The sequence below is a fragment of the Mus caroli genome, chromosome 5 (assembly GCF_900094665.2).
Source record: "Mus caroli chromosome 5, CAROLI_EIJ_v1.1, whole genome shotgun sequence".
NCBI classification, from domain to species: Eukaryota; Metazoa; Chordata; class Mammalia; order Rodentia; family Muridae; genus Mus; species Mus caroli.
Genome location: NC_034574.1, coordinates 65,436,006 through 65,497,006, shown reverse-complemented (window position 1 = coordinate 65,497,006; position 61,001 = coordinate 65,436,006). Strand labels below are relative to the sequence as shown.

At 40.5% G+C, this 61,001-nt stretch overlaps 2 protein-coding genes across 5 annotated transcripts in view; both read left to right on the top strand.

The window, feature by feature from the left end:
- Positions 1-2,492: 2,492 nt before the first annotated feature.
- Nfxl1 (nuclear transcription factor, X-box binding like 1) lies at positions 2,493-43,084 on the top strand. Of its 2 annotated transcripts, none has more exons than XM_029477360.1 (23): positions 2,493-2,560; positions 2,945-3,199; positions 5,907-6,080; positions 10,908-11,017; positions 13,241-13,371; positions 16,546-16,724; positions 16,922-17,083; positions 17,181-17,281; positions 17,854-17,968; positions 19,279-19,403; positions 20,044-20,166; positions 24,246-24,336; positions 27,788-27,908; positions 28,122-28,281; positions 29,047-29,138; positions 32,677-32,698; positions 33,091-33,231; positions 33,645-33,811; positions 35,116-35,185; positions 39,050-39,154; positions 40,196-40,282; positions 41,037-41,090; positions 42,043-43,084. In XM_029477360.1, exons 2-23 carry the CDS (start codon positions 2,947-2,949, stop codon positions 42,214-42,216), a joined length of 2,757 nt encoding a protein of 918 aa, XP_029333220.1. In that variant the 5' UTR covers positions 2,493-2,560; positions 2,945-2,946; the 3' UTR covers positions 42,217-43,084. The 2 variants fall into 2 exon arrangements, with proteins under 2 accessions (XP_029333220.1, XP_021017808.1); XM_021162149.2 differs by having other exon boundaries at positions 2,558-2,624.
- Positions 43,085-51,604: 8,520 nt separating this feature from the next.
- Corin (corin, serine peptidase) overlaps positions 51,605-61,001 on the top strand; it is a 201,519-nt gene continuing 192,122 nt past the window's right edge. The window contains exons 1-2 of one of the 3 annotated variants that reach the window (XM_021163653.2): positions 51,605-51,800; positions 51,907-52,288. In XM_021163653.2, the coding sequence (XP_021019312.1) occupies positions 52,022-52,288 (267 nt within the window). In that variant the 5' untranslated portion in view covers positions 51,605-51,800; positions 51,907-52,021. Of the gene's footprint in view, positions 51,801-51,836; positions 52,289-61,001 lie in introns of those variants that run through there. The other 2 variants (XM_029477597.1, XM_029477598.1) reach the window with 2 other exon arrangements.

Below are 61,001 nucleotides of genomic sequence, written 5' to 3'. Positions count from 1 at the left end.
GTGTCAGAGAGCAGAAAGCTTGCTTGCTTTTTTTAAACAATTTTTTTATTCAATATTTTCTTCATTTACAATTCAAATGCTGTCCTGAAAGTCCCCTAGACCCCCCCCGCCCCCGCCCTGTTCCCCAACCCACCTACTCCGGCTTCAAAATGGAACTTTTTAATCATAATACTTTGGTAGTACATCAAATCCAATTTTGAGTTTGAAGCAGTTTCCACTCCTACCAGAAAATCTGAGCACTCCCAATGCTTGGGATTGTCACCTTATTCATCTTTTTTTTTTTTTTCTTCACCTTATTAAGTTTTAAAACTTTTTGTGGGAAAAGTTTTTTTTAAAGTCAAATACAAGCTCAAAATTATATTTCTCACTCTGTAAACCCATAGCCCTTTGAAAAACATCAAAGAACCTTTATTTATGTTGCTATCTGAAATTTCAAATTAAACATAGCAGCATGAAAAATTTGAGAATGTACTCTCCACTTACACACACTCCTGTGTTGTTCTGCATGGTCAAGGCTTATGATGTAATAGTATTTGTTCATGCAGTGAGCTCATAACATTCTGTTTGATGTCAAAGTGATTATCATAAATTCTCATTACATTCATGGAGAAATTTGAATAGGTGAAATTTTTGCCTTTTAAAGTACTCCAATATAATTCGAATAGCCATATGTGTTTTCCAGCTTTCTATGAACCATATCACATTCCTGAGATAAATTCCCTTAAAAAAAAAAAAGGTAGAGTGTGCTTTGGTCTATGGGTTCCCGAGGTTTCAATCTTAAAAGACTGGCTTCATTGATTTATATTTGTGGTTAGATGATATATCATTCTAGGCATGTGTGGTGGGAAATCTCATACCTCTAAGAGAGAGAGAGAGGGAGAGAGAGAGGAAGAGAGGAAGGGAGAAAGGGAGGGAGAGAGGGAGGGAGAGAGGGAGGGAGAGAGGGAGGGAGAGAGAGACAGAGAGAGAATCCTTCAAGGACATACCCCTTGACTTAAACCTCCAGCCACTTACAAGTTTCATTACAAAGGCTGAGGAGTAACTAGTTTCCACATGGCTTATCAGGACATTGCAGATGCAGAACATTAAAGAGAGTTACACAATCATCCTATGTCTAAGAGAGGAGGCCAGGAGTCACTTTACCTAGTTGCAACCCAGGCTCTGCTGGAATGTTGAAAAAGTTTTTTTTGGTGTCATTTATTTATTAAAAATTGGTTTCAATGATGAGACTCCACATGTTATTAAACAGGTATGTAAAAGAAAAGGAAGGAATGCTTGTATGAAGCTCTCGATAAATATCAGAATAGTTTATAACTAATGTTTGGAGGGCTGGAGGGAATGTGTTCTCAGGAAGGTTTAGTATGGAGATTTGGACAATGTGCTAACGCAGATCCGTGCTACACACCAAGGTTCTATGAGGGTCTCCTTATCGTCAGCCACCTCAATATTCCCTCAACATTTACTAGTTTTGGATGAATTATAGGCCATGATGTAATACCTATGTGCAAGAAATTAAAAACACGATAGAATTAAAGCTTAGTTTCAGTACAATTACCTCTCTATGCTTTAGTTTTCCCAGTGGTAAAATTGGAATGATAAATAAGGTTATTTTGATTACAAAAAATATTGACACAATGGACATGATGATGAAGGCCTGGAGGCCCAACAACTTCAAAGGCTGTGGTGAGAGAATCATGAGTCTTGAATAGCCTAGATAATATTAAAAACCGCATCTCAATAAATTATAAGTGTAAAACTTTATATATGTGCAAACACACACACACACATATGTAAATATTTTGTACACTCTTGGACACATTGAATGGCATCTAAATATATTTGTGGTAAATGTTGGGAAATTAACTAAGCTGAAGGGTAATTTAAGGATTGTATAACTTCTAATATCAACAAAAATTCAGCTCATTTTCCAAGAGACCACTAAATGAATTTCTGCAATCTTTACGTAAAGATTAGCTGCTGGTTTTCAGTTATTTTCCTCAATGAATCTACTGGAGGGAGCAGCCTTGAAAGGAAAACAAGCAGTCTCCAAGGGAAAGCTTGTTTTTAAGTATAAAAGGTGGTAATACCAGGGGCTGGATTTCATTGGGAGTTCTGAGCGCTTTCTCCAGTCAAACCATTTTTTCCTACAATGCTCCCGTGGCTCTTCTGATCCTGCTCCCCATGGCGTCTTCTGTTTTCTAAGTACTTCCTGGATGAGGACTTGCCTGCTACCTGCAAGCAGCAAGACTATGGCGAGAATAACTGTATGTGAATTTTGCCCTCTCTGAATCTTGAAACCTCGCGTATTTCCTGGGAGCAGCCGCCAGTAGCAGCATGCTCCCGGCACGCCCACCAACGGAGGCGTCTACTTTTAACGAGTCTCGGAACACTCTGGGAAATGTAGTTCCCCAAAGGCCGCGAACGACCGCGCATGCGCGCTGAGCATTCCTTCGTCTCTTCCGGAAAAAAAAAAAAAAAAAAGCGGCCTCGCTGCCACGCGTTCTGCGGTCCGCCGGCGGAGGCTTCTGGGAGTTGTAGTCCCTGGCGGTGGGCGCCGTCGGTAAGGAGACGTAGCTTTTCAGTGCGGTCCACTTCAGCAGTTGGTTCCCGGCCGCGGCCGCACGGTCAGTCCGCGTTTCTGTGCCTACCGCACTTCTCCTGAGGCTGAGGAGAATTTCCCGTGGCTGGGCTTTTCCTGTCCCGGGTGGGCTCCTCGTGGCTCCGTGCTTCATTTCTGCCCTCCGTCTTTTCCCTCCTCGCCCGTCGCTCGAGCCTGGGCTTGGCGGGACTCGCCCTCGGGAGCCACAGGGCCGCGACCTCCTCAGACCCGGGTCTCCGTGTCGCGGGCTCCGTCCGCACCCAGCCTGACCCTGCGGTCCCTCGGCAGCCGCCCCCATCCTCGGACGTCCGCTCACGCTCCTTCTCCTTTATCTCTCCGCTGCAGGGATGGACGCTCCCTGGCGCCAGGTGGCCGCTGGCCGAGGCCGAGCCCGAGGACGGGCCACCGCAGTGCCCCTCTCAGGAAATGGAGTCCCTCTTGGTGGCGCTGGAGGAGGGCGAGCCAAAGGGTCTGGGGGCGCGGTGTCTTCGGGCCCCGGCCTCAGGGGAGCAGCAGCTCTGGCCCCTGCAGGTCGCGGGCAGCGCTCAGCTGGAGGCGAAGCCCCGCAGCCCCCGGGGGCCCGGGGTGAGGATGGCTCAGGTGAGGATGGCTCGGGTCTCCCGCCCCACCAAACTCCCCAAGTCACTTCCCTACTTATCGCTGGCTGCCAGGGCCCTCCAAGTCTCTCATTCACTTTTTAACTGCTCGGGGAGTTTAGTCTCAGGGAACCGTCTCCATTCAGGCAGATTTTCATCTCATCTCTTGCATCCTCATTTTAATTGATAATTGCCTTTGTTAGTCACTTTCTTCAATTGTGTGCAGCTGATTTGGTTAACTCAGTAAATGGATCGCCAGAGTTTGTTTTCTTTTATAATGTAAGATGTTTAACATCTGTTGTGAAATAGGACCTTGTGCTTTCGCATCTGTGTGTATGGTAACAGCAAGCTAGGCTAAGGTCTCAGAATACCATTTACGAACAGATTGGGAGCTCCATTCTTCATTAATCAACTCGACTTTCAAGACCAGTTGTTGATAGCCATCTTTCCCAGGCTACCTGACTTTTTGGACTGTTTTAGACCCTGTAAGCGCTTTGGTTGTTGTTTTTTGACTGATCCCAGTGCAGAAATTCCGTGTATCAGGTGTTGCCCCGATGGATTTGCCAATAGCCTTGATCCAAGATCTTTTAGTGCGACATTGAGAGTGTTTATACATAACACTCCAGATAAAAGAGAGTGGTCCCTGAAAGCATTTTGTGTTTGGAAGATATTTTTTTCAGAAGACGTTTAAAATTTTTATTTCTGAAATTATAGTAGAATTGCATCAGTTCTCCCTTCCTGCTTGGAGCACAATTGAGTCTCTGCGTGGGGTTTCCCAGGGTAACTTGAAAGTTAGTTTGCGTTGATTTTGCTGGCATTGGTCAGTTAATCATAGAGGTGCAGTGTGCTATTTAGAGACATATGAACAAGTTGGTAAGCTGGCTTGGATTTTGTGGGTAGCAGGAAAGCAAGCATTCTCTATATAGTATATAATATATAGTATAGAGTATAGAGTACATAGTAGTTGACATTTATGAGGAAGGAATAAGTTAAGACGATTGCCTGGTCACTTTGTGTGTGACATTCTTCCAAATGGTACTAGGTACATACATGTACCAAGTGTCTCCGTCATCTCTTCCCAATTCAGCTTTTTTTAACAACCCCCCCTAGCCCCCCAGGCTCATTCCCAGAGATTAATGACATCCTTGTAATTTTGAGATGTCTCACAGCAGTTACTGCTCTTCTTTTTCTGTGTTCTCAAAGATTTCTAAAGAAAGCCTCATATACATTATCTTCCGTTTTTACCCAAAACAATCTGTTTTGGTTGATAGTCACCACTCAAATTAGCTGCAATAAGAAAAGGAAAACATTTCCTGAGGGAAAGACAGGGTACAATATCCTTAAGTATAGATACAACAACTAAAATGAGATTCATTTTGATGGTGTCTGATGAATGAAGTATGTTTTAGTTAGTGATTTAGAATAGTAAACTTTAAAATCCTCTAAACATGAGCACCAGTGCATACAATTGAGCAAGCTTGTGAGTCCTTTCCTAAAACACCACTGCTGTCTACTGCACTTGTTAGCTGGAGTACATACAAGTGCCAGGATTCTTACTCTCGAGAAGCTGGAAGTCTCCTTGGGAACATGTGCTGGGAAATAATCTGGTTCTGCTTTGCATTATTGTGTAATTAAGGAACAATGAGAAGATGCAACTCAAATGTTATTTAGCATCTCTTTTCTGGATAATAGTAGAGCAGTTCAATCCCACTTTACTTTTTTTGGAGGGGGGAGTGAAATTGTTAGAAGCATGTTTTTTGTGTTAACATTTTGTGTGACCACAAAAATATCAATTTCACCTTGAAGGCTGGAAGGTTTTGAGCCTCCTATGAAGCAGCTAATAAATGCAGTAGAGAAACTGTGGATATTATCATTCTAAAGGTTTTGGGGGCTGGACTGGGTTCGTGAGACTGGTTTGAAGAAGCACTACCTCCTGTCACCCTGGCGTGCTTCCACTGAGTATAGTCCCCATCTCCTAAGTCAGACTGTATAATGTATTTTAATGATTTCTATTATTTATTTATTTTTGAGACATTGTAAGACTATCTTACTAAATAGCTAACCTTGACTGGCCTTGAATTCAGAGATTCACCTACTTATGTCTCTTAAGTGCTAGGAAAAAAAATATGTGCGTTGTTGCCATACCTGGTTTGTGTAATTTTTTTGTTTTGTTTTGTTTTGTTTTTTCAGTCTATTATGTAGCTTTAGCTGTCCTGGAACTCTCTGTGTAGACCATGTTGGCCTAAGAGATCTACCTCCCTCTGCCTCCAGATTGCTGGGGTTAGAGGTGTGTGCCCATGCCTGGCTTGTTTACCATCTCATTTCCATTAATGTTTTTGTTGGTGTTTTTATTTAGAGGCTGCTCGTGAAGTGTTGAGCACCATGACTGTATTTTAGAACATGGCATTAGTTTGTTAGTCTCTGCATCTATAGCACTTGATTCTTTTGGGTAGGCTACTTCTAAAGTTAGTGTTTATTGTGCTGTTTTCTTTGGTTCTGTGGTAAGGAATTAGATTTTTTTTTCCCCCTCACAATTTGTAAGAAGATATGATGTTCTAAGGGTGACTTTCAAATGTGTGCTTAAAATTGATATAGTAGTCAAATAAACTGGAATCTTACTGATCCGGAAAAAAAAAAGAGGTGTCATTCTACAGCATGGTTTGTGAGGACACGGATTTGCAGAAATGAAACTGTTTTTGTTTGTCAAGCAGAACTAATGTCTCAGAAGAAATTTGAGGAGATCAAGAAGTCCAATCAAGCTGCAGCCAGAAAGCTGTTGGAGGAACACTGCAGCTCTTCCTCTGAAGAAGAAGGGGATGACGACTTTGAAGGAAAACAGGGGAAAATTGTTGCTAATACATTCACAACATACACTACTCACACAGGTATTATCTTACTGATTTGGACATTTGCACTATAAGTAGGATATTTCTGATATTGTCTAGTTATAATTTAAAGCACTATAGGATCACTTTTAGTGTGGTCATCTTGTAAAGCTGAGGACATTTTGGTATTTAAATTACATGTTGTTAATCCTAATCTTTGTATAAAATAGGTTATATGGCAAGTGTCTTTTACAACCCTAACTCCCAGAGAAATAGGTAGGGTAGGTGGCTACTGGCTGTGATTCTGATGGGCACAAGGCTTCAGGGACCCCTTCAAGTTAGTCTTCATTTTCTTCTCTTTTTATCACATTAAAAGTGCCTTAAAGTCCATTCCATTTCTTGACTTTATTATTGTAGTGTCATATCTTAATTTTGAGTTTCATACTGTTTTTAAAAAATTAAATCTTTAAAGGCCTGACATGTATATTCATTATCTGTTTTATTTGTTTGGGTTGTGTTTAAAGTGTGGCCCCTCTTTTTAGTTAACGTGAGAGAGGGCCATTGGGATACTGGTATGTATACTTATTAGTATCAAGTAATTAAAATAAATGGTTTCAAAGATCAGTATCTATATTCTTACAGTTTCTAAATTTTATACTTATGTCATTAGAAACACTAACATTTCTCAGTACTTTTATAGATATATTTTATGCTGTTTATACAGTCTTATGTTAGTTACACATGCTTATAGTCTCATTTAGTTCTTTAAAATCTTGTTAGAGCTAGTAAGAAAAAAAAAAACAAAAACAAAACAGAAAATTTCTAGGAAATGGCTCTTCATAGGAGAGAAGATTCTCCTAAAATTACACAGTTAGTAAGTGGCACAGTTGGCCTAACGGTGATTTGCTCGGCTTTTGGACTTTTATTGGGCTTGTTGTGTTTTCTGTGTAAAAGCAGGGTGGTTCTAAGAAGATGAGATGGCTGCTCTTGGACCTGTTGATGAGGGGAAAATCAGGACAGTGGTTAAAAGGACATCTCACAAGCCAAATTAAGACTTGGACTTCGGCATTGCTTGTGTCCGATGAGTGTTTGCCACGTTCACTTTGGCTCAGGTGCTCTCTCCCCTGTGAGATGTGTCTAGTGGTAGTAAGTGCCGTGGAGGGGTTGGAATGAGGTAGCACTGCTGTCAGATAGTATGTGCTGTCTACAGAGATGTCTAACATGTTTTGTATGCTTTAATATAGAGGTTTTCTACCATAGCTGGTTTGCCTTCTTTCCCTGTCTTGTAAAGGATTTCTTCTGTTTTTTAAAAAGAAACAAATCTTATTTTTCTTTAGGTATAGGTCTTATATCATAGCTCCACATCAGCTCGCTTAGTGCTTGTCACTGATTTGTTCCTTAGTTATTATATAATGCTCTCTTGAGAACAGGACTGCTAGCACAACAGGATCAGAGTTTGTATGTTAGGTGGCATGAAGGTAATTTAAGGGTATTAGAGTTAGTAAGTCTGCAGGCTGACTCTTGTAGTGTGCCGCCTATCTCCACCCCAGTCTGTCTTTCTTTTGTTGCTTTGTGAGTTACCTGCATGTACTGATGACATTGCAAAGATTGATAGGCATTCTCTAAGAAGTCTACCATATCTCCTGAGGAATTCAGGAAGTTGAGCTAAAATGTCAAGCTTAACAAAATAAAAGCTGATGAAAACAACTTTAAGGCTAGAGGATTTCCTGTTCTGGATAACTTTCCAACTACTAATCTTCAGTTTCGTGGCTAAGCGGACCTCACCTCAGCCATTCGAGGTAAAGGAAGGCTGCTGTCTTTTAGCATAGGTAGGAAAAATACTACCATTTACGTGCTTTATGAGGTTTTTAGTTTTCTGCTCAAACTAATTTTTTGTATCAAATACAGTAATACTTTGATTCTTGTTCCTGTATATTCTGCACTATGAGTGTAATTAAGGAAACTGGAACAGTTATGTATTTTAATAAATGCCAGAGTAGTGTGAGATGGTGTCCATCTGACACTGGAGAATTGAGCGCTTGTCCATTCCCAAGAACCTCTCCCATTTTTCTGGGCTCAGGCTTTGCATCCTGTGATTCTCCTCTCTTCTCGTGTGGCTTTATTCTGAAAGGAATGTCATCTTCACTCCCGGGCACCTCACGTTAGAAGAGATGACTTTCTCTGTGTTCTTACCCTAGTAGCATTCCAGTCTTCTATGTCAGAAGTGTGTGAGCAGAGTGGTACATACATGGCATGAGTGAAACCAACTCTATTGTCACCAAAGCCTTCCAGACTTTCCTTGGTACATTTGAAAACTATTTATTTATTTTTGAAACAGGGTCTCATCATGGAGCTCTGTCTGGCTAGAACTTGCTGTTCACTCCATGTTCACCTCCTTACTCAGCCTCCTAGTGCCTGATTTCTTCAGTATCCCCTTTCTCTCTCTACACTAGCTTTACCTATTGCAGGCCCACATTGCCGCCATTGGCTACAGTTAGCATTCCACAGAAGAAAAACTGAGACGCATTAGATAGCTTCCCACAGTTCTAGCTGTTCTGTTTGCATGCTCCAGTGAAGTCTGCTTGGCAGGCTGAGAGGCCTGGAAGCACTCACGAGGCAAAGGGTTTCACGGAAACTTAACCTCCTGGAACCAGGCATTCTCATAAACCGTATACTCAAACCCTATCCCTGTGTTAGTCTGGTGTATGGATCCACATGCTCTCTTTTAGTATTATAAGTGCCTTTAAAGATTGAATTCTGACATAGCTAAGCCTTCTCCAATGTTCCAACATCCTAGAAAATCCTTGAAGACAAACTTGGAATTCAGTAGGAATTCAGTAAGAAGGTTATCTATTCAGCAACATTCATATCTATTCATTACTTCTAGTAGAGAAGGTGAAACTAATTAGGCATTACAAAGAATGGAGCCGGAATAGCTCAGGGCTGGTCTGCAGAGTGATTACTTGGGACAATAGCCAGTCTTACCCAGACAAGGGAATTCACAATGGCCTAGTGAATAGGTGGGTTTACCATGAAAGAGTTAGGGAATCCCCCTGAGACAGGTTTCTTCCACTAGGCCCAAAGAAACAGCATAATCAGGCATTTACTAAGAAACCCTGGTGGTGGGGTTAACAATAGACTAGCATTACACGGGGCTCCCTTCTTAGTGGAAGAGGCCTGGTTCCTGCCTTCTTTTGATGTATACATTCCTTATGTTTTGTGTCACTGTAACTTGGCGGATGTATTTCGAATCTCGCCTGGTTTCTTGTTATTCTTCTGTATAAAAAGTTCGATGCTCGACTTGTCAAATTACATTCAGATTCTACACAACCTCTCCTGTTGATCTGTCTGTCATTCATTTCGCTGACTCCTTGTCCACCTGCAACCAGAGACCTGTTCTACGCAGACAGGGACCAAAAGGGACTGCAGCCTTTACTCTAACCGCCGTCATCTGGTACTTTCAGCTCATTCCAGTCTTGATGTCCTCACACTCAGTTTCCGTACTTGACACAGTGGTCTTAGGATCAGTGACTTCCAATGCCGTGCTGTCTGTGTCTGCTGTGACATGCCGGGTAATGCATGTCATCTAGCTGTAGCCAAAGTAGAATACAACTTTCAAAGAAAGTTATCTGAATTTTGTAGAGACAAACTTTTAAATTTAAATTGTATGAATTAACTGTTAAATTGTATGAATAAGCTGATAAAATTTAAAATGTTATAGATTTTTTAAGCCAGTTGCACTCTAAGCAATATAAGCATACTGACTATAGTTATTCTGTTTAAATTAAATGCCAATTTAAAATGAAGCACTTGCCGTTACTAATAGTGTAGGTTAGAGTGCTTTACATTTGTTCATTAGCCCTGTAATGATATTGATATTCATGTTACGGTAGGTCAGTTCCTTGTTAGGTTCTGTGTTTACTCGGAGGGTTTTAGAAAATGAACTAAGATTCTTACTTACTTAGTTTTACTTTCTGGCAACAAACTTTGATTTGAACTAGAGTATTGCCGTGGTAAATTCTGTCCTATAATCTTATATGATTGACCTGCTCTTCTTGGAAATTCAGTCAGTTTGTGTTGACCTTTGAGTTTTACTAAAGGCATGCATTGCATGCTTGTTTTTAATTACATGAACATCACTTGAATTACGGCCCCTTTAGTGTCGATTGTACTTTAGAGTACTGCTCTGTCATTCTTTCATTAACTTTTCTTCCTTCCACCTTTTTCTCCATAACCCCAGTGAAGCACAGGATAGGGACTGAGGACTCACTCAGTGGTCACACTGAGGTCACAGTTGTTCTGTGTCTCAGATGTGTCATGTATAACACTGACATCATGATAGTTTATCCTGCTTGGAAATAAATACATAATACGTGTTTAAGGGATATACAGTCCTTTAATTTTTTTCCCTAAAAAAGCTTATACTACTGTTTACAGCAGGAGTAGCGAGCGCAGTTAATGAAACATGGCTTCTGAGCACTAGTAAGTAATGCTCAGCTTCATTTCTTCTACAAGATTTATTATGAGTGTGTTACATGCTAGCCTTCCCTTTAGTGGTTCACTTTTCGTTTTCCTTCACACTTGAGTTTCTTTATATTTTGTTACTTGCCATATTGGTTTCGCCAGTGGTTCTGCCTCCACCAAATTTGTTAAGGACTTGAAGCAGAAAGCAAGCAGTGAGAGAGCTGAAATGCTGTTAATTTGTGGATGTGGTAACCCCTTGTCAGCTCATTTGAGTATTTATTTCCTTTTGTTAAGCTTTAAGGTTGTAAGTCACATTTTCTGCAGTTAAAATTGCTTAGCATTGGTCATGTAGCATGATTATTGGTGAAGATGTGTTGTTTTCAGATGTTGTTTACTGTGATGTTTTCCATTTTTAAATTTAAGATGGAGATATACATGAATTAGAGCGAACAAAACAGTATCTGAATGAGGCTTTCCAAGCAGGGGCTATGACGTGCCTAATTTGTATTGCTTCAGTGAAGAGAAACCAGGCAGTAAGTCTTTCTGTTATGATATCTGGTATGATATATCCCCAAGTAACATATCTCACATTTTCAATACTTAGCCATTCATGGTACTTTCACTTATGTTTGTCTAAAAATTTCTTTATTTGACAGTGTTATATGTAAATTAATCTTCATTTTGTTAGTCTGAAAAATTTACAGAATTATCTCTAGGAATCTTTTTAAGAATCTTTAAAATACCTACAACTACACTATTGCTGTGATCTAGAACCTAATGCATGCTAGGCAAATGGCCTACCACTGAGCTACGTATTTTCAGTGGGTTTGATATAAAGATAGCATGTTGAAATAAGGATAGGCTTCTAGGAACTAGAACATGGTAGTGACACTTAAGTTTTACTAGGTTCTTCCAACCAAGTTGAGAGCAGTGTGGGAAGTGTCCAGGGCCATTGGGGGAAAGACAGAGTGAGACATAACTCATTTTGTTGTAAGACCTTTTATCTGATTGTGAAGCTATCATAGACTTAAAAGGCCCTAAGGAAGCAATTAAAGAGAAGTGACAACTGAGTATGGCAGACTCAACTTTAATACCTCATATTAATGCTTTCCTGGTAGAGTAGCATTGCTCAGAGAAGGATGAGGTCCGATGAAATGTTTTGGTCATAAAAAGTGAAATGGAATTTCAATATGCTGTGGTTGGCTAGGACAGTGCAACCGAGGCAGGTGTCGTCATACTCAGGGTCACATCTTGGCTTCCTGTGATTTCAGCTGCAGGATGAGACCCCACTACAGGAAAGCTAGGTCTCTGTAGGTTGCTTCCCTGTCCCCAGTCTTTTCAAGGTTTTCTGTCCACCTTGGGAACTGAGTCAGCCAGTATTAGGGAACAATGTAGCACTGAGGCCTTCATGTCACCTGAAACAACATTCTCCCAATCTCCTTAGGGTGTTTGTTAGAAGTAGAACAGCATGTTTACAGACTTTTTCTTTTTAAAGGGCTTCCTGGGCTGGAGAGATGGCTCAGAGGTTAAGAGCACTGACTTAACCTAATAAAACTCCAGAGGTCCTGAGTTCAATTCCCAGCAACCACATGGTGGCTCACAGCCATCTGTAATGCGCATCCGATGCCCTCTTCTGCTGTGTCTGAAGACAGCTATAGTGTACTCATATAAATAAAATAATTTTAAAAAAATTAAAAGGGCTTCCTGCAGTATGGACATACTGAGGTTTTAGTAGTAATGAGTTCTACAAAATACCATTAATTGGCAATTCTTCTTCCTTGTCTTGTCATTTCCCTATGTTATTTTAGGAAGGCTTTTGGAGAATCAAAACTAAAGGGTTAGCTGTTTCTCTTTATTTAATGCTGCTGCTGTCTACTTTATAGTACATGTCAGAAAAAATTATTCAAATAGTTGTCATAAGGAAACTAGAACTGAGCTTTTTTCTTACATCAAGATGTTGGCAGGTTTAGAAATTAATTTGGTATTACTTCTTAACCCTTAAAAACGTTATGTGTGCCACGGTGGATCTGGGAAGTCAGAGGGCAACTTAGTGAGCTTGTTCTTCATTATCTTCATGTGGCTTCTGGGGATGGAACGCAGGTTTCTATACTTGCATGGGAAGTGCCTTTAACTGCTGAGCCATCTCACTGACTCTTTTGTAAGCTTTTATTATTATTATATTTTCACTTTTAGTGTATTTTTAAAAATTTTGTGATAAGTGTTAACATAGACTTATAGGTTTTATATAACAAGGAATACACACACCAAATTATGGCCCGGATTATTTTGTTGTATTGTTTACAAAACAGATGTCTACCAATAAGAAATTGATGACATTATGGTACAGAAACACCATATATAGTAAGACATATAGGTGTATTTGACAAGGGTAAATGTTTATATCATGTTTAAAAAGATATTACTTTATCAGTCAGTACCAGCATGTATATATAAATATGTGTGCACACATGCATGCACATACACTTATGTGTATATATAAAATTAGAGATCATTCAGATTGTTAGCTACAGCTGTAGTTTTTTCTTGATAATTGAAAATGAGTGATTAATATTTTTCTTTCAAATGTTACATCCCGAAATATGTCTTGTAAAGATCATCTCTTCTGTGATATTGTTTTGATTTTTAGCCTTTAGGTAACTTTTGAAAAATAATTTAGCGTGTGATAATCATTTTAAAGTATTGTATAATTAATTGACAAAAATTATGTATAATCAATTTTGACACGTTTGTCTTAGGTTTGGAGCTGTTCAGGATGTTTCTGTATATTCCATATGCCCTGTATTCAGAAGTGGGCTAAAGACAGCCAGTTTCTTGTATCTTCTGTGACAGATGATGATTTTGGAAAGAAAGATTATCCCTGGCCATGGTAACTTTTTTTCTAGTCCATTGGATTTTAAGTTGTAGAATAAATTAATAAAGGTGGAACCTTATATATCAGAAGTTGTATTGTTGGAAGCTTCAGTCTGTTTTCCTTTCTAGTATGTGTCTAGTTTCTGAAGATGGAGGCCTTGGTAATGTTCTTCTCCTCTCAGTCTTTATGTAAATACTAGTATCTGTCCATACGAATGAATCATCAGTCTGTTTTTCCTGTGAAACAGTGCTTCAACTATGCTTCTAAAGGACTTGTCTATGAGGTAGAATGAGAACCATTCAAGTTTGTTACCTCTCTCTTCTTGATTCCCTGTCAGTACACACTAGTGTGATATTACTCATCTAATGTATTATGATTATATTGTTTGCAGTTGTATCTTCAGTCTCAAAATTTACATTTATGTATTATGTGGTATCATTAATTTATCGATGTTGATTTTACTAGCAGTGTTTATTATTGCTGATTATTGGATCTTTGTCTTCTCTTATGTTTTGAGATAGGGTGGAGAAGTTAAATCATTTGTCTCAGCTAGTCAAGAGTAGTAGATTCATTGTTAATGTAATTAAACATTAGCTAGGGAGCATTGTATACTTATAATTTTGTAATTGTGTTTTTTTTTAATTCAAAAGGTAGTGTTCTTTTTTCTAATATCATCCAGCTTGTAAAACTTTAGGCCTAGTAAAATCTGGTTTTTAGTCACATCTTCCATAATTATTATAAATACTGAGATATTTGTAAAATTGTGATGTAATTTTAAAAAACATTTTAGACACATTTTTTTCTAAAAAGTAATTCTTGGCAGTCTTTAGAGATTTTGTCCATTTCCTCTGAAGATGCTGAAGTTAGCTGAGGGCAGCAGTGAGTTCACACTCGTCTCACTGTTAAGAGGCAGAGCTGGAATTTGAAACCTAAGATTTATTCTTTTAAGTTTAGGCCTTTTGTATTCCCCAACTGAGTTCAGGTGGTGGACTGCTTTCTCTTTGAGCACATGCTGCTTTGAAGGAGTGTAAGTTAAAGTCTGTGCTTGCTCGCTGCTTATGCTGGAGGGGTTTTAGCGTTGAGTGGGTGTAGCATGAAGCTGATATTTAGAGCAGTGTTAGAGACCTGAGTGTCACATGCACCGGTTCTCACGTTTGCTCTGGTCACTTCTGTTTTGAGTAGAGATTTTTCCATAGAGGAGCTCAGTGTCCGCTCCCAGCATAATGAACTGCTGCTTTTCTCCCAGACCTGAGAGGATACAATGTAATCCCCTGTGTCGTTTTCCTTCCTTCCTAACCTTTACACAGCTAGTCTCAGTATTATAAATGAAGATAAGTGGCTACAGAAGTTAAGAACTTACTCTGTTTACTTCTTGTCTGCCAAGATGTAACCAGAACCTGTTAAAAATTATAAAAAGGTAGTTATTTCATGGAAATGAACTTAGACTGTGTGTTTCTAAGATAAGTGCTTATTGACTAACAGGATAAGGCCTTTGCTTGTTAGCACTCCATCATTTAAGTAAAACACATGCACTTCTACACATAAACCCTTCCTAAGCAGGTCTGTGTCAGGGCAGGCGAGCAGTGTAGCGCATGGCAGCTGCCTAGTATCTAAAGACATCTTTTTTCATTGTAGCTGTAACAAAGTCATTTTTCTTTAGTAGAGGGCAACGTAACATTTTAAATAAAATGTCAGCTATTTATATACGTGAGGTATGGCATTGGTTTTCAATTTTTACTTTAAAAAATCCATTATATGTAAGTGTGGATTTGTACATTTGTGTATGTTGTTTATCTCTGGATATGTGCACATACGTGCAGGTGCCTCTGCAGAGGTCAAAGGTGTTGGGATCCCCTGGACCTGGAGTTAGACTGTTATGAGCCACATGATATTGGGAGCTGGCCTCAGATCCTCTGCAAGAGCAGCTGAGCCATCTCTCCATACCTTGTTATTGAGATTTGATTATGACAACAAATATGTTTTGGTTATTCTGAACACTTGTGTGGTATTTATTTGGAAGCACAGCATGTTCTCATGACAATGAAAATACATTGCTTTTTATGCAAAACAAATTTAAACGTTGGTCTACAAATAGCCTGGTACAGAACATTGACTGTACTCAGTTGTTTGGGAAGAGACAAGGCTTAGAATGTCTTTAGGAGTGGCCTGTGATGATTTTCAATGAATTTTAGATAGACTTGATGGTTGTCATTCCTAGCACCCGAAGTTACTTTGATGTCATTCTGCTTTATCAGAGATTATAAAATAATATGTAACATTTTCCTTGACATCAGTGAACTTGAGATAAGTGTGCTTTGTGCTAGAGATTGAACATTAGGAAGCTCTCCGAGCTGGAGCAATGGCTGGGGTTTAAGGGTACGCATCGCGCTTGCAGAGGACGGACGCACTCATAGTGTGGCTCACAGCTCTTTGCAACTCCAGTTCTAGGATATTGGACACCTTTGGGTCTCTGTAGGCACCAGACATGTATGTAGGCAAAATATTCGTAAAGTAAAAAATAAATACACCTTTTTAAAAACGGAAAAATTATTTTACATTGTTTATATTCAATTTTTTTCTCTTAATTTTAGGATTTTGTTATATTTTTTCTTGCTATATGTAGCCTGTGTATAACCTGATTCCTTTTTTGTTTTCTTTATATATTTTGTTTATTTATATTTAAATATAAATATATTTTGTTTATTTATAGACTCTATAACAAAACTTTTAAAACCAAGCCTTATATAAATCTGAGTGAATATTGCAGAAATGTAGTTTGTAGAAATTTTGGTTAAAAATCTTGGCTAGTTGAAAACTAATGTTGCTTTATCTTCATGGTTGTACTTTTGCTATCTGTGTTACTGTATGGCAGCTAACGACATGTGATAGTGTCAATTTGTAACAGTACAAATATGAGGAAAGGGCGAGTGTTGCCAAGTTTTGTGTGTAGCCTTACCTCACGGGCCTCTGGCGCTTGCGTTGGAAAGTGTGAGTATAAAATAGTTCCATATTTCAGTAAAGTGTATTGTGCAGAGATTTTACTAAGGATTTGTGCAGAGATTTTAGTAAGAATATATTTTTTTACTTAATGAAAATTTAAAGTATAATCTTATTACTGTTGTCTCATGTTGCTTTTAATGAGAATTAAATTAATTCTATTATTAAGAATTAATATTTTATTTTTTGTAGTCCAAAATGTAGATTTGAATACAAAAGATCAGAAACACCTAGTAGATATTATTGCTACTGTGGAAAAGTAGAAGATCCACCTTTAGATCCGTGGCTTGTACCTCATTCGTGTGGCCAAGTATGTGAGAGAGAATTTAAACCTTCTTGTGGTCATAAATGTTTACTGCTCTGCCATCCAGGTGAGTTTCTAATTATATGTGTAGTTGTTGAAGCAAACAAAATCATCCAAGTTGAATTGAAGTTTGCCGTGAGACAATGGGAGAAAGGATTACCCTTTAAAGTAGCACTGAGGAGAGTGGTAGAGAAGAAAATGTGGAACTTCGAAGTTTTCTTTACTGACTTTTAAGCATGCCCCTCTCCACCTCTTTGTTTCTAGGTCCCTGCCCTCCTTGTCCAAAGATGGTCACAACCACTTGTTACTGTAAGAAAGCCAAACCTATCCCTCGCAGGTGCAGTGCCAAGCAGTGGTCCTGTCAGTTGCCATGTGGGCGAAAGCTGCTTTGTGGACATCATAAGTGTGAAAATCCTTGCCATGCAGGTAAAGAGCATGCGTGAGAAACTCTCACTTTACACAGAGGCAGAGCTGTTTTTGTTGCTTTTGATATTTGTATACTAATTTGTGATTGTAATTTTAGGAAACTGTCAGCCTTGTCCAAGAGTTAGTAGACAAAAATGTGTATGTGGCAAAAAAGTAGCAGAAAGAAGTTGTGCTAGCCCAGTGTGGCATTGTGATCAAGTGAGTGTTGGTGCCTCTGAGGGTGGGAGGTAACGAGGGTAGAGACAGGCCGGCTGGGAGCATAGGTATTGTCCGGTCAGTTGAGTAGGAGGGAAAGAGGAACAACGGGTTCAGCTAGTTTTCAATTTAATACCTTACTTACTGGAGGGAAAGTTTTTATTTTTCCCTCAAAATAAGTTAGTTTCTGAATTTTTAATTCAGTGTATAGATATACCACTCAGCTTTCTCCTTTTTGCTTCAGCCCCCACCGTTCTCCTCTTGAGGTAGAGTCATTGAGAGAGTAGGATTGTTCCTGTGGTTTGCTTTTCCTAGGGTTGGAAGGGGTTAGAAGTCTGGAAGGTGTTCATACTAAGCTGAGTATACCTCTCTCCTTATGTTTTTGTGTACATTCTTTGGTACACAGGAAATAAGTATGCATATGTAAATGTGTGCCCATACATGCGTATGACTCTTGTGTGAGATATACAGCATAATAATGAGGAGGGCATAATGAAGCTGCGGTTGCAAGTGGGTTATGTTTTATTCTGCCTTTTTGTGTAGAGTTAATCTCTTGATGAGCGCTTTTATTTTAGGTATGTGGAAAGACACTGCCATGTGGTAATCATACATGTGAGCAAGTCTGTCATGTTGGTGCTTGTGGAGAGTGTCCTCGCTCTGGGAAGAGGTCCTGCCCATGTCAGAAATCAAGTAAGATTTATTTTAAAGGAAATGTGCTATTGAGCTATATGAAGACATGGAAGAAATGCTAATGTGTATTACGAAACCTAATTTGAAAAAGCTGTATCCTGTGGGAATTGAAGTCCCTGCCTTTTTAGAAAAGTCAAACACTGACAGGAATTAGGGGCCTGGGAGGAGGATGGGTGACTAGCCTGCATAGAGGCTTGAGAGAGGCAAAACTTGTGAGTGAGAGGTTATGTAGCAGTCACTGTACTCGTGTGTATGTCCACAAATAACCACACACGGAGAGAACTGTCACCTCATATCAACTGATTTTGAGTGATTATGGTGTATCATTGGAAGTCATCAATTGTAACACTCCATCTGTGTACGTTGGGACTGAGGGAGGCTGGCTGCTGCTGTCACTAGGTGTTAGCTTACCGTGTGAGCCGAGGTTTGGTTGTTTTTATGGAGGGGTGTGGTTAGGTGAGTAAGCTTTCTTGACTCTCCACTAGGAGTCATCTATAAGATTGTTTTACTACTTGTTATAATGTGATTGTTAAAGGTGAGTTTTATAGTGTTTTAAAGTTTATATATTTTCCATCCCTGTGAGATTGAACAAATTTAAAAAGAAAGTTCTGCATGTTGTGGAAATCCCTCAGTCTTAAGTCCTCAAACTCATCTCTCTAGATAACAATTTCTGAAGTAGTTTGCTCATAATAAATGTTTATTGTCAGTAACTTGCACGTTAAATTTATTTTTAAGAAATAAAAGCTTGCTGATTGTGGTGGTACACACCTTTAATCTCAGCACTTGGGAGGCAGAGGCAAGTGGATCTCTGAATTCGAGGCCAGCCTGGCCTACATAATGAGTTCTAGGACAGCCAGGGCTAAAATAATAGACATTGTCTCAAAGGGGAAAAAAAAGCAAAGCAAACCTGGGTAGATGTTGGCATTGGTTGGGAGAAATAGGGAAGAGAATTGTGAATTTGGGATTAGTCTTGTAGAAATATTAGGAATTTTTTTGGGGGGGTGGGGTTCAAGACAGGGTTTCTCTATATAGCCCTGACTGTCCTGGAACTCACTTTGTAGACCAGACTGGCCTCGAACTCAGAAATCCACCTGCCTCTAACTCCCAAGTGCTGGGATTAAAGGCGTGCGCCACTACCGCCTGGCTAGGAATTATTTTTATTAAGGTTATTTTTGTCTAATTATATGGTTATAAAAGTTTTATAACGTTCAAAAGAGCTGTCATTCTTCAGGAACTAGAGAACAGGGAACTTTGTTAGTGATTTATAATAATTTATCTTATTTAACATTTAACATTTTATTGCTTTCCAGAGTTTTCTTTGCCTTGTACAGAAGATGTACCAACTTGTGGAGACAGCTGTGACAAAATACTTGAATGTGGAATCCATAGGTGTTCACAGCGTTGCCACCGAGGTCCTTGTGAAACATGCAGACAAGTTAGTTGTGTCCCATATACTTTCTTTCAAGAGCTATGCACTAAAATATGTCAGAAGAAACTGTGTTGTATGTTTGTCATTGCTCCCAAAACATGTCTCATAGTCAGTTTGTGTTATTTAATATGTATATATATTATTGATCTGGAAATCAGATCTGACCATTACCCTTTGTTGTTTTCCTTGAGACAAGTTATAATGTTCTCATTTGCATAGTTCAGTATGGGCTTGTTTGCTACCAGAAGATATTTAGAACTCTGTTGAATTCAGCCTATATACAACAGAGACAGACATAACTAGATTTGAGACTTTAAGTATGCACATAGTTTGGCTTCTACCATACTACTCCATTAACCAACTAGGTTACTACTGAGACTAGATGTATAGGCGTTATGCCTGGAACTATCTATAAATTGACTTGTTTTCATTCTTTTTACTGTTTGATACCTCTTAGTTCATTTGAGGTCCTATTTGGAGGAATAAAGTAGAACAAGTATTTTAGGACATTCAGTTTTGGTGTAGTTAGTTTTTAATACAAATTTGTTGCTAAGATTTTTGTCCTTTTAGTAATTACAGAAATTGCAGTGTGAAGAAAAACATTAACATTTGTCCCTTTAACATTGCTTCTTGGTGCTTGGCCTAGGAAGTGGAAAAACAATGTCGTTGTGGAAAGCACACAAAGCGAATGCCTTGTCACAAGCCCTACCTTTGTGAAACAAAGTGTGTTAAAATGCGGGACTGTCAAAAGCATCAGTGTAGGAGAAAGGTATGTGTGATCAGCTTGGGAACTGATTTAAAAGTTGTGAACTTTTTCCTTTTGGGAAAAAAAATCCTATATATTATATGGGAAAATAACTACTTTTAATTTGTTTCTCAAGTATTCAGGAATGTTGTTTTCTGCATCAAATACTAGTAAATATTCTACATTAACACTTGCTTGCATTAGTAGTAATTCATGCCAGTTTTTGAATGTGGTAGCATAAATGGGTAATTCAGGGGTCTGACTCAAAAAATTTTTGGATTTGACAACAACCTGGGCTAATATGGTGTGACTTTGTCTAAACAAAACAAACATCACAGAACAAAACAACAAAGACTGTATGTAGTCTCCTTGTCTCACGCACTAATTCTCAGTTCAGTTTTTGGGCTGTTCCTGTTTTCTGATCGAAGATGTCCTTAATAGTGTTAAAGTAACAGTTATATTGATGGTGACACCTAACAAAGGTGAGATGATGATAGAAATTATTGATGCTTGGCTTGGAGGAAATCTGAATGGAGTATTTTGTTGGGGCTATAGAGTTGTGGCTCTTATGTGCATTTTTTTTTCTTTCATTATAAAATGTACTTTGAGCCGGGCAGTGGTGGCGCACACCTTTAATCCCAGCACTCGGGAGGCAGAGGCAGGTGGATTTCTGAGTTCGAGGCCAGCCTGGTCTACAGAGTGAGTTCCAGGACAGCCAGGGCTACACAGAGAAACCTTGTCTCGAAACCAAAAAACAAACAGACAGACAGACAGACAACAAAAAAAAGTGCTTTGTTTCTTGGCAAGATTCCTGGTTCTTAAATTTATTGAAATGTGAATAATTTTAGGGTTTTTCACTTATTATTAATGTGTATCTTATTCTTTTAAGCTTTCAACCTGTTCATATCTTTACATTTGAAGTGCGTTTCTTACAGACAGCATTTAGATTTCATTTAATCTATGGTGGCAGTATTTGTCATTTAATTTGACTACATATTATTTACTTTTAGCATGATTATTTACGTCTGTTTACCATCTCTTTTGTTTGTTCGTTTTTGAGACGGGGACTCAGTATGTAGTTCAGGTTGTCCTGGGACTCACTGTGTAGCCCATACTGGGCTCTAACTCACAGAGATTCTGCCTGCTTCTGCCTCTTGAGTGCTGGGATTAAAGGCGTGCATCACCACCATGCTCGCCTTACCTGTTAACTGCCATGCTAGGGGTTTTCTGATTAGTTATTTGTTCCTTTCTCATCTGTCTTCTATTTGACCTGTTTCTCAGTGATTCTATTTTAACTTCTTTATTTGCTTATTAGCTACGATTCATCTCATTCTCTTTCTTTTCTCTTCCTCCCTTCCTTCTTCCTTTCTTTGAGTTGTTACTACGGGCTTCAAATTCTTTAGGAATGACTACTGTGTATTTTATATTATTTATATTATATTATTTGTTTTGACCTAGGTTATGATACCCCTATCTATTATAACTATGTGTTTTAGAAACCCCAAATATGTTGCTTTTATTATTGTTTTAAATAGTTACAGTTTTAGAGGCTTATTTTAATTTTATTTATGTGCATGTGTTTCTGCTTGCCAGATGAGTGCAGGCACCATCAGAGACAGAGGCGAGAGAGCATTAGATACCCTGGAGCTAGAGTTCTATGAAGTTTTGAGCCACCTGACAGACAGGGTGCTAGGAACCAAGAGCAAGTGCGCTCAACTGCTGAGCCCTTTCTCCAGCCTCAGTTATTTTAGAAGTGTTGGAAAGAATACAAAGTAGTTCTTTGTTGTCCTATGTATTTAGCATTTCTTTTTGTTTGGATATAGGCTTTCTACTTCAGTTTCCTTTCTATCTCTGACACTCCCTTAAATGTTTCTTGTGCTGGCCAATTTTTTTTTTCACCTTTATATATGAGAAAATGCTTTTCCTTTGCCTTTTTGAGAATACATTTTTTATTTTTTACTGCAGAACTCTAGTTCTACAGTACTTTTGTCCCCTGTACTTAATTAATTTTGCCCACTGCCTCTTAGCTTGCTTTTTCTTAACAAGAGGGCATCAAATCCCTCTTGCTCTCTTCCTGCTCTCTGGGTGATTTTGTAGAGTTTTCCTTCTCAGTTTGTAGTAATTATTTCCTGATGGTACTTAGTGTAGTTTTTCATGGTTTTTTTTTAGTTTGGTTTTCATTGAACTAGCTTCTAGGATAGAAACTTCTCATCAAATTTATAGACTCTAAACTTGATTTTCTTTCTGTTATCTCATGGTCCTCAGTGCTTCATGACACGTATGCTCCTTGAAGTCCCTCAGCTCAGCAGTGCTGTTTCAGTTTTTCCTGTGGCTTTGTAGTTAGTGCACTGGATAGGTGATCAGCTTGGTCTTCAGCCTCACCAGTTGCTTTTGTGTTTTCTAATCTTTCTCTCACACTGTGTGTTTTGTTTTAGGTGTGTATTTTCACCTTAAGGAGTTGATGGGACTTGGTGTAGCGTGCATGCTTCTGCTCTGCATGCTCGCTTTGTACTGTATGCAGATGCCTGCTTTACTGTGCTTGTCTGTCAGTTCTGTCTGTTCTCATTAATGCCTCTTTCAGTTGATTTTTCTGTTCTCTTTTACTATTGTTGTTGTTATATTTTCCTGCTTCCTGTCCTGTTAAGGAAATTTTCTATTGCTTTTTAGGTAGTGCAGACATTTTTACATGTCTTTTTTCCCTTTAAGTATTTACCTCTCCTTTGCTTTCCTTTAAACACTTTTAAAGGGTTGCTCTGGGGCATTAAGTTACTCAGAGATCATGGGTTCCTTTTAGGCCTCATGTCTGGGGTTGATATGGTCTCAGTACTAAGGCAATAACTCAGCATTCTGCTGATCTTGCATATCAGAAAGTTCTTCCACACTGACTGTAAGGAATACAAACTGATCCTAGTCCTGGGAACTCCAGATAGTGTTCTTTTTTTTTCCTTCCTTAGTACTATTTTGGAGGTGTTGAAGTTACTTCGTACATGTATTTAAGCAAAAACTCAAACAAAAGGATCTGTCCTAGAGTTTTTCCAGAGATTTCTCCATGCTGTTGCTTTCTCACTATAAATTGTATCATACTAGCCTACATGAACTATGCATTTACCTGCTCAACTCAAATCACCAGATTCTGCCTGCTTGTGATCAATAACAGCCTAGAAGCCTCTAGGTCTGGGCTAATGTCATTGTGGGGTTCTCCCTCCGTGTCTCCCATCTCAAGGATTGTTGTCTTATGCTGCCTGATTCATCTCTAAAATCTGTGACTTCCAGTCTGTTGTCAAGTTTTTTAGGTGTTTGGACAAGAGGGTATATCTTATTATTGTAACTTATAGAAGTGCCACTTGTTCAAGTCATGGACCATATATAACCTTTTTTATTATTGCTACTAAAACCTTTATCTTCATTGCTATTAAATGATAGACACATTGCTACTCAAAAATATCTGTCTAATTGAATGTTTTGATTAATTGATTAATATGCTTTTCAGTAATGTGTATTTTTGTGTACTGAAACTTGTTCTTAAGTTTGCAGCCCTAAGCGTCTGTAGGACAGTCACAACCTATGTGTCCTTTAAAACCAAACCAAAACAAAAAAACAAAACCATAAAGCCAACTGAATATAAGAAAAGTTATAGAAAGAATTAAATTGACAATATAGATTCTAAGTAGTTGCCTGAAATTAATGAATGAAAATTCAGCTAGGTAATATTTGTTCCTCAGAGATTTCAAATGAAGGATGTGACAGGCTAAGAAGATCAGCTTTGCTTCTTTCTTAGTTGTTTTAAAATTAAATTGAATTGATTAAATCCTTGGGATAATGTAATTTTCTGTATAGAAGGAAAGTGATGGGAATATTATGGCATAGAATAATTAAGGGGTAAAGACATTAAGCCTGGTTTTATTAAATTGTTGTTTTCTACTTAAACTAATAAATTCTTAATATAATGTAGTATTAATACTAGAATAATGTTGATATTCTTGAAAATTTTATCCTTAGAGTGAAAAGAAACTTTTTGCTTTCTAAAATTCTGTAAATGACTAGGAATGAAGTGTTGTGTGTGGGGTTAAATTACTCTTCTTTACATATTGCTTTCTCTCTAGTGTTGCCCTGGAAACTGTCCACCTTGTGATCAAAATTGTGGACGGACTTTAGGATGTAGAAACCATAAGTGTCCGTCTGTCTGCCATAGAGGTAAAATTTCATAGTAGATGTCATTTTAAGTTTGTGTTTCCTCTGCTTTCGAGTCAATAGAGAGCTTTCAGATTGTTATCTTATTTGGGCCTCCTAGCACTCTGGAGAAGGTAGGACAGTCACTAAATTTCTATTTTTAAACGAGGCAATTAAAGTTAAGTGACTTAGGGAAATTCCCAGAGCAGTGTTGTAGCAAAAATCAAACCGAAGTCTGAATGTAAGTTGTATAGTTTGTAATGCCATGATGATAGAGCCTACTTTTTTTTCTTAACTTTCCCTATGGAGACTTTGTTAAAAAAGATATTTATAGATTTGGTTGTAGTATACATTTTTTATACATTTATGAACTTATAAGTAATAAGGGCTATCTCATGCTGTTGATTCTGGGACATTTTAGTCTCAGGATTCTTTATTCTTTTTGAGACCTTAAACATTTTTCTTAATGTGTGGGTTTTACCCATTTACATTTGTTGTATTTGATGTTAAAGTAAAATTTAATCATTTTAAGTGGTTTATTTCAAATTATTTTTATATAAAATAATCCCATTATACTTTGATACAAATAGCATGACTTTTATTTTTGGTAAAGAACTAAGTTTCCTTCAGAAATGCTAATGAATATATTATTTTATATTCTTATAAATATCTATAATGTCTAGCTGGTTAAAATGTAGCTAATTCATAAACCTGCTTCTGTCAGTCTATTTTAATATTACCTTGCTTCTCTGCTATTTTAATATTACTTGTCACTAGCTTCTAGAAAATTCTATACTCTTGAGACTTTGCAGATCCCTCCAAATGGGTCTCAAGGACCCCAGGGTTTTCTGGATCACTCTTTGAAAACTGTGTTCTAGATTATGATGACATTTCAAAGTCTTTGCTCTTATAGGCTCTCTAACTTTTCTACTTCCCCACCTCAGTAGAATATAGAGAAATTAATGCAGATTTTAGGTAGTGGTAAGCAAAAGAAAATGAGAGTAAAACTAAAGATGCTGTGTATTGTTTTAGAACTTGCTAAGAAGAGGGCTCTGAGAAGGTGACATTTGAGAGTAGATTTGAGAAACAGTAGGATTCATGCCACCTGGAAATGAGAGTTGTCTAATGCACTAGGTACAAAATGTAGTGCGGACACTCATAGGGACATCACAGGGAGATGTGATGCCCGGGATATGTGCTGGGTTAAAGAAATCCTGGGGAGAAGGGAGGCCAGACAGGTGGCTCAACATTTATGAGCACCACCCTGTATTCCAGTCTTGGGTTTGAGTCTCAGCACTCTCTTGGTGGCTTATACCATTCAACTGTGGTCTCATGGGGACTAGACGGCCTTAGCTGGCCTCTACATGCATGGGGCATGTAAATGGTGCACAGACATACATGCAGGGAAAAAACGCTCCCACCCGGACAAACAAACAAGCAAGCAAATTAATTAATTAATTAATAGATAGATAGGATTTCTGGGGAAAGAGCATGTGGACAGGGCCATGTAGGTTATGTTTCAGATGGTGGCTTTTATGTGAGCAGTCTGACTACTGTGATGACTGGAGAAGGGTAGTGAGTATGCAGTCTCCTCAGCAGGAGTATAACTAGGCGACTTGGTTGTCACGTGAGTTTTGACATGGCATTTATAAATCAATCTGTACTGAATGTCCACTTTATACTATTTGACCAATAAGAACAAATTATAGACGAGTCTAACTCATGAATGTGTTTGTAAAGGTACTAAAGTTTTAGGCGTCCTGTCATCCAGTTCTGTAGTATTGGCTGTCCAAAGCGTCAGTGTGTCACAGGGAGTTGGATTTACAGTGAGTTGGATTTAGTTGGATTACAGAACACTTTATGTAGAAAAGGAAGGGAGCATACTTTGTCTGCTAAAGGGTATCTGTAGGAAGGCTGCAGCAAGCATCACTCTTAGTGGAGAAATCTCAGATGCATTTCCTCTACCATTTGAAGCACATCTATAAGTAAATATTCATATTGGAAAAATAAAACATTTGATGTTGAAATTCGTGTGACAATTTTCATTTGATTTGCGACTCACAAGTTATAGAAGAATGGATATGGCCTCTGATACTGAACGATAGTCTTTAAAGCTGTCATTTCCTTCACTGCTGTTCTTTTAATGGCTTATGATTTATTTGAAGGAATTAGACAGCCGTTTGGTTTTCCAGTCTGGATTTTGCAGATTACCTCTCTGTATTTTTTAATGTTTCTTTATCCTCTTTATCTGCATTTCTGATAAGTTGTTCAGTCTGAGGTTTGATCAGATTCATTTTTTTTTTTTATAACTTTGGTTATTGTGAAAGTGCTTATTAGCTCTTAGAGATTAGAGAATCTTCCTAGAGCCTAAAATGATTATTTAGAAGATGATTGAACATTAGTTTAAATCAGTTTCAAATGAGAATTATTATTTCATACTATTTCATCACTCTAGTTGCCTTTGTAGTCAGAATTATACTGAAGCTCCTAGGGCGAGCATCCTCACTGCACACTGGTGGTGACTATGTGAGGCTCTGATACATAGTTCATTTACGGGCAAGGTCACTGTGTGATTCTGCAGTTATTGGAATCCTGCCCACTTTGGCTGCTAACGCACTGGTTATTATTTGTCTTCATTTTAGTTTTGAAATGATAATTACTGAGACTTAATTTGGCCTCCATACCTGTTTCTGTAATAAATTCTTTTGATCAGTAGGAAGACTGTTTAGATAAATTATTTCTTATTGTTTTCAAGGTTTGGTTTTTAAAAAGTGTTGCTGCAATTTTGTCATGCCAGTAAGGTTGTTAAGTTCCTCTGAACTGTTGAGTGTGGATTAGAAACTATTGTTAAGTACAGGCTCTGATATGATATGCTAAATGAGAGCGACTTAAATGTCCCCACTAACTGGAAAACTGCAGCATTCTTTTGGAAAAATCAAAACCTGGTCATGTAGATAAGAATAATGTGAATTCTTTTATTGTCAAGATTGAAATTTCACTGGATTATACTTAGAACACTGAAGTTTAAAGTTAATAATTTTATAATAAAACATTTCCTTTAATCTTTTCATTATTTAAATGAAATTGTTAATTCATTTTGTTTTAGAGTGATTCTTTTTTAACTTCTAGAGTTATTACACCAGACTATTTTCTATTGATTTTTTTTTTTTTAACCAAGTATACATAAGGAAGGGTATACCATCCCAGGGTTTCTCAAAGCCTGTGTCCTCCTGAGCTACTCTCCTGACTTGGAACAGTAGAAATTAGTTTTTCCTATTTCCTCTGTATATGTGGAATCAAACACTGAAGCACAGAACCTTTGTGCATAGCCTCTTTTGCTTAATGTGCTAAGAATTGTTCATATTACTGCTGCTTTCCGATGGCAGATGATCCTGTTGGACGTTATACAAGTATACTGTCTGATTAGCCATCGATGGGCATTTTGGTAAGTCAGTCAATGTGTTTTTGTCCTCAGGCAGTTGCTATCCATGCCCAGAAACGGTAGATGTGAAGTGCAATTGTGGTAATGCAAAGGTGACAGTACCCTGTGGCCGAGAGCGGACCACGAGGCCACCTAAGTGCAAAGAGCTGTGCAGGTCGGTATGAAGCGTTCCACAGCCCAACATCCGATGGCGTAACATTTAAATTCATGCTGATTTTTTATTGTGTTCTAATTTTATTTTGTGTTAGTGTTTTCAAGTAATGCTCATAGTTGTTCCTTTTCTATGACTTCAGAAGGTATTTAAAATAATTGCACTGTAGATGCATTGTTCAGTTCTCAAAGGTAACTTAAATACTTTCTGATTTAGTCGACCACCGACATGTCATCATGCAAGTCAAGAAAAACACCGCTGTCACTTTGGCCCATGTCCACCGTGCCATCAGCCTTGCCAAAAAGTTCTGGAGAAGTGTGGGCACTTGTGTCCTGAGTCATGCCATGATCAAGCATTAGTAAAGCAGACTGGCAGGGTAAGGACAGTGTTGTTAGAGTGAATACTTGGCTGTGGGGTGTGCTTTCTCCTGTGATTATTTAACAAGCCATAGTAAAGGTGTCTTTACAGTGCTAAGCACGCTGCTCAGACTCTCCTCAGGGGAGTGAGGAGAACAAGACTTGGTCTTCTGTCTTGAGAAACTCATGAAGGAAGGCTGGTGTATTGTTCAGTGGTGGGGACTTCCCCAGTAGCTCTATGACCCTGGGTTCATTACCCAAGACTGGAAGGAAGATTGAGGCTCGGGGGAGAAACTAATAAGCAAATATTTGTAAATATGGTATGATAATCATATTTAGATTAATTTGCCAGTTTTCCTTCAGGTATGGCCAGAAGTATAGATATCTCTTAATTTACTTTGTCACTCATTTACTCAGTATTTATGGAGCCTTGGCTCTATGTCAGGTTCTAGGTGATGAGGAACATACGGGAGATGGCATGCAGTGAGTGGGTGCTAGAGTTTACGTGTTTTTCATCTTGCTTTCGGCTTACAAGAGGTTAGGAAGGCTCTGCTGCCTCAGTTGTAGCTTTTGGTCTTGGCATCTGCCTCACTTTTCAGTGTTGAGTGTGTATGGAGAGGAATGATGTTTACATGCAGATGGGATAAAATATTCAGTAAGAACATTTAGTTGAGCACTTGGATGGGGTTCAGCCTGTGTGAGCAAGAGGTCTGTTTCCCTAGATTCTTAGGAGGGGTGTATGGGATAGCCCTTCTGACTTGACAGGGTTTGTGTTTGCCTCCTAGCATCAGCCATCAGGCCCTTGGGAGCAGCCAGCTGAGCCGGCATTCATTCAGACGGCCCTGCCTTGCCCTCCGTGTCAAGTTCCCATCCCTGTGTAAGAACCAGAGTCTGACATAGTATGAAGGTTGAACTGGGTCTTCTTTGCCTTTTAGGTTTCATCACCGTTTCAAGCTGACCTGCAAGCCAGTCTCCATGTTCTAGTTCATTCTTTCTTAACTGTGTTTGCTATGACACTTTAACGTCCTATACATATCCGGTTGTATGTGTCCTTTTTTAGCTAGAGTGTACTGTCCTTAGCTTTCCAGAGCAACAGGTACTGACAGTTATGATTCCCAAGAAGCTCATTATTTGTTACTTTTCCTGGTGATTCCTACACTAAAGTGTGGTATTTCTTAGTCCAGCCAGGTTTAGATGGCAAACTGGAAGTATAAAGGAAGCATTGGAAATACAGGGAAAGTTTCCTGGATTGATCAGGGAGTGATGGACTTTGAGTTTTAAGGAGTTGAACCTAGAGGAATGGAAGTACGGCAGATGCCTTAATGTTTCATACTTTAAGCAGCGACTGGATTAGAGGGGAAAAAGGAACAGTTCTGAGAAGGAGCATAATATTAAAAAGTGGGTTGTTAACTATAGCTTAGTTTCCAAATCAACAATTGGTACATTTTGGATATTGATCTTTCAATCTGGATTTCTTTATTTCTAAAAGTCATTTTTCTTCTGCAACTTCCCTTCTACTGTGTTGTGGTACATAATCTCTTTTACATGGTGCTGGATTCAGTTTCCTAGTATGTTAATTTTTTGAACAGGTTGGAGAGATAGCTCAGTGGTTAAGAGCAATTCTCTTCTTACAGAGGATCTAGGTTTGATTCTCAGCACCCACATGGCTGTGTATAACTATAACTGTCTCTAGCTCCACTTTCAGGGGATCTGATGCCCTCTTCTGGCCTCTGTGGGCACCAGGCACACCCATGGTATACATGTATGTCTGTGCAAAATACCCATACACATAAAACTTGAATAAATATTTTAAAAATATTTTTTAAGTTTATGTGTGGTAAGCACGCTTGTAATCCCAGCATTCAAGAGGCTGAGGCAGAAATGTGACAAGTTTAAGGCCAGTCTGGGCTACCTAGTGAGTGAGGTCTAGGATAGTCTGAGGGACAGGTCCTGGTGTTTTGTTTTGTTTTTACAAAGGATAAAAATAAAAAAATAAAAAAAAACCAACAATTTCCAGTAATTTTGCAATATTAGTATTTGGTTGTATTCTTGTGGTGTCCTTTTTTCCCTTTGTTTTATAATCATGGAAATACTAGGTTCCCTGACAAAACTGGGAACTGCAGGTTAGTGTGAATTCTTCAGATGCTTGTTAGAACGGAAGCTTCTCACCCTGGCCTCTCTGTGCTTGGTTTTGTGTGTCCCAGACTGTCGTGCACAGTAGTTGTCGCCATGCAGTGTGCAGCCTTTCCGTACTTAGCCCTTTTCACTTAGCTTAGGAAGTTAGGTTCCACTATATTTTTTCATGGGTTGATAACTCAAACTTTTTTTATCACTGAAAAACATTATTGTACTGCCTGGACATCTCATAGTTGACTTATGTTTAATGTACTGTTTTATCCTTTGAGAACTTTATGGACTGAATTTGGATGATAGTCAGCCCTTTCTCCCTTCTCCAGCTCATACATTCTCCAGATCCATTCCTGTCTTCCCACCCACTCTCAACTTTGTACCTCTTTTTTTCCTTTACTAACTCACTGCTTCAATTTATGTTGACCGTATACTCACGGGTGGTTTCACCCATCTACCTGTCAACATTTTGGTTGCTTTTAAGAATAATGCTGCTGTATATTTATATATAATTTTTGTGTATGTTATAGCTTCTTAGCTTAATTAAATATTTAGCTTATTTAAATATTAACTTATTTAGATACTAGCTTATTTAGAGTATAACTGCTGGGCCGTATGGTGAATTTGTGTTAGCTGTGTGAAGCTGTCAGAGCATTTTGCATTCTCTTCAACATCAGTAGTGGTCTTCTTGCTTGGTATCCTGTTAGCGTAGGGCACTGGTGGCACGCCAGCTGTTTTGTTAGATGCGTTGGAGGTATTGCCTGTTAATTTACAGCTTCTAGTGACCTGATGCCTGACGTCTTTTTACATGTTACTTGGGCACTTATCGTTGTTCTGATAAGGTTTCTCTTTTGCTCAGGTCTTTGACCATTTTTTCGAATGGGGTGGTTTGCTTTTTGTGTGTTGATAGCATGAGTTCTTTGTATAGTTTACTAGATATGTCTTGCAAATGTAGTCTTCTCATCTGTGTCTTGTCTTCTGTAAAGTTTAGTAAGTTACAACTTACCCATTTCCTTTTATGGGTTATACTTTTGGCATTGTTTCTAAAAAGTCTCTTGATACCCAAGATCATTTAGTTCATATCCTGGGTATTATACTTTTGTGTTTTGTATTTGGTCTGTAATCTGTTTTGAGTTAATTGTGAGAGGAATAAAGTCTGGTTTTTTTTAAGTGGACATATATTTGTTCCAGCACTACCACTGTTGAGAAGAAATTTTCTCCTTTAATTTGCCTTTGCTTTTGTCAAAGATGAGCTGATTTTACTTGTGTGACTTTAATTCTGGGCTCTTTGTTCTAGTTTGTTTATTCTGTTTCTGTTCTTTCATCAGTACCACATGATCTTTTTTGTTTGTTTGTTTGTTTTCGAGACAGGGTTTCTCTGTATAGCCCTGGCTGTCCTGGAACTCACTTTGTAGACCAGGCTGGCCTCGAACTCAGAAATCCGCCTGCCTCTGCNGGCTGTCCTGGAACTCACTTTGTAGACCAGGCTGGCCTCGAACTCAGAAATCCGCCTGCCTCTGCCTCCCAAGTGCTGGGATTAAAGGTGTGCGTCACCACCGCTCCACATGGTAACTGAGTTTTGTAGTGAGCCTTGAGTCAGAGCATGTTAGTCCTTTAGCTTTGTTCTTCCTCAGTATTATGTTGGCTGTTTCATATCTACTGTTTTGTTTTGTTTCTTTTCATACAGACTTTAGATTAAATGTTTGTCTGTTTGTTTTGGTTTTTGAGCTAGGGTACCATGTAATCCAGGCTAGTTTTGACCTTGCTTTGTAAGAACTCATACAGACTTGAGGCTGGCCTTGAACTCCTCACTCATGTGGCTGAGTCTTTGGTCTGAGTGCTGGGGTTGCAGTGGTATACCACCATGCTTGTCTTTGGGTGAGGATTTGGAATTGTTTTGAATATAGATGAAATTGGGAAGAAATGTGACTTTAAAATTGAGGTATATACCGTTCTGTTTTTAACATGGAACCTTCATTTAAACTATTCAGTTTTCTTCTCAGCATTTTGTAGTTTTTAAAAGTCATGTCATTCAGTTATACAGTTAGATTTATACCCATTTTATTTTTCTGTGTGCTATTGTAAGTAAGTTTCATATCCCAGCTATTCACTGCTACTCTTTTGCAAAGACTTGACCCGTGTATGTCAACTTTATATTCTGTATTTGCTATAATTGCTTATTTCTAAGTGCTTAATTTTTACTTAATAGAAGTAGTGTAGTTAGCATATTTGTTTTAGTCACCCTTCTTAAAGAATCTATAATGCTTTCACTTTTGTTTTTCTTGCAGGGAATGTCTGGGGAAGCATGAGGTGAGTTATTGGTACAATCTCTAAGTTTAGCTTGTAATCTATCACTTTTGTCCTAGAGATGTTAGAAATAACTTGTTGTCTCTCAGTGTAATAAAGAATGCACATTTAAAAAACAACCTGCGTTGCTTTCATGTGAGAATTAGCTTCTGTGTATTCACTATAGAATCCTGTCAGATTTCTACTTCAATAATAGAGGTTTTCTTTCTGACATCAATTTTTAGAGGAATGTGTTGACAGGTGCTTAATTTTGATATAATTATTATTAATGGAAACATGTTAGACCATTGTGAAAGTTGATCTCAAATTAGTCATTTTTGAAATATAAGTGCAGAAAGTTTTGTGTATAGGTCTTGTTGTGCTAGCTGGCTGTTTTGTTTTGTTTCATTTTGAAGGTGAGCCCACTACCATGCCATGCTGTAGGACCCTATTCTTGCAAGAGACTTTGTGGAAGAATGTTGCGCTGTCAGAATCATACATGTATGAAAGAATGCCACAAAGTTACTGAAGTTGATGGCTCTACTGGCAAAAATAAGGTAACATCCTTAGGACGGAGGTGTGCATGGTGACTGTATCCTTGAAACACTTCAAACGTGATACCACAAGTGTTTCAACGTCAGGTATCCCTTTCCCTCATTCTTCACATTGTTATTTGGGGACAGGGTATCTCACTGAACTGGGAACTTTTCAATAGCAAGCTCCAGGGTCCTCCTGTCTCTGCCTTCCTTGTTAGTACAGGTGTATGCCACCAGAGCTGGCTTTTACATCTGTGCTGGGGATTGAACCCCGGTCCCTGCACTTATGCAGTAAGCATTGTACCTGCTGAGCAGTCTCTTTAGCCCTATTAATTGTACTTGTGGGGCTTACAGAAGTGCTTTGTTCTAGTGGGGTAACTAAGTATGTGGACGTGTTAGGTATTCTGGTGATTTATTTCCTGGTTACTTTTCAGGCTGGCCCAGAATGCCTTCACTGTGAAGAAGGGTGCTCTAAGTCACGGCCTGCGGGTTGTCCTCACCCTTGTGTTTTGCCATGTCACCCTGGAAAATGCCCTCCTTGTGTCCAGATGCTTAGAATAAAATGTCACTGCAAGATCACAAGCCTATATGTGGAATGTAGGTAAGTAGACAGAAGAATACTAGTTTTACTATGATTATTAAGAGACAACTCTGGAAGAATCCTCTATAATATTTAGACAACATCTCGTCTTGCTGAGATGCTGGAGGCTGAGTTTTTCAGCAGGGACTTGAAAGGAGGAGGTGCTGTTACCTTCCAGTGCCTGACTCTGATGTCAGCCAGACAGACTCCGCTTTTGGGGGGCTTGTAGAAGATTAGCTAGGGAATAGGTTACATCACTGCTTTCAGAAATGTGAGTACCCCTATGGTAGAGCATTTAAATAATGGTGTGTAAACCTAGAAGTCTTGGATAGAAATTTGGCTTGTTGATAGCTGCTTAGGTATGCCTTTTTTTCTCTGTGTCCCTTCTTTCTCTGAGATAGGGTCTCTTTCTCTTTGTGTGGCCCTGGCTGTCTTAGAACTTGCTTTGTAGACCAGGCTGGCTTCGAACTCTAAGATGTCTACCTGTCTCTGCGTCCCGAGTGCTAGGATTAATGAAGTGCAGCACCACTACCTGGCTAATTTGTTTTGTTTCTATTTTTTGATTTATGTTTTTAAAAGGTAGATATGTATTATTACAAAAAAAATCTTGTTATAGAATTTATCATAGTGGTATCTGCTTTTTCTATTTTTCTTACCTAAAATGTACATTATATAGACAGGGAAAATGTCTTCTTGATAGATCTAACGTAATTTAGCATTTATAGCTGTCACTTTAGGCTTCTGGAAATTAGAAGCTTATGGGAGTGTCTTCAAATTAGTTTCTGTCTACATTCTTTGGGAATGTTTCCATCTGGTTTTCAGTATTTTCCAGCTTTTTGGAGTAATAAGAACTCATGGTTAATTTTAGAAATGTGTATTTTGCTTGGAAATTGCTTGATATGTTTTTAAGTTTAGTTTTGTAATAGTTTTTCAAAGTAGTTGCATATAATTTTTTGTTATTCTTGAGTGTTTTATTTTCTTTCAGAATTTTTTTTATGATGTGTGTGCATTGCACACTGTGATGCATGCGGGGATCAAATGACAACTTTAGAGTCGATTCTTCCTTCTACCTCTGGGTGGGCTCTGGGGATCAAGCTCAGGTTGTCAGGCTGTGCAGCAAGTTCCTGTACCTGATGTGTCATCTCACCAGCCCCCAGGGTGACTGAGCTGAGGAAAATTGTTATTGAGACAATTTAAATGTTCTGGGGGGGGGGGGGAAGAAAGAAGATGCTTTTATGGGTATGCTTGAAATTGTGACCACTTAGAAAATGTATATGAAAAACTGCACTTGGGTTTGAATGTCATCAAAATTTTCTTATTTTTAGAAAAATAACCACAGCTGATGTAAGTGAAAAGAACCTCCTCAGTTGCTGCAAAAACCAGTGCCCCAAAGAGGTAAGCCACAGTGTTTATGCTGGCTTCCCTGGACACGGAGGCCTCTCCTTGCTCGATGCTCTAGTGCTGGTCCTTTTAGGACCCACTAGAAATGAGCTGTCTACAAATGCTTAGCGAGATGCTCCTCTCTGTTGATTTAGGGACTTAGGACTGGAAGTGACCCTTTGGAGGGATTTTTTTTCCCTTTTTTGAGAACAGTGTTAAAGCTAGCTTATGAATTTTATCATATAAGGTATTGCTCAGTGCTTACTGTCTAAAATAGGATTCAAAATACAGATTTAAACTGTGTCACAGGCAGCTAGATGGTAGATTATGAAAAACAAAAACAAGGAGGTGCTTTTGTACACATGAATATGTTTGATTTTTTTAAAGGTAAAATATGAAGGTCCAGTATAACAGAAAAAGAGAAGGAGAATCGTTAACTATGAGGCAGTGTGGCTCATGAGTGAGGCTAGAATCTTGTTCTTTGTTTTGCTGCTGTATAAGCTCACAGCTTCCATTTCACGTGCTAATTCTGTCTATAAGTCCATTAAATTATATAGACTTTAGGTATGATTAATTTGGGTATATGATGTTTTGTTCATTTGCAGTTTTTAAAAATAATAATGTTTTAAAAATAAATGTCACCTGTAGGCTTTGATTTTTCAAAACCTACTTTAATAAGGGTTCTTAAACACTTCAACCTCCCTTATAGCCCACCACCCAAAGGTAGGGGAGGAAAACCATATATGTACATAGCACATATGTGTTATTTAGCACAGGAAGTCAGTATTCTATTATTCTATCTCATTAAAAACAACAACTAAAATTAAAAAAAAAAACCCAAAGCATTGATGCTATTTCAAAAGTCTATTAAAATCTTGGCCTGCATTTCTTTCTATTCTAAATGTTACCACCACTTTATATTTTCAAAAATTTACTGGGTTGCAGGGCGTATTTGTGTTCGTGTGCTATGGTGACTGCTCTGGCATTGTGTAAGTTCTAGAGATAGGTAGACGTTAGCTTGTGAGGCTCAGTCATCATTAGCAGCTTGACCGGCTGAGCCATGTCACTGTCCCCTATGGTCACCTTTTACTTTTTTGCTGTGGGGATGTGTGGCTACATATCACCTACGATTTTACACTTGATCTTAGCCAAAAGGCCGAAAAACGATCACCTACGATTTTAAAAAGCACATACTTTTGTGATTTCCTTGTTATGTTTGTCCATTTATTTTATCATATGAATACTCCATAGTTTATGGATAAATATTTGGATAATTTCTAGTTTGGAGTTGTTGCCAAAAACCACTGCTATGAACACTCGCTGCTTTTGTGTGTGTACAGATTCCTGTAGGCACAGAGAAATCATGAAATTCCTTGCCCACAGGGAATGTCTAATTTCAACTTCAATGAAGCATATTGAATTGATTTCCAATATCGATGTTCTGATTTATAACCAGTGAATTTTCCAATTATGGAAAAGCATCAGGTTTTCCTACTTTCATTATGCAAAAGTTTCTGTTGTTGCCCCCCTCCCTTTTTTGGTATCTTATGATTTTACTCCTGATCAGGAGTGAGTGAGTGTCTCTTCAGGATTGTGGCTTCCGTTTGCCTTTGGATGTTTGGACATACCAGCAGAGTGTACTAGTGAGCATGTTTTACTTGTAGTTGTAAGCTACAGAACTAACGTGGACTCACTTAGGGTTATACATACAAAGACGGCACCTTAAGGAGGTCATTGGGCATTGGCATAGAGAGTTTAAAGGCAGTGGCTTACAGCCAGGCATTCAGAAGGGCAGGATCTCTGCAACCTGAAGGAATTGGCTTCTGCAATGAAATTACTCTCCTGCCTCCTTTCCCTGACTGGCTGACCTTGGGTCAAAGGACTCTATCAAAGACCATCTTCAACATCCAGGGTAAACTGAAGTGGGGCACTGAGTCAGTGAGTGACTGGGGCCATAAAATGCTCCCTGAGGGGGTGGCAAAAACTCTTTTTGGTCAGTGAGAGACTCCTTGGAAGCTGGTGAAAAAAGAATAGAAAGTGGGAAAAAGTCTCATGCACACACACACACACATACACACATATGCACTTGTGCGCACACACATACACTGGGTAAATGAAGCAAGCACAACCTCCAATAGCTTCACACATGCACATACATACACATACATACATATATACACATACGCACATACATGCATTCACACATTGTGTGGATGAACAAAGCTGTAGCCATTTTACACATATACACATGCCTGCATTTTGTGGTTGAATAGAGCAAAGCTCCAACGAGCAAGCTCCAACAACTTTAGTTTTTCTTCCACAGCTTATATGTCTTAGCAAAATCTTTCAAGAAGTACAAAAAGTCACAATGTGGTCACTTTCTATTTTTCTTATAGTTAATGATTATAATGAGTATACGTAAGAAAAATCACATTCCCCAATATTCTCACATGAGTAAACATTTTACGTATTACAAGTGAAAAAAAAAAACAAATTTTCCCAAGAACCCACATACATTTGTAACTAAGCAACTTGTTATAGATTAACAGAGTGTAACCAAGCAAGGAAAGAGTCTCAGCCAGTTTCTCTGACTGGCAGGCTGCAATTTGCAGTTATGAAGACAGGATCAATTATTTTTATTATTTATCTTAAAAAGTAATCTTATTAAAAAAATTTAAGAGAATCACAAATCTAAACTTCTCTATAACAAACAGCCATTTCTACTTTAAATCCTCAGGCTACACATTTACTCATTAACAATTTTTTATTAAATCATATCAGGAAGCTGAGGGAAAAAATGGGTACAAAAAATTATTCATCATCTTGATTACTAGCCCAGCTTTAACAAGAAAGGCATAACAGTTCAGTTGGTACTAGTTGGGCTGCCATTGTTCTTGTTCCCTGACCTCGAAAAATCCCTAGCTCAGCTGTAAAGAGTGTGAGTTTAAAAATGTACCCTAAGGTTTTCCACATTAGAGCCAGTGACAAAACTACCTAACTTTACTAACTTTACAGCCTGCATTTTTAACTTCTAAGGGTGGTGGTCATTGCTAACTATGTACATCTCTTTAAGTTATTTTCTGAGGGTAGTGGATGAATCATTAATCTGCTCCAGCAGCAATGCTTGAAAAAGATCAATCACTTTTGTTAGTGCCAATGAGGGGCTGGAAAACAAACCCCTTAGAGTTTTCATAGAACTCATAGATTAGGAGGGACTTGAGGGCAACAAGCAGAGCAAAACTCTACAACAATATGAAGTCCTCAGGTTTCTGCCTCTCTGAGATGTGTACCCATCTCGATGATCTGACTGATAGGCCTCATTCCATGAGTTCTAATGCTGTTTGTTGTTCCTCTTGCACAGCCCCTAAGGACTTGTCTTGGCATAGGCAGCTACAGACATAAAGCAGGAAGCTGGAATAGCTAGTGAAGCCATGGCTCTGACATCAACTGTTGAAGTGGAGATTGAGAATATTAAAGGATTCTAATAATAATATTTTATATAAATAATTGTAAAAGAAATAGGGGAACTAAGTAGGTCCTACTTCATGACTCTGGGAAGGGAAAACATAAATCCATCCCTGCATGCTTTAAGGCATATATCACTTATATTGATTTCCCCTTCATTGATTTAGTCACTGTGACAGTAACATCTACTCTTGAAGGTAGAGCTTCAGAATATTAAATTTTTCTAATAAAAATAATTTGTATAAATAATTAAAATAATCTGCCAAAAGAAATAAGGTTGAGGGGCCAGTTCATCTATTATTCAGGATTAGTTGGCACAGTGTGTGCTGCATTCTGTAAAAATAACCATTCGTGAAGAAAGGAAGGCAGAGAATGACCTAAATGTAAATGACCAATTGCTTTTTGTCATGTTAGCTTCCTTGTGGCCATAGATGCAAAGAGATGTGCCATCCTGGTGAATGCCCCTTTAATTGCAACCAGAAGGTAAAACTTAGATGCCCTTGTAAAAGAATAAAACGGGTAAGTATTTTAAATGATAGAACTCCTGTATGTGTTGATAGTATTTTGACTTTAATTTTAAGTTTTTTTAAGAATCTTTTTATTATACTTAAACTAAGCCTAGTTGTTCCTGTAAATACTCATTAAAAAACCAGCATTGGCAGTTCAATTTTCTGTAACTTCACAATAGAAGAAAGATGCTTTTCTATTGAATCAAGCTCAAGACCCTATTGTTGGAGTAGCACTAGTGAGTTCTAAATTGAAGTCTTTGAGCAAGGGGCTGGTGTGAGTGATAAAGTGAGTTTCATGAATTAAGAAGTGCTCTAGAATTAAGCTTGTTGTCCTTTTATATGAAGGTTTTTATTTGCTATTAGTATTCTCCTTTGAAAATAATTAATTAAAAAGACTTTATAGTCACAACTTCATAAAATAATATACAAACCTAGAAAAATCACTGTAAGATTAAAAATTCTGTAATTTTCTAAATTCAAAATTCTATAATTTTCTAAATTAAAAGTTTTGTAATTTTCACTGTATTTTCCTGTAGTAGGTAAGTTCACTATTTAAATTTGTGTTTAGTTTGTATTTAAATTGACCACATTTACATGAAAACATTTCCCAAGCTATTGTGAATCTGGACAGCTCTTCAGTTTTATGAGATGTCATGTCTTGTCCAAGTGTAGCTCCCACCCATTAGTACTTAGGTAGTGAAGGATTGTTACAGGAGCTTTAAAAATAAGTTAACTGTTGAAAGACAGGTATATAACTCTTCAGGACAACTCTAGACTTTGACTGTTGGGGTAGCAGCACTAAATGCATGCATTTTAGTGATGTGGCATGAGGTACTGCATCTGTGTGTATCTGTAGATAGATAGATAGATAGATAGATAGATAGATAGATAGGAGAATGATATATTTTTTTAAATACAGAGAAAATAAAGGAGTAAATATTTGAACCAAGATACACAATGTTTAGTAAATATATTTATAATCTTCTGCTGGCATACAGTTGTGATTTGAAAGAAAAATTGACTTAAGTTTTTCAATTTTGGTTATTTGTAGGAGTTGCCTTGCAATAAAATACGTGAAAATCAGGTTTCAGTTGAATGTGATGCAATGTGCAAGGAGGTGAAGCGGAAAGCGTCTGAGGTGATGTCTCACTGGAGGTTTTACTAATGCGCTAAGGGCCTTTTCTCTATTTGTCCCAATTTTTTATATGCTATTATTTGTGCTTATATTGTAAAGGCTACTTGTATAGGTCCATTGTGAGCTCCAAAGTAGTTTTATTACTTGCTTTAATCTGTTTGTCTACTTTTTGGCCTTTTCACCAGTTAGTGGATTTGCCCCGGCCTTAGCGAGTTGTTTCCATGGTACAGTAGCCCAGAAAACTAGGCTGAAATATACAGACATAAGATCTGGGGGTGCTTCACAGTTTGAGATGTCTTTAGTGTTGACTCTGCGGTTGCACCGACCAGTCCACAAATAATTGGTTTTATTGATTCAAAGTCTTGCCTTCCATACACTACTTTGACGGAAGTGATCAGTTTCTACTCTAAGAAAACGTAGTGTCAATAATAGATTTTAGATTCTAAATATGGTAGCTTAAAAGGAAAAGTTAAAAGTGTTTTAGTTACAGATTCCTAATGGCTTGAATTGTGATATAATCTCGTTTAGCTGGTAAAAGGAAATGTTTAAATTATAACAGGTATACCCAAATCTAAATTATATTAACCACCCTGAATCTATAGATGGACCTTGGTAAGACTTGCCAGTATAATATTTACATTTCTCCAATGTGAGATTACCAGAAGTTGCTATGGATTAGTAGAACCTGGGTGGGAAGATGCCAAAAATTTACAAAAATTTGATATCTAGTTGTTAATTTACTTTTAAATGTAAATAGATTAAAGAAGCAGAAGCCAACGCTGCTCTGGAAGAAGAAAAACGAAGGCAACAGGTACCTCAGAGATGGGCAGACTTGTCTTTTCCATAGTTGTCCAACCTACAGTGTGGGTGGCCGAGGGTGACCGAATGCAGCACAGTGTTGAGTTTGTTCTGTATACCAAAATTCTCTTGAATTATCCTGATTAGTTCTTTTGACAATTGTCATTTTATATTAATCCACTGAGAGATGGTCTTTGAGTGTAGCTTATGACTACAGTTAATGAACATTTCTATTTTCTTCAATTCAACTATTTTGTGTAGATAGTACATGGTTACTTTAGTCAATTACTGTGCACTGGGGTGCATTATCATACCATCATTGTATAGGAGCTTAGTGCTTACCAAAGGATAAAAGATGACATTTGACAATGACTCACACTCCAGATTATCCTCTTTTACAGTCAGTTTTTATTCTTCCTAAAGCAATCACTTACATTAAAGTGTGAAGCATTTTCCCCTTAAAGAATCTTTACTGTATCTTATAAAGGAACATGTGCAGAAGAGGGTGGTCATATTGATAAAGGAAAGATGCTAGTTGAGGCAGCTGCTTTTCTTTACTCATTTGGACTTCTGTGCTATAAGCCACTGATTCTTATTTCCTCATTATAATAAGGCTAAAATTGTATGGGGGGCATCTTTGCATTTGCAAGAAGGTGCTCTTGGGATATAAAATAGTGTTAAATTCAAAGCTATTGTCTATTACATGTTCAGTATCAAAGACAGGCTGACAGTAGGAAAGGATGACTTACTGTACTCAGATCTGTTTGCTCACCTAACTACACCCTAGCATTCCTTAGATCTAGTCAGTAATGGATGAGGGGCTTTTTGTTGTTTAAATCAAATTAATAATTTATTATACTGTTAGCATGAAAACCTTTCTCAAATTGTTTTCTTTCTATTTAAATAGAGAGTTGCAGATCAGTGTATTCTTTGACTGTAATACTAATGAAACTGTTTTGCTTCAGGCTGAACTGGAGGCTTTTGAAAACAGACTGAAGGGCCGTCGGAAGAAGAGCAGGAAGCGAGATGAAGTGGCCGTGGAGCTCTCGCCTTGGCAGAAGTATAAGTCCTACCTCCTTCCGGCATGTGCAGTTGTGGTGGCAGTGCTTATGTGGTACATCTTCCATGGTGTGGATTAATGATCCTTTAAATCTCCTGACATACCTCAGACTGGAGTTATATAAATGTTCAATTTCAGACGTTAGGAAACATGCACTGTAGCATATGACCCACTTCACATTCCTCTCTGTGCCCTTGTCTGGCTGTAGGTAGGACAGAATGCTTAGTGTCATCTGAGTCAGTACAGTCCCCGGGGCAGTGAGACACTGTGTACAGTCAGCAGACTGCAGCTGTAGAACAGGTAGCATTGCCCTGTGTGTATGAAGTTAGTCTTTCTCATCAGATATGTCCATGTTCAAAGGTAAAACTGAGCCATATGTGCAGCAGCAGGGGGATTTCTCTGGTCACTTACTGGGTACTTTTCTCAATCATGTAACTTTCTACTTTTTTAAAGAAATGATTCTGTAAAAGAATCTTAAATTCTAACTGGAAGCTTTGTAATTAGATTTCAGGTTAGTTTATCAGAGAGGAATTTTTATTGGTCATTGAAGCAAATTTTACACTGCATATTCTTGAGAAAATATAAACAAGGGCCAGACTAGGTTCCTCCTAGGAGGTTGTTTGTTTCTTTTTTTGGTGCAAGAAGCTTTAACTGATGTTGGCATGTTTTGTAAAACTTGTGTGTATCTTTTTTATGATAATAATAAAGGGAAACTAATATTTATGAGCAATATGTGCCGAGCACAGGGCTCGCTGTACTTGGGCTTTATGTACTTGATTCCATTTTTTTACTGTAATTCTTGATATGTTATAGCTGAAAATAATCCATTTTGTGAAATCAAACTGATAGAGAAATTAATAAGCCAAATTACATAGATTTGTATGTCATTTAAAGTAGTTTTGCTATTTAATTTTATGATTGTTTTCATTAAAAATTTTCATACCAAATTTGTGATAAAGGATATTTATTATTATTTAAGACACCCAGGAGTTCCTGATTTTAGGTAAGACATTAGTATTGATGGGCAAAACTCTAGTGAGGATGCAGAACACAGAACCACTACACGTGATGGATGCACAATTTAAACATCACTCCAGAGGAAAAGATAAATCCTCATGCAAGAGCAAGCAAAGAGTAGACTCACAGAAAACAAGTGTGGTTTCATGTGGTAAGTGGTATTGAGAAAAGTAAGAAATGGGGCTAGAAAGACAGCTCACAGGTCAAAGCACTGTCTGCCCTTCCAGAGAACTCAGCTGTGTTCAGACCCGCACCTGAACGTTCTCCAGCTCCCCCAAGCATCAGAATACATACAACTGGTATACAGACAAAACATGTGCACACATAAAACAAAAATAAATAAATGTGTATTAAACAACACCAGTAGTATAGAGAGTGATAGAAAGGTGGAAGTACGTCAGTTCACTCAGGTGAGCGAGTCCCTCAGAGAGGGATGCTTGAGCTGTGACCTGAAGGATCACATCAGAAGACTGAGGGAAAACTATGAGAAGAGAAAGCAGTAAGTACGTCACTAAATTTGGGACTTGATATGTTTGGCATAGCTGAAGGTCAGAAAGAAGGCTGAGAAATGAGGAAGTTAAATTTAATTTGAGAAGGTACAAAGTCTAGGCCGGTCCTGCTGGGTGAGAGAGAGACTAAGCTAAGGATTGGGTTTAGTCTAGTTAGCATGGACAGCACTGAACAGTTTTAGGCAAGGAAGACACCTTTCTCTTTTGGTTTTTGCAGTTGCTGGCTACATGGAGAATGAGATCTTCAGGGGATGGTTCTGGGGTGGGGCTTGGGGGAGAGAGGGGTGACAGCAAGCAGTCCAGGCTGCAAGCACTTAGGACTGATTCAGTTACATGGGACTCTAGCGACTGGCATGAAGATGCTGCAAAAGTTTGTGGAGGATGGAGAAATGCAAGGAGGAGCGAGGGCCTTCCTCAAGGTCAAGGGGAAGTCTAAATTCAAGAAGTAGAAAGCTGACCTTTGCTTTTGACTGTGATGTTAGATGACAAAATAAAGAAGGAGAAAGTTAACCAATAGTCACCAGGAATAGCAGACGGAAACTGTTCTTCTCCTACTTTTACCTTGTGACACTAACACAATGTAAAAAAGTTTTCTGTTTACATTTGTGGACAATTTATAGGGGACATTTGGAGACTTGGTTCAGTGTAGACACATCCATCTCCAACACCTAGTGTTTGCATTTCTGCTGCTTCCACTCTTCACATGGACTGCAGCTTGATCTCGGGCAGCGGTCTTCAATACTGAAACTGGCGAAGGAACTTGATGGAAAAAAGCACAGCATCGACTGTTTACTTTCTGTAAAGAAGTTTCTTAATTCTTGAGTTTCATGGCTATTAATGTTAAGGATTTTAAACACGGGTAAGTGTTCTCTGGTTGTGTGTAGAATTTTAATATCAACTGTCCCGAGCCTTATTTCGTTTCCTTTCAAGAAGTACATGTTTGAGGTAGTGTTTCACCTCACCTCTGATGTTCTTTATTGACACTCAACAGAATTCTTTGTTTTTCTGAGTCCCTGGTACACTGAATAGTCCTCCCCACTCCAACTGTGTGTATGGCTTGTGGCTTCCTCCACCGAAGCAGACAACACTGAAGGAGTGATGAGCCAGGTTAAGATACAGTAGGAAAAATGGCCCCTTAAGAGAGAAACTCAATGCTGGAGTTGACTTTCTCAGCTTCAGGCCTTTTATAGTCACGATTATTAAAGAACTCTAAAATACTTCAGTGTCCAGACATGGTGCTAAATGAGTGTCCAGGAAGCTGAGAAAGGAGGGCTATGAGGTTTAGACCAGGCTGGGCTACGAGAGGTCAAAAACCTAGAGGTATAATTGGGAGCCAACATTTCCGGGGCTAGATAAGGGTAGTAAGGTGACTTGTGCTGCTGTTAGTCTTCCTGTTCTGGGAATGGGAAGCAAGGCAGATGGACAAGCTCTGGAGCCCAAGGTGACACAAGAGCTCTTTCTGTCCTGTGGAAGTTGCCCACTGCTGAGTAGCAGTCACAGAGCCACTAACCCTGGGCTTTGGGTCCTTGTCACTAACAGGTTTCATAGACTGAGAAGCAGAACAGTGGCTGTCTCCTGGAAGATAGAGACTTAGGAGAAGTGGGAGGAACTGGGAAGCCCCCGAGCTCTCCAGACACCTTTAAAAGACCCCACATGATCAGCTATCCATCTTGAAAACCATTTTTACACATTTTAGATTCAAGGTTTTTGTGAAACACCTGGCAGAGAGTGCTTTAAGAACTTTACTGTGGCCATCTCCTACCTTTAAGACTTCTCCAGCAAACCTCAAAATAACAAAAGAGGCTCTGGAAGTGGACTCACCTCACATTTGTCTTTTTCCTTTTATTGAAGACTTTTTTCTCACATACCTGGTTATTGTTTTCCCTTTTTCTGCTCCTCCCAGCTCCTCCTCGCCTCCCCTGTGATCCGGTTTTTCCTCCTTTCTGTCTCTCATTGGAAAACAAGCAGGCTTCTAAGGAATAATAATAAAATAAGATAAAAACTAATATCAGAATAGGACGAAAGAAGGAAAAGAGCTGAAGAAGAGGGACAAACAGATGCGGAGAGCCGCTCACCCACGCACTCGGGAAGCACTTAAAACACTGAGCCATAAGCCATAATATATATGGACCTGTAAAGGTGGGGGGGGGTCCTAATAATGACATTGTGAGGAAAGGAACTTCCAAAGATGTTGAATTCATTTCCTGTTGGCTGTCTACTACTGGGTATGTAGTAGTTTGTTTCCTCAGTGAGACTCCCCTGGAAAAACTAAATTTTTATTTGCAAGGGGCTCTCAGTTGTAGGTAGGCCTTTTGCATGCTGCCTCATGAGTTTATACACTCACTGAGGCCCTTGACTTAGAGGCCCTTGTTTCCTTGGTGTCCTCCATCCCTCTGGCTCTTACATTCTCTCTACCTCCTTTTCTGCAGGGTTCTCCCTGTCCTGAGGAAAGGGATGGAATGGAGGCATTTTATTTAGGGCTGAGTGTTCCAAGCCTCTCACTCTACATATATCTGGCTGTGGTCTCTGTATTTGTTCCTGTCTGCTGCAGGAGGAAGCTACCCTGATGATGGCTGAGCAAAACACTGGTCTATGAGGATAGCAAAATATGCAAAGTCATTTTATTGCTACTTTTTTTTTCTTTTTCTTTTTTTATGAGAACAGTGGTGTTTGGGTATTTGGTTTTACCATAGGTCATCAGACAATCTAGTCTCTGGTTCTTGGTCTCCCAAGCAGTGTCAGGTATGGGTTCTATCTTATGGGGTGGGCCTTCACTCAAATCAGATACTGGTTGGTTATTCCCATAAACTTTGTGCCACCATTGCCCAAGCATATCTTCCAGGCAGGACACCATTGTAGATCAAAGGGTTTGTAGCTGGCTTGTATTTATGGTTATCTTTTATTTATTTTATTATTTTTTTTTTGTAGTATGCAGAGTACCTGCCTGTACCAAAGACTCTAGAACGTATGGGTGAAGGCTCTGTGTAGGCACAAGCTTGACTTCCATGTTCCGTGAGGGGTGTGCGTGTGTGTGTGTTGTCTTAAGCAATAGAGCCTTACTTGTGGAGGACAACCTATACTTTTGGCAACAGCCAGGGTTGTTTGGGTGTTCCCGTAGGACCCCTTTAGCCACAAACTCAATTAGATGTAACCCAATCCCAGTACTGAAAGTCTTATTTGGTGACAGGAGATGGCCAGATGGGTCTCTGTCTCCACCATTATTTGGAGACTGCATTTAGATCACCTTCAGATATCTATATGTTTTTAGAAACTTGTACTATATTATGTTTCTGTATTACTCCTTTTTTTTCCATATTACTCCTTAAATTGCCCTTAATTTTAGCTGTCTCTCCCCAGGTCCCCTCCCTATCCCCTTGCCTTTTCCCTTCCCCACTTGATCCTCCTGTTCCAGTTCCCACCTCTATCCAACCATAACTATTCTAACTCCCTTTCCTAGGGAGATCTGTTCCCCCTAGTTCCTTACTCCATACCCAACCTCTGTGGTTCTTGTTCCCTGACTTAAAAATTTCCCTCACTCAACTACCCAGATTGTGCCTTTCTGAACATCAAATTGTTAAAGATTTTCTGCATCAAAGCCACTAACAACATTTAAACCCAACTATACTAACAATCTACATCTCTAAATTCTTCCTAAGGGTGATGGTTGAATCATTCATCTGCTCCAGTAGCAATACTTGGAGGAGATCAATCACTATTATTGTAAGTGCCAATGACACTGCCCAGTAAGGGGCTGGAACCCCCCTTAGAGTTTTCATACAGCTCATGGATTGTGAGGATGAGATGACCAAGAGGGCAACATGCAGAGAGAAACTCCGTAACAGCATGAAGCCCACAGGACACTCTGCCTCTCAGAGACACACCCCATGTGGCTGTACTAACCAGAGGGTCGGTCGCCATGAGTTCTAAAGCTGTTTGCTGTTCTCACAAGGTCCCTGAAAAGTGCTCCATTATGGAAATATACCACTTTTTCTTTATCCATTTATCTCTTGAGGGACAGCTAGGTTTATAAATGTCGTTTTTATAGATGGAGGTTGAGATGAGAGCTGTGGGCAAGCTGTACAACTATCTGTTTTAACTATCCCTAGGCCTGGGCTTGGAAGCTTCTAGCCTTTACAATTTAATCTTCCAAGACGACTGAATCAGTCTGGCTTCAGCCGGCTTCTGTCTGAATTGCTCTGCTTGGCCTCATACTAACTTTGGTAATATATTCTAATCTTATGGCTCATCCTCCTCTGGCCTGTTCTGTCTTCACTTATATCTAACTTGTTCTCTCTGCAACCTGGCTTTGTAAAACTGCACCCCCCCCCCACACACATTCACCTTGCTGCTCTTGAGTAGCCTCTCTTTCCTGTATTGTTCTCATGAGTTGGGTGTATCCTATATCAGACTCATTCTGTCAAATCTTTCTCTGATTTGTCACCCTGTCAGCCCCTCAATTAGATGTCACTTTCAAACATCGCTGCTTCCTTCTACAAACAAGCCTTACTTTTACTGTTAGGAATTAAAGGTATGTACGAAGGACATGTCTGTATTCCAGCCAGATCATGCTGTAAGCCAGGGCGTGTCTGCCTTCTGCTGGATCATATAGACCTAGAAGGTCTTTGGATATAATCTCTTGCCAGAGCAGCCATGTCGCTGGATTAAAATTCCTCTACACAGGTTGTGTCTGCTTGCTGGCCTTGATGAATAAACCAACAATGAACATAGTTGAGCAAGTGTCTCTGTGAGACAGCGAGTGCATACCCATGTGTCACTTCACTTTATGCTTATTGGTCACCATTCCTGGAGGAGTAAAGAGGATGCTTGCCAAGGATGAGTGCATTTGAGCAATAGGATGGTACCCGAAGCTCCCGAGGAGGGTGAAGTGAAGGAGTGTTCTTCCGAGATTTCCTTGTGAGCCAGTTCTTAGTGTCTTTGTCCCAAGTGAGTACCAGAGTGTATTAGAGGATGGTGACTCAGAAATATTAGGTCTGCATACAGCATTATAAATCATCACGGAGGACTTGACTGTGTGGTAGATTATGATAGGTATGCGTTGTTTTTTGAGACAGTCTTACTATGCAGCCCCAACTGGTGTGCAGCTAGCTCTCTGTAGACCAGGCTGGCCCCAGACTCACAGAGATCTGTGTGCCTCTGCCTCTGGGATTAAGGGTGTGTGTTTCCAGTCCTAGCATCTTTCCCTCTTAAGATAAACTCCTCCTCCTCTGTATAAAGTTCCAGTTTGCCTGGGGTTTTGTCCTATTTAATTTTGTTTCACAGTTTTGTATCTTTGTAGCATCTGACAATATACTCTGATGATTTAATACCCTTCCCATGTTATTTGCAAATATTTTCAATAGCTGAAATATGTGTGTTGATTTTATTGTTCATTTAGTTGTTCCATTGGAATGAAGTTCTCGGAAGGCATGAGCTCTGGCAGCTGGCAAACCCTAAATGAATGGGACAGAACACCAAGTAGATCAGCAGTGGAGTACTGTGACACTTGTCCACCATCATGCTGAGATGCCAACCACTTTGCTAAGAAAGCCCCACCCCAAATTGCCTTCATCTGTAGTATTAAGGTCTAATTTGACCTATAGTTAGCACCATGAAGAATCTACTTAGCTATAGTTATGTCATGGCCAAACGTTACTCTGTAAAAAAATCACCCTGTCTAGAGGCATATTTCTTTAAGTTAATTTTCTGTAAGTCTCTTAAAAAAAAAAAACAACTATCAGAATCATTTGTTTTAACATTTTGAGATAGGCAGTATATAATTCTTATCTATAGTCTGCATACCTCAAAATGGCACACCAGAACATTCTTCGTGCTGTGAGAGCCTTGATTTTAAGGAAGGGTTCTGCTTATTCTTATGACCAAGTCAAAGAAGATGAAGGCATGGAAAATTATTTCTATGACTAACACACACATGGGTATTTTGTCAGTAATCCCCATAAATCTCTTTAATGTTTTTGTTTTTTATTATAAATATATGAATAGTTTGATATATGCCTGAAATGATAGACAATAAAACTTCCAGAATGGTACCAGAGATGTTCATTTTTGTATTAAGAGTATTTTAAGTCATGGACAGTGATTATTCATGTTTTAATAAATTGAGGGGCTGGAGAGTCCAATTGTAATGCACTTGCCTAGCAAAGCTAACAACCACAGCTCTAATAATGTAAGTTTAAGTATGTGACATGATTTTTTAAAAAGAATAATTTCACAGTGATCATTAAAAAAATCATGAGTACACTTCATAATTAAATTAACTTGAAAATAAGACATGTTTGCTTTCTTACAGTATTAAAAATTACAAAGTCTAAACATAGATGTTCATTCTCATTTCTTATACTGGGCTCCCAGCAGTGTAAAGTACCACGACTACTGGTTCTGATACTCACAGCAGCTGCAGCTATTAGGAGGAGGTATTCGGAGCGTTCACCTTCTCAGTACAGTCAGCCTTAGGAATCCAACATAGAAGAGCCAGGAACACCATGAAGAATCTACTTAGCTATTTCAGGTTTATAGTTCTGCATCATCTCCACCAGAGGGCAGAACTCTGAAAAGAAAGAAACTCAACTGAGCCTTCAAGATGGGTGTATGTTCACCCACTGTTCCATCACAGACTGCTTAACTCTGGCCTTCAGGGTGGAGTTGGCAAACGTGTCTCCTTGGCTCTGGGTTCTCAGATGGGGGCCCTGTGGGTGGTGGTGTGGGCTGAGGCAGTGTCTCAGTCAGAACTCAGTCGCAGAATGTTACCATCTCTGGGGAGTGTCAGGTCACTGCCGACCAGATGACCTCAAGCGGGTTATGCCAGTTGCCTCTCATCTCTAAGTTAAAGAGGGTATGTGCAAAATGCTTAACGCAGAGCCCGGCATGCTGGAACACTCGGGGTTTGTGAATTGTGAAACACTTGTTAGAAATTGCATTCCTCACTGATGCTGGAATAACTTGAGGTCAAGTGTCCCATGCCTTTAACTACACATAGATGATATTCCCACACTGCATGTCTTTTCTGAAGCAAAGTACCCATTACCACTTCCTTCCAGGCGTACAAATGTGCCTTTGTCCACACAATGCTACTCAAAGTCATATTGTCTGCTTACTATATGTGGCCTTCTTAGTGGGCTACAGTATAACCTTGAATAATTATTGAAATTTTGAAGATTTTGATTAAAACTGCATTTAAAACTCATGTTTAAGAAAACTTAAATTTTTGTTTTCCTTGGCGTTTTTTTTTTTCAATTTTTGATAAATATTTAAGAATTGTCTTGGGCTTCAATGCAACCTTTGCTTTGGAATGTCCACACTGCTTTCCTTGATGCTATCAGAATGCGGCTCCCTGTCTGACAGGTGCGAATTTGCTGGCCCCTGATTTTAGCCTGGGCATGTTCTTGTCAGACAATCGCAGGCTCGAGTTCTCCTGGCCCATGAAGCTCAAACAGCAACGCAGTCCCCCCCTCCCCCAACCAACTTGTAGCAGAAGACAGATTTGCAATTTGTGTAACGCGAATAATGCCTGCCTTCGAAACCTGACATCTTTTCGAACACAACAAACTTGTCATTGGATCGCTAGTGCCTGAAGACAGTCATTTTGATACTTGCCTGGCTAGAATCCTGTATGAGGGGATAGACTGTTCTAGATGTGTTAATGAGAGTTCAGAGGAGAGCCGCCCTTTACACTACTCAACAAAGTTCTGGCCTCAACAAAGGCCAGAAGCTGCTGCCCCATAGTTGAAGGGTTTGTTTGGTTTTTTCCTGGTGTGGAGGATGGGGGTAGTAGACTCTTGGCTCTCATCTGCCATAGAAAAATAACTTTTTTGAAGGCTGGGGTGGGTATGGAGGAACTGTCTCATTAAGGGTTATGGGTAGGGCCCAGGGACGTGAGTGAAGGGAGGGAGTGGTCTGCGGGTGGGGTCTGCCCAGCAGACAAAATATGGGGCTCCCATCCCCTGAGTATAACTTCACTCCGAGTGAGGAGAAAGACACCCGTAGTGCCTCTCCTCGAGATCCATAGAGCAGAGAAAAGCGACCGAGATAAGAGTGGACAGAGGAGAAAGATATGTTCACGAAACGGCCCCCCGCCCTTGCTCCGGAGGAGTACAGCCGCCGAGCTGACGCCCCAAAGAGGGTAAGATCCACCCTCCTCGCTCCTCCAGCACACAGGTCGCGTGGCCTGAGTCCTGGTGACTTCAGAGTCAACCTTTTTTCTCCCTGTCCCTTCCTCCCTTCATCAGGTGCCACCTCCTTCCCGTCCGTAGGTCAGTGAGCGCAGACTTCTCAGTGGCTCGCTATAGTCCCAGGCAGACGGTCCTTCACTCCTGTGGCTTGGCGTCGGAGACGCTGGCAGTCATGGGCAGGGTTTCCTTCAGCGTTCGGGTCAGCTCGGTGCGGAGAGCCCGCTGCTCTTGTCCTGGGCGATGCTACCTCTCCTGCAGAGTCCCTCCAACCACCGCCCTCCGTACACTGAACGGGCTTGGCTGCGCGGGGGTTCCGGGGGAGACTGCAGGTGGAGTCGTCGGACCTGGCCCCTTGGGGACCCGTGGCTTCCTCTCCGGGTCCAAGTTCCAGGCTCCCGGCAGCTGGAAGGATTGCTTTGGAGCCCCGCCTGCTCCAGACGTAAGCCTGCATCCCTACTGCCCGCGCCCTTGCTACTAGTTCCGTGACTAGATCCCATTTGTAGTAGCGTCTCCCACTGGGGATCAGTCAATGCCCCGGGATGGCCCTATGCATTGGCACCGCACAACTCAGAGCTGGAAACGCCCGGGTCCCCGGCTTGCGAACTTACTCTGGGACAGGTACCGGACCCGGGCGCACCGAGCACTGTCCGCGGTTTGCGGCGCGGGTTTGGAGCTGCTAGGGTTTGGGACGGTTTTCCTCCCGCAGTCCTGGGAAGTGTTAGCCTTGCTGCCACAATCTGCAGAGAAAAAGGAAGGGCACTGCAGAGGGTCCCCCTGACCTGAGCCTCAGGAAACCCAGTCTAGGTTGCAGCCATCCTTATCTGCTGGGTCCTTAGGGTCTTGGAATCAGCTGCTCATAGGCGGGCCAGAATCAGTCAGTGTCAGCAGGGAGAGAGGGGTAGTTAGGAAAGCATCCCAAGGCGGTGTCCTGGAAGGTTCTGCTAGAATTCAGTGCGGGACTTCCGGGCTGGAGCTCTAGAGGCGGGAGAGCAGTGGGCGCGCTTTGCGCAGCTTCCCATTTTGGGGACCGAGGTGGGGACTCAGTTTCCAGATTCTCAAGCAAGTAGTCCCAGTAATTCCCAATCACTGAAACTTCTCAGAACTTCGTGCTGCGAAGGCTCACAGAACCAGGCTCCAAGGGTCTCTACGTCCATGTCTGTGCTTTATGGTTTTTCCATTTTTAGGATAGGAAGGAATCTACTGATGGACACGAAAGTCCGCAAGAGAACACCAGAGTACCACCCCACTGGATAAGAGAGCCAAGCTAGGACTCACTGCTGCTTGCTGTTCAAGGGTTCATTTTGGCAGAGTTTTGAAGTTAGAAGTGCTGCAACCATGTTGGCAAACCTCCCAAACAAACAACAACTAGGCTTTTGGGGGCGTGTCAGTCAGGATACTACCAACATTCATCAGTCCCCGATACCCACTAGTTTTGTATGAGATGACACTCAAAATCAGTTTCTATAACCAGGGACCCGGGGTTGATGTCTGCGTAGGTGCTCAGCTGAGCAGGTAGGACCTGCAGACTCCTCCTGATGACGATAAGAGGTTTTATTGTATGAAGTATCTTTAGGGTGAGTGGAACTTGGAATAACTTAATCCTTAGGGATCTGCAAAGTGTGTATGTGTGTGGGGGGGGCGTTCCAGAAAGTTCCATATGGGATAGGATTGCAGTACAAATAAAAACCTAAGTTGTCCTTCCAGTGAGATAGGGAGACAGAAGAAATGCTTTATTAATCTCTCCATGTAGATTTCCAAGAATGGGGATTTTGTTGTTGTTGTTGCTATTGAAGACCCAGAATTGACTCCTCCATAAACTTTCCCCTCAATGTTGCAGAAATCTCAGTGATAGCAGAGTGGACAGGAGGCCTCTGAATCTGCCATATTGAAAAGACAAAAGAGGGGGAGGTACCACTAACTTCAGGATTGAATAGGGAAATGTCCGGGCAGGGGCAAGAGGGGCACACAAGTGTGTTTAGGCCCAGGGTGCTCTGGGTGATGATCATTTTTGTTCGGGGTCTAATGCTCCAGGGAAGACATCGAGGCATGGCCTCAGTTTCCACAGAGAGGTGATTGTTCCTGTGTAGGGGGTGGGTCTCATCCTGGGCTGGTCTCCCTGTGAAGCTTGCTGTTTCTGGAAGGTTTCAGCATAGCCACTGGGGATTTTGAGGGGCCACTCTGGGGAATATAGAACAGGGAATCATACAAGCTGGTGGAGGGTAGTGCCATCTTGTCTGTACAGAACGGGCTTGTGCTTCAGGCTTGAAGGGGAGTAAGAGATACTGATTTATTTAGAGCCGATCCCCCCGCCACCCCCCTCCCCCGTGTGACCATTTTCAGATAGACATTCTTTAAATAGTTGCATGTTTGTGTGCAGAGCTCAGCAGGAAGCAGACCCAATGTCTAAGGCAAAGTGAAGGTAAAAGGTTGGTGGGTTGGTGGGTTGGTGTGTGCGTGCGTGCGTGCGTGCGTGTGTGTGTGTGTGTGTGTGTGTTAGATATCCTCAGGCATCAACAAGGCAAGGCATCTGAGCCTTTAAAGAAAGCAGCCACTAAAGCCTGTTTCTTGTCTCTCTCTGACAGTGGACGCCCTCCACTGAGAGGGAGACAGGAGGGCAGTGCCTCCAGAGAGGGGATCAGCCTCACACTCTGCTCTCCCTGGCCCTCATTGTGCAACTTCAACCTGGAGATGATACTGTTACTCCTGTCTGGCTTCTCTGTACCCCAGTGTCCTTCAACACAAAGATCTGTCTCTCCCAGGGCTGTCACAGGGGCTCCCTGGGGACTAGGAAGTGCTGTGACACCAACTGTTTGCTGAAAACACCCAAGACAGGCAGTGATGATTTGTCCTGCCATCAACAAGTATGCATCCCTGTCCCATCTGCACCATCTATTTTACCCAGGCAAATGGGCAGCCATACTGCTTGGCTTAAGGGGGAATGAACAAAGTTCTAGGTCCCCACTAAGAGGTCAGGTAAACTCAGACTCCTTTGCTTGTTCCTCTAAGTCTCTCTTTGTCTCATTGTCTGTCTGTCTCTCCCTCCACCGCACCCCCCCCCCGTCTCCAATCCCCTCCCCCTCTCCCTTCCTCTGGTGCAAATACAGGAACTGTTGAATGAAAAAAGTGCCACACGGAAGCACTGCTTATGAAGGAGAACATGGCTTTGATGTCAGACTTCTAGCTCTAGTACTTTTTAAAATTATCTACCTGTTTTTATTTTATTCATGTTTTTATTTTAATTTTATTCACTCGTTCCAAGTTTTAACGAATCTATTGTTATTGTGGATGTGTGCATGGTGGTGTGGGGTCAGGCGTGCCACGGCATGTGTGCAGAGGCCAGAGGATAGCTCTGGGGAGCTGGTTTTCCTCCTTCTGCCTTTATGTGGGTCCCAGGGATGGAACTCTGGTTGCCAGCACTGCAGGGCAATCTCCTTTCTTGCTGAGCCATCTCGCTGGCCCCTCTAGCTCCAGTTTTTAAGAGCAGCTGAATAGTGGCCACGGCAAGTCATTTTGCCAAGTCTCTTTCCTCCATCAGGAAGAGGAGTAGGTATTGCTTCCACCTCCAAGGATACCATGTGGTAAAGGAAATATTTATTACAAGTAACGATATGTAATACTTGGTACATTCTATAAAGCCTCATTAAGTATTTGAGAGAACCTTCGTTGGGGTCTTGATGCTCAAAAAAATCGTAGGTATTTCGTATATACAACTAGACATTGAAATAATTGTGTCCCTGAAGCCATCACCACAATTAATTCCACAAATGTCTCTGACACCTCAAGTCAAGACTGTGGCATTCCTGGCTTAGGAACAGGCTCTGCTTCAAGGGTGGGGTCTCTCATCACCAAATAGCCCCTTCCTTGATGTACCGGTATTTATAAGAATCAAGTCACCAGAATATTGAGTTTGATGTTTGGCACAAAATCCATTTGAGTGATTGGTTTGTGTAGGCTGAAAATGGCTACCCCAGCTCACTCTGTTGGATCCTTCCGGAACACATCATCATTGGGCAAACTGCATTTTGCTTCTTCTTTTTTTTTTTTCCTCTTTCCCCCTGTACTAGCATGTCAGCTTTCAAAGGCAGAGATGTTTCATGGTCTTTGCCCTTTGTTATAAGAATGCCTGGTATACAGTGGGTACCTGATAGTGATTTGTGAGTGGCCACAGTCAGTTTGGACCTAGCGAGTAGTTTCCAATGACTGCCATGATAAAATGGAAGCAACAGAAAAATGTGTGGGCACAGTTTTAGGGCTCACACATTTGAAATCAAGGTGCCCGTAGGGCCTTGATCCCTTGGAAGTGTTTATGGGAGAATCCTTCCCTTAGGTCTTCCTAGCTTCTTCTGGCTTCGGAATATTTCTCTGAGTTCCTTGGCTGATAGACGTGTCAGTCCAGTCTCTGTCTAGATTGCCACATGCCCTCCTCTACATATCTGTCCTACTGTTTTCAGGATACCCGTCACATAGGATTGGCAGCTTACCTAGACCCCATATGATTGTATCTTTAATGTGCCTGCATTTCTTACTTCCTAAAAGTTTGTTCTCATTCTGCTCAGACAAATAAGCTTTAGATTAAGTAAGGCACATGGAGGTTATTACTCTTGCAGACAAGCGGTCACTATGTGGGAGCAAGATGATGCTTTGCTGTATATAAGAGCTCTCTTGCTGAGTGGAGCTCTGAGCATTGAGTTGTGGGGCCCTTTCTCTGGTCGTTACCACCCCAAGATTTTCTCTAGCTTTTAGGAAAGAGGACCATGATGCCTTGGGGCACAGGCTGCTCTCTCTGTCTCACTCCTAGCCCTTGCTGAACGCTGGTGCAGTTCTATCCCATCAGTTCCTCTATGGGACGCTTCTTTATATCGAGTCCCTCAGAGTATGCATGGCTGTTCCCAATTAGACTGGCAGAAGGTACGGAGAGGTCCTGCAGGAGACCTGTGTCACCGTTCACCAGAAGTGCTGATACTGGAAAGAACTCAGTGTGACACACATGGAGAAGGCATGGTATTGAGCCACCAGGCTGACTCAGGAGCGGGGACTGAAAATAAAAGGGCAGGCTGTAAAGACCATTTGGATGCTTGCTTAGCTCAGGGTCCTTTAGGTCAGTGACATTTGAAGAGTTCCAGTAGCTGAGGGAAGTTCTAAAGAAAAGCCCTCTGCCACCGTGCGCCACATTTCTCTCTGAAACCACAGAGGTGTCATGTCATTACAATGCCCCTGCAGCCAATTAGAGAAGATGACATCAGGAGACTTCTGTTTTTGCCTTGGATTTTCTGAAACAGGGTCTCATGGAGCCCAGGCTGGACTCAAGGACCACATGTAGCACTGAGTCTGGCTTTGAATTTGTGATCCTCCTGCCCTGCCTCCCAAGTGCTGGGATTGCAGGCAGGCACCACTGTGTCCAGTCGGACAATATCAGGATCTCATACCTGGGGACTCCATGACCTCTGATAGGGTGAAAAATCGATATTGTGACTAGTTTGGTGTGACTTTCTCCAACTAGGACAACATAGTTACCCAGGGGTGGGGGATAGAAGCCAAGTGTGAGATCTTTGAAGAATTCTTGGGCATAGTTTGGCACGGAGAGGAACAGGTTCTCCTATCCAGTTGATAAGTGCTTAAATGCCAGGCATGGAACTAGACACTTGGGCATATAAGAAAATAAAGTTTTGTGCACTCTGGAAGCTCAGCTTCTAACGAAGCAATCAATCCTGCAACAGGAATGCAGGGAAGAGAGATTTGGCTGAAGATCCTACGGCAGCCTGCCTGACCTAGGTGAGCACAGCGACAGAGAGCACTCTGCCCTAGACTGTATGACCCGGTGCCTTTTGCGCATTGGTCTTAGGCCAGTGTTCAGGCTCTGTGCTCAGGCTCTGTGCTCTTTCGTTCTCTTAGTTGGAACTGATGATTTAATTAGGTACTCTGCCCGCTGAGTTGTCTGCTCCACCCCCCCCCCCAGAAGCTGACCTTGAGAAATCCAGTGACGGAAATCCTCTGTTGAGTGTTTCAAGGCTTATCTCGATGGTACCTGATTGTCACCTTTGTCCATTTCAGAGTCTCATCTTTCAGGCAGGCAGGAGGCTCTACCTCTGGGGTGTGTCGTGGAAGCCAACCTGACATGGGCTTACTTAATATTTCTCTTACCTTTAAGACAATTTTGCCCAAGTCAAGTGAGATCAGAAATGAGAGTTCAGCAAGAAATGGATGCAAGACTCAGTTAACCTCTCTTTGCCCTGGTTTTCTCACGTGTGAACTGTGTCGGAGAGCTGCATTTTTAATGTGGTGATGGTGGTGGGGGAAATGAGCAGGGTACGTCTGCCATTTAGTCTCTTCTCCTACCTTGACCTTCATGACAGTTGATGAGCGGACAGGCGCTCTCTCCTCCTGTCGCCAGATTTTTATAATGCCACTTCTCTGACTACCTGACTACCTGACTACCAACTGTCAGGTAGTCAGAGAACGCCAACAATTCAACTCAATTCTGACAGTTTCCCTGGAGTTAAAGGGCTTGTCCTTCAAGCTGCCTTCACCCGTTGATAGCAGGTCCCCAGCTGCCTGACTTCTGATTGATGATCTATAAGCCAGGGAGACCCCACACCCACCCCTCAGGTGCAAGAGGTAGAACAACTCCCAGAGCTCAGAGAGACCTTCATCTATGATGAAGGGCATGAAGGAACAGCCAGGAAAAGGGATACAGTAGGGTTTGGGTGTAACAGGTATGACACGAGGATGCATTAGCTAGGCAGTCTAAATCCCAGCATCCAGAAACTTTTAAGGAGGCTCAATTAAACAGGCACAATTGATTGTTAATTGATCCCCAGCACCCCCTTTGGGGACGGGGACTAGAAACCGCCAGCTTCTAATCAAGGTCTGGTCTTTCTGGCAACCGGCCCCATCCTGAAGCTATTTAGGGGCCCATCAGGAATCCAGAATCACCTCATTAGAACAAGAGGTGACCTTATCCCTACCGTCCCTTAGGAAATTCCAAGGGAGGATTCGGGAACTTTGTGGGAAGGGGTTGTGGAGAATCCTGCAGGAGGGCTGCCTGGACAAGAGGCACACACACACACACACACACACACACACACACACACACACACACCCCTTCAGGTTGGTTTTCCTCTCAGTGAGTGTTTTCTAGTGCTTATTATCCTGAGCCTCAGCCAAGAACTAAATTGTCCGTTCAGCATCCAGAGAAACCCAATCAGAGAAAACTTGGCAGTCAGTTTCGATCATCACAGCCCGTGTTTCTCTGAGGGTCCCTGCTTTGGCTACAGGTCAGAACTGAACCTATGCACTGGTTTTGGGAGGAAGGAAGATGGAGCAATTACAAAAACAGAGTCTTTCACCACATGTCCCAGAATCAAGACGTGGGAGACACGTGTGCTGGAGGGTACCCCCGAGGAGGAACTTGGTACTTGCTCTTCCTTAAATAGCTACGAATCTAAATTTATGAACTAGGAGATAACAAACAAGATGTCCTCGGAATAGCAAAGGAGCCAAATTATCAGGTCACGAGACAGAGAGAATTCTGAGGTCTCTGAAATTTAGGAAGGTTGGCTATGAAAGAATTCCTTATGAAGAGCAAGCTTAGTTAGTCTGAGCCAGAAGATCTCTCCTACCAGGCAGCCTTGGGCGCTTAAGTCTCTCTACCTCATAGGCATCTGGCTGGGCTCCCTCTGAAAAGTTCCTATCCCTGAGAGAGGTTACTTCTCCATAGACACGGGGAGAGGACTTGGGAACAAGGCCTTGAGAGCCGCTGGGGAGATGTAACATTTTTCCTTGTGGTTATTGTTTCCAGCTGATACACTTAGCTGCATGTGCCCTAAAATGATATCTCTCTTGATATGAAATATGGGTGTTGGAGAGTCAGCTGTCCTCGAGGAGAAGATTAAAAGAAGAAACACTGCTTTTCAAAGACAAGTCTCTCCCACAAGGAAGACAAAAGCGAAAACTATTGGAAGTGTATGTGGGCTCCGTCCAATAGAAACACAGTAGCCCTGCAGATATTGTCTATTGAGCTTACAACCGATGAACTGAATTTTAGTAGTTATTTTCTTTGGCTCCAAATCTCCAACGTTTTATAGTTTTTAACATGTAGTAAATATAATTATTAAACACTTTACCTTGTTTTTCTTGTAACCAATCCTTATGCTTCATAAGTCTCCTATGTAGTATAAATTCAAACCAGCAACATTCCAAGTTCTCGGTGCTCATGGCTAGCACGCATCTCACTGAGTAACGCAGCGGTACTCAATGGCTGTTGACACGGAATCAGGGAAAAGGAGGCCTTCAGGTCTGGATAAGTTGATTCTGAGAAGCCAGCCCGTCCCCGGTTATGTGGGCTTGTGTGAGATGTCGTTACTTAACTCCTCTGAGAAGAAGGCCTCAGGTCGGTGTTGCCAGACAGTAAGATGATTGCAGATGTAGGGGGGGGGGTATGGATGGGTTGGGTTTTAAAACAAAAAGAGATGGATCAGACACTACCCCAAGCAAGAGGGGACCCGAAACGGAGACAGCCAGGTTGTATTTGCACTTTGAAGAGACAGGCGGTAGTCTGCCCTCAGTACCCCAGGGAATCGGTCCTGAGGATGCCGTGACTTAGTCCAGTGAGACTGATTTCAGGCTTCTTCCTTCAGAAGAAAAGAGGGCATTGCTTTAACTCATCAAGCCTGTGGTAATTTGTAAGCACAGGATAGGAAACCAACACGTCACTAAAACATTACTGCTAGCATCCTTTTCAGGTCATCTCTGAATGTTTTCCCCTTAGCTGCTTCATCGTGGCTTGGATTCAGGTATCCATGGCCTAGATGCCTGTCTGTTCTCCCCCAACCCCTAGGCTGGAGTCTGCTCTTCCTTTGATTCATTTGCTGCCTTTGATGGCAAAGCTCAGTCTATATCTTAACTGACTTAAACAGGGAAGGGAGGTTTTTCATAGTAGGGTACAGTATATAGCAGAAAAAAAGGAAGTTGGATAAAAGCTATCATCTCTTTTGACAAGTGGCTTAATTGGGGAGAGAAGAGTTTTTGCTATCCTAGGTTTGACCAATGGAATATAATTGAAGACCCAGAAATGAACCCACACACCTACGGTCACTTGATCTTCGACAAGGGAGCTAAAAACATCCAGTGGAAGAAAGACAGCATTTTCAACA

What these genes read in the sequence shown, in the direction of transcription:
- Nfxl1 (XM_029477360.1), top strand. Translation starts at nt 2,947, where the DNA reads ATGGACGCTCCCTGGCGCCAGGTGGCCGCTGGCCGAGGCCGAGCCCGA. An exon ending in TAGTAAAGCAGACTGGCAGG is followed by an intron (nt 28,282 to 29,046) that starts GTAAGGACAGTG and finishes TTTGCCTCCTAG; the next exon opens with CATCAGCCATCAGGCCCTTG. An exon ending in AGCCTATATGTGGAATGTAG is followed by an intron (nt 33,812 to 35,115) that starts GTAAGTAGACAG and finishes TCTTATTTTTAG; the next exon opens with AAAAATAACCACAGCTGATG.